The following is a 72089-nucleotide window of genomic DNA, read 5'->3' as shown; positions in this document are numbered from 1 at the left end:
CAGTTGAGTCAAACTATACAGCACTTATCTGAACAAATAAGAGATGAGTGTCTAGCCCTCATTAGTACCAAGGAGGCTGAGCCTAAGATGGTACACACTGTTGAGGAACTAAATCAAGAAGAGGCTGAAAGCACATTGTTGCACATCCCTCTTATGGGAAGAAAGCCTAAAGTACCACACCCTCAGATGCCCCAAAAGGAGACCAAGGATGAGCACTGCTCACAATCCATGGACGGCTATGAAAAGATGCAGTTCAATATTTCTTTTTCTGAGGTTTTGGAGTAATGATCTCTATCTACTGGAAGAAACCTCTCTGATGCTGAGAGAGGCAAATTAGTAATGAAGTTACAGAAGGATTACATGATTATCAAGGTCCTTCAACCTCTACTACCCCCTAACAAAGGAGGTACTTCCATGCAGAGTACAATACTGAAGTCTCCTCCCTTGGTGAAAACTCATATAGTTTCCCCAAATATCAAACTTAAGTTTGGTGTTGGGCAGTCACCACCCACCAAGGATGAAGGTCCCAAGAGGAAGATGCATAGGAGATGGAGAAATAATACAACCCCTACCCAAACAAGCAAGGAGAATCAAGCTCATCACACTAAAAGAAAGCTTGTTAGGAGAAATTCAAATCTGAGGGCATTAATCTCCTCCTCTTCTCCCATGGAGTCATTTCTGTTAACCAACTGGAAGAAGAGGAAGAAAGTCAACAATCAGGTGTCAAGCTAGTGTCAGTAAAGAAACGCTTGTTGGGAGGCAACCCAACCATGAGTAGAGTATTATTGTTCTTATTTCTTCTAATTATTTTTATTTGAGTTTATTTTAGTTTAGTTTCAGAATTTTCCCTTACTTTTTAATATTTGTGATCATGTGCAGTAGTTAGAACAGAAACAGATACAATCAAAACTGAAAACAGAACACCTTGGAGTAGGTACCTTGCTGGCGTTGAATGTAACACCCCAATTACCCTAAGCCTTATCTCTAGCCGTAAGGCAAAGGTTAATTAGAGGTTACGACAATCCTAAGGCTTATACATATTATATATAGAAGGAAATAATATAATCTAGAAGCCTGATGAAGGATTAAGCTCAAAAATGGAATTTCAGAAGCGTGAAATGTTCACACGAAACTAACGCACAAGGCTCAAGGTTTAGATGAAAGAATAAAACATATATATAGATACAATATTATTATAATCATAGAGAACTAGCTGCAGCTTACAGAGTTTAAGCCGGCTAGTTACAAATAGAACGATATAGAGATTTAGAAGTAAAATAGCTTATACAACCTATCTCTCAAATAAGCCTTTAAGGCCATAAAGATAAATACACAAAAGGTGAGAGAAATACTATGACGAAAATAAAACAGAAATAAACAAGGAATGAACCATACTCTGCTCTGTCACTATATCCGCAATCTCACCGAAGTAGATTACGACCTGCATCTAAAAAACAACAACAAAGTATGGAATGAGAATCGGAGGTTCTCAGTAATGGTAACAGTGCCCAATGATGTAAGATGTAAGGTTCCGGGATGACGAAGGCAATCCTAGAACTTCACATCACATTCGGATATTCAAGCTTAGGACAATTATAAATAAATATATACAGAACTTAAACCATAAACCATAAGCAGGGTTATCTAACTTAGGGGATTTCTAACTAACACTAATCACACCGCTGTATTTAAAATAAATATATTTCCATAAATCAGTGAAGAGATAGGCGAGGTATTGGAAACAATTAGTTTTAAATTGTAAAAGAAACTTTCAAAGTTTATATAGAGAAGTGTATATCAAATCAAAAGCGATTTTGTTAAGATTTGAAGAATGGTTGTAATTATCGTCAAATAAGAGGAAACTAAATTACAATTTGTCTACAAAGGACTCGGAATAAGAGCTTAAAAAGATATAATGCATCAAAACATGTTCAAATATATATCAAAGAATACATGACTCAAGAGGAAGTGCCTAAACAAAGAAGATAAATACACCAAGGATTTTTAAGCAGACATATGCAGTTAGGATCAAACAAGAATGCATATGAACAGAGGAATAAGGTTCGGGAAATCGAACTACTATCCAAAAGAAAAGACCACAAGAATTTCAGGATAGGGTAGGAAAGAACAAGTCACATGATTCTAACAGAATCCAAAGCACGTAACTGAGTAATCTCGAGAAATAGTTTCTAACGTTCCCAAAACCCACGAATCGCGTTACCTATTACTCGTATCTCGTCTACGATAACCCATTACCAAAAAACAAACCAATAGTTTTTCAAACTCTTTTCAACAGTTTCAAACAAATTCTCAAAATTGTTTTAAGCTTTAAAACCTTTTTAACAAGAATCCAAGCCATACCGTGTAGAAATTGAAAATCTTAAGTAAAAACCGCAAAAGCATCAACCGTTACTTCCGTTGCCACAAGTGTTAAGCCGCACCCATCAGCCGATATGCCGCAAACTCCATGAACAGGCTTTTCCGGAACATGCTGAGCTCGTCGCGCATAGGCTAGGTTATCCATCCTCCCTACCTCTCCGTTAACGTAATCGACCTCATCCGTGAGTTGCCATTAGGGTTCCTTTCTTCACCAAACATTCGATATCAAGGTGATCAGTCTCAATACCAAAGGTCTAGTGCTTCAATTTTCCCAAAAAGGCACTCACAAACACGCATGCTATGAAATATCAAGTAGATAACCTAAATAGCATGAAAGAAAAATAACCCAGAGTGTGCAATGAAGCACAATCGGTCCATCCCTCAGGCTCATGAGGACGAACCGCTCTGATACCACTAAATGTAACACCCCAATTACCTCTAGCCATAAGGCAAAGGTTAATCAGAGGTTACGACAATCCTAAGGCTTATACATATTCAGAAAATCATTATTTCAGTGGTTTTCAAAAAGCATATTTCAGTATACAGAGATCCATCACCTCAATCTAAGTCCCCGACTCATCTCAATCACTGTCCATTCATAACTCAGTTTCCAAATATCAAAAGTTCATCACTTCTCATCACATATATCAACCATCCTTCACCTAAAGTCAAACCATTCTCAGCACGCCAAAAACCTAGGCCTCCATTTTCTAATCTATCATAAAATCATGTACTAGAACCCTTAAGTTATACCCCATGTTTTAATACTCAAAACTAGGCCCAAAAGTCTTAAAAGGGTGTTAAAGAAGCTTACAACCTTGTTGGGAAAGTAGAATAGTTGAGAACAAAGCAAAATTTGAAAAACAGGGCGTGTGCGTCCCCACAGGGGTGTGCGTGCGCACGCCCAGGAAATTTTTAAAGGTGTGCATACGCACAGGGGTGTGCGTACGTACAGGTGCCAAAACGCAAAATGTCTATTCACTCGCACAACCTGTGCCAGCGTCCCCAACAGACAGTTCTCTAACGTGTGCGTCCACACAAGCCTGTGCATCCGCACAGGTTGAAATTCTTCATTAGATATGCGCGCGCACAAGCTGTGCTAGCGCTGTCAACAGAATGCACTTCCCTACCTGTGCATGTGCACAAGTATGTGTGCGTCTGCACATGTCAAAATTCTAGCAAGGTGTGCGTGCACACAAGGCTGTGCGTCTGCACATATCAGAAAGCTTAGAATTCTGTAACTTTGCAGAATTTCTGGTTTTTAACACCAACTTTGAATGATAATAACTTTCTCTACAAAATTCCAAATTTTGTAAACTTTATATCAAATCGAAACGTTTTCAACAATCTTCAAATATAAACCAAATTCAATAAATTTTGAAAACTGAGACAAAAGTTATGATCAGACCAAGTTCACCAAAAATCCATTTTTACCAAAGGCCTCAATACTCCAATTTTTCCAAAACTCACAATTCAAAACCAAACCAACCAAAACTTAAACATTACCAAAACAACATAAAAGCCCATACCCTTTTCTTTTCCAACTTAGCCATCCGTAATCCCATTTACACTACTCAATACTATCAAATTCCTTACTCATCAACATCCGAAACCATCATAAATAATCTTTAACCAACAACAAACATCAACAACCACTTCAAATCCTCATCACTTAATCTCAACATTATCAATCATATCCACATTCATATTACCACACTCAACCTACACACTCTCCAATATCAACCAACATCACAATTTATAATTAGCACTAATAACCTCAATATTCTCCATCAACCTTTATAATCATTAAATACCAACAACATCATTATTCATCATCAATCCTTAAATACCAATAACCTCATCAACAACACTAATCATCAATACTCATTAACACCACAATTTCCAATAATCATCCAATCCAATACAACCCACAATTAACATCAATTCACATATAAATATTCATACACCAACATTCAATCCTATCTTAGGGTCAACTAGCCTAACTATCCATAAACATTACATATTACATAAAAGAAACCGAAACCATACCTTGGCCGATTCTCAAACGCACCAAACATCAAAACGAAGCCACCAAACTTGATCCAAAGCCTCAACCAACACCAACAAACACCAAGGCTCATACTAACAACACATATATCATCAAAATCAAAATCTAAGATACATAAAACAACTAAACACAAGGGTTTAGTGGAACCTTACCTTATCCAACGAGGTTAGGGGTAAAATCCATCAATTACCCACTACTAGAGTTCACCTAAACAAGCAAAACCACAAAATCTACTCAAAAACTAAACCCAAAAACGAACAGAATCTAGGGCACAAAAATGGAGTGTGAAGAAAGGGATTTTACCAGATTTCTTTAGATAGAAAGGAAGAGCTCGTCGAGAGCTTCCCGTGGTCGTAAATGGCTCGTCAATCGGAGCTCCGGATCAAAAGTTATGGCTTCTGGAAGGTGGAGGTGAAAAGCAAAATCTCTCTTCTCCTCTCTTCCCCTAAAACCGCGCCTCCCTCTCTCATTTGGGTGGAAATGAGCTGAAAATCTCATTTAATGAGGGTTATAAATGTTGGACTTGGGCCCACTTGGACCCGGTCCAACCCGCTAAGTGTTTTTGGTCCGTCTGGCCCACTTTGGGCCAAAACCTTTAAGATTAGTGTCCGGTTTTCGATTCTAAATTATTTTTCTCCTTTCCAAAACAATAAATCAATTTTTCAAAGTATTATTTTTCAAAATACGTGATACTGGACAGTTTAGAGCCGGTACTACTGAGTTAAGCGCCAGTACGCATTTTTACAAAAACTTTTCGAAAGAAATACGTTTTCCAACTCAGAAAAATTTACTGAAATCAAATTTCACATTTTTATTTTCAAATTAAAACTTCTAAATTTTGAATCTATTCCGGGCACTAAAATTATTTTATTAAAACAGTTTTACGTGAAAACGCGGGTTCTTACATCCTCCCCTCCTTAAAAAGATTTTCGCCCTCGAAAATCCGAATCACACGATGGGATATATATATATATATATATATATATATATATATATATATATATATATATATATATATATATATATATATAGTCCCCACTAGGCATCCTACTTTCAACGTTGCTAATCCAACAAGTTGCCAAGGCACCTTGTTCACCTTCATCCTACCGTGTCGACGTTTCCTTTCGCCTTCCGCTGCGTCACTCTGATTATCGTCATTAAGCATCCGAAATTTTCCTTAAAACAAATACCGATTTTTGTAACATGTTTCCAAAACCTTCAGAACAAGTTTATTCTAAACCAGCTCATTGTTAAATCTTTCTCAAAAGAGTCAAAAATTCAGTTATTCGGATGTTAAATACTTGAATTTACGTTTTCTTTAAATAAAAACTTTTCAATTTTAGATCCCTTTTGACAAGATAAAGTTGAAACCAAGTTCACAAATTGATAAAATCCTAGAACTCACTTTTTCTTTTTAAACAATATCCTTCAAACCAAGAATTTTCCGACGTAGTTTCAAAACCGAATTTGAGAATAATTATAAACCATAAAACTTTTTCAACATGGTTCAATGCCATACCGGTTAGAAATCAAAAACCATAATTTAAAAACTGCAAAAGCAGCCGTGTGTACCTCCCCTTCCATAACCACAAACTACATTCTAAAGAACTAAAGCTTCGCATTACTGTGCCTAAAGATCGCACGCGACATTACAACTATTCTCGAGTTTATTCAGAAGGGTAAAAGACTTTGAAAAAGGAAGGACAAGCAACAAGGATAATCTCCACAAGAGTTTTGAAAGAATTGCTAAATCTACAAGTAAACGAGGATGTATAATCGATGAAGAGTATTGGAAGAAATTCAGTTTAACAACCTCAAGGATAACTCTCGAATCAGAGATAACTGATAGGAACACAAAAAGGATAAGCAAGGCAGTAGTTTGGAACTAATCAAGTTGAGTTAACAAGTATAAAAGTATAGAAGAAGGTTATCCAAGGCTAGTGATGACACTCTCAAGGTTTAAAATTTATGATTAAATACACCTAATACATTTGAATATAAAGAATGAAAAACTGAAAGAAGATCACCTCATGTGCTAAAAGAAAGGTATGTAACTCGCATTTCACAAAAGGATGACAGAAACATACACCAAAACTGCAATGTGGTTAAAAGAAAACTAAATTGCATTTTGTCTAAATAGTTTACAAGTAAAAGACAGAATATGTGGGGTTTAGAAAATGAAAATCAATTGAGTTAATGCCAAACAATATTGAAAATCTTGAAATACATTTAGTTGCTCAATCAAATAAGGTATACACTGAAATCACGGCAAGGTTGTAAGAAATTAAAGGTTTGTCCAAGAATTCCCAAAGCTTATATTCAAACAAGCGTGTATAAGTTTTATAACAAATATGGAACTAGTTAAACTCTATTTAGAAAAGAAAACTCCAAGGTAAAAGTTTGCTTATCAGTCGGTTTCAAAACTTTATTTAAAATAGTGCATGCCAACTTTAAAATAACTTTGTCAATTTAAAGAATAACTATGGATGCAATTTAAGCGAGAAGAATCGATTTAGATTTCTTAAGAGAATCCAAAACTTGTTTCAAAAGTTCACAGCAAAACTCTAAGAATACACTTGAAATTGCCATCACATAAGAACATTCAGGAATATTAAGATGTGATTAAAAGAAATCAGACCAAACAAAAAAGGATCTTAAATCAAAGGAGTTCAAACAAGATCCATGAAGCATGGGACATCAAACAAGCTTTCTATTGGTCCAAAAGAATACAAAACTCGTAAGGAAGGACAAATCAATCAATGGTGAATTTTCAAGAAGGAACCATTGACTAAGGAAGGACAATTAAGAGGACAAACAACACACTAGATAGAAATAAATTCAAGTTGACTCGGACGAGTATGAGATTTACAAGAGAGGAAAACCTAAGATTAGTGGTGACGGTCATAATAGTAAAAGAATAATAAAAAATAGAACCGAATATATCATTCAAAGAAGTGAAAAGCGTAAAAAGGAATTGGTCTGTTCCTAAAAGGAAGGATATGAACTCAATACTTTCAAAAGAACAACAATTGCATAGACAATGTGTTGTACTAAACCAAATTCAAATTAAAAAAATAAATTAAGTGAAGTTTGTCAAATGAAAGTCAATGGAAAAGAGGCAAAAATCTTTCTTTTGAAAAATTCCTAAATACATAATCAAATAAAGATATTTGTAAAAACTGCAATAAAGTTGTTAGAAAATCAAGTTGTATTTAAAATAAATATATTTCCATAAATCAGTGAAGAGACAGGTGAGGTATTGGAAACAATTAGTTTTAAATTGTAAAAGAAACTTTCAAAGTTTATATAGAGAAGTGTATATCAAATCAAAAGCGATTTTGTTAAGATTTGAAGAATGGTTGAAATTATCGTCAAATAAGAGGAAACTAAATTACAATTTGTCTACAAAGGACTCGGAATAAGAGCTTAAAAAGATATAATGCATCAAAACATGTTCAAATATATATCAAAGAATACATGACTCAAGAGGAAGTGCCTAAACAAAGGAGATAAATACACCAAGGATTTTTAAGCAGACATATGCAGTTAGGATCAAACAAGAATGCATATGAACAGAGGAATAAGGTTCGGAAAATCGAACTACTATCCAAAAGAAAAGACCACAAGAATTTCAGGATAGGGTAGGAAAGAACAAGTCACATGATTCTAACAGAATCCAAAGCACGTAACTGAGTAACCTCGAGAAATAGTTTCTAACGTTCCCAAAACCCACGAATCGCGTTACCTATTACTCGTATCTCGTCTACGATAACCCATTACCAAAAAACAAACCAATAGTTTTTCAAACTCTTTTCAACAGTTTCAAACAAATTCTCAAAATTGTTTTAAGCTTTAAAACCTTTTTAACAAGAATCCAAGCCATACCGTGTAGAAATTGAAAATCTTAAGTAAAAACCGCAAAAGCATCCACTGTTACTTCCGTTGCCATAAGTGTTAAGCCGCACCCATCAGCCGATATGCCGCAAACTCCATGAACAGGCTTTTCCGGAACATGCTGAGCTCGTCGCGCATAGGCTAGGTTATCCATCCTCACTACCTCTCCGTTAACGTAATCGACCTCATCCGTGAGTTGCCATTAGGGTTCCTTTCTTCACCAAACATTCGATATCAAGGTGATCAGTCTCAATACCAAAGGTCTAGTGCTTCAATTTTCCCAAAAAGGCACTCACAAACAAGCATGCTATGAAATATCAAGTAGATAACCTAAATAGCATGAAAGAAAAATAACCCAGAGTGTGCAATGAAGCACAATCGGTCCATCCCTCAGGCTCACGAGGACGAACCGCTCTGATACCACTAAATGTAACACCCCAATTACCTCTAGCCATAAGGCAAAGGTTAATCAGAGGTTACGACAATCCTAAGGCTTATACATATTTATATATAGAAGGAAATAATATAATCTAGAAGCCTGATGAAGGATTAAGCTCAAAAACGGAATTTCAGAAGCACAAAACGTTCACACGAAACTAACACACAAGGCTCAAGGTCTAGATGAAAGAATAAAACATATATATAGATACAATATTATTATAATCATAGAGAACTAGCCGCAGCTTGCGGAGTTTAAGCCGACTAGTTACAAATAGAACAATACAGAGATTTAGAAGTAAAATAGCTTATACAACCTATCTCTCAAATAAGCCTCTAAGGCCATAAAGATAAATACACAAAAGGTGAGAGAAATACTATGACGAAAATAAAACAGAAATAAACAAGGAACGAACCATACTCCGCTCTGTCACCATATCTGCAATCTCACCGAAGTAGATTACGACCTGCATCTGAAAAACAACAACAAAGTATGGAATGAGAATCGGAGGTTCTCAGTATGGTAACAGTGCCCAATGATGTAAGATGTAAGGTTCCGGGATGACGAAGGCAATCCTAGAACTTCACATCACATTCGGATATTCAAGCTTAGGACAATTATAAATAAATATATACAGAACTTAAACCATAAACCATAAGCAGGGTTATCTAACTTAGGAAATTTCTAACTAACACTAATCACACTGCTGTATCCCACAGCCCTCGCCAACCTAACCTCCGTGCGATCCCATCGCAACCGCCTACCTAACCTCCTCAGCACCAGACAATCACAATTAATACAAACAAGTAAAATACAAATAATATTCATATACAACAAGTAGTTCAAAAAGCAGATAGGCATGTTATTCAATTAGGCAAGCCATTACAAGTAAACACATCATACAAACAGATAGAAAATGTATATGATGAATGCCTGTCCTACTGGCTGTGATATCACATTGTCGGTTCAACTGCCAACCCGACACATCTCCATGGAGACGTCGCCTTTCGGATTTCTCATATGGGAACCCCCGAGATATAGTGCCCGGATCACTGTCCAAGTACCAGCGCCTGCACGCCCTATAGATCCGAAGGGATGCGAGCGGGATCTATTGCCACCGACCTCACATCTCAACGCAAGCGGGACGAACCACCGCCCTTATGCCGCCGTCGCTACCTCGAACAAGCGGGATCCAACTTCAGCCCTTGCCCCGGCGCATAGCGTCTCATAATCTCAGAAAATTATTATTTTAGTGGTTTTCAAAAAGCATATTTCAGTATACAGAGATCCATCACCTCAATCCGAGTCCCCGACTCATCTCAACCATTGTCCATTTATAACTCAGTTTCCAAATATCAAAAGTTCATCATTTCTCATCACATATATCAACCATCCTTCACCTAACGTCAAACCATTCTCAGCACGCCAGAAACCTAGGCCTCCGTTTTCTAATCTATCATAAAATCATGTACTAGAACCCTTAAGTTATACCCCATGTTTTAATACTCAAAACTAGGCCCAAAAGTCTTAAAAGGGTGTTAAAGAGGCTTACAACCTTGTTGGGGAAGTAGAATAGTTGAGAACAAAGCAAAATTTGAAAAACAGGGCGTGTGTGTCCCCACAGGGGTGTGCGTGCGCACGCCCAGGAAATTTTTAAAGGTGTGCATACGCACAGGGTGTGCGTACGTACAGGTGCCAAAACACAAAAGGTATGTTCACTCGCACAACCTGTTCCAGCGCCCCCAACAGACAGTTCTCTAACGTGTGCGTCCACACAAGCCTGTGCGTCCACACAGGTTGAAATTCTTCATTAGATATGCACGCGCACAAGATGTGCTTGTTCTACGGCTCGAAGGCATGGAGCCGATGAGGTGGCTAGCATGGTTTTTTCCTTCCCTTTCTCTCTTGAAGGGCAAGCAAAGACATAGTTTTATTCGCTACCGGATGAGATTGTGACTAATTAGGATTTCTTGAGGAGAGAGTTTCTAGATAAATTCTTCCCACCGGAAAAGACCGACTATATCCGGAAGGAGATTTCGGGTATAATGCAAAGAGATCAAGAGAGTTTGTATGAGTATTGGTCTCGGTTCAAGAGGCTATTGGAATCTTGTCCACACCATGGAATGAACACTCGCTTGCTCATTAGCTACTTCACTGGAGGTCTTTGTGTGGAAGATAGAAGATTGCTCACCGCTTCTAGTGGTGGTTCCCTTTTGAAAAACAAGACGGAGGGAGAAGCATGGAATTTGATAAAGGATGTTGCCGAGGCTACACAACATACAAGGGTGAGAAGTAATCCTCTCAAGAGTGTGGTAGAACCATCCCCTTCCGAATCAAGCCTAACCAAAGCACTTGGGGATATGACCACCATCCTTACACAAATACAAAAGGATCAAAAGGAATACTACTCCATCCAAGCCGTCCAAGTCCTACCTCCAGTTGCTCAACTTGAAGGCCCTCCTAGGATTTGTGATTTGTGTTCTAGCACCACACATTACACCGATCAATGCCATCAAATTCAAGAAGAACATGCTCTTGTAGTAGCCAATGTGAATTACAACAACCGTCCACCCTATCCTTCTCAAGGCCAAAACAATTACCCTCAAGGTGGTAACCAACATCAAGGATGGAGAGATAATGCACAAGGAAGCAATCAAACCAAAGATGGAACAACTCTTCTTCTCACCACAACAACAACCAATCTTCATCCCAATACCACCATAACAACACCAACTACCAAGCCAACCAAGGCCACTCCAACTAAAACCAAAACAACTACACCAAATACCAAGCACCACATCATAGACAACAATCCAACTAAACTCCTCCATCTTTCAACAATCAAGTTGATGAGCTTAGAGCCGCCATGGAAAAAAGAGATGAGAGCAACAAGGCTCAATTTGATGCCTTGGGCGCTCAATTGGCTAACCTCACCAATATGCTTTCAAAGATGACCATGTCAAACCCACCATCAACTCCCAACAACACCAACCAACTCTCAAGATCTTCTAACCTTCCATCCCAATCCCAACCAAATCCAAAGGGCGGTCTCAATGCCATCACTCTACGGTCGGGGACTACGTTGGAGGAGATACCTCCAAGGGTCATGGGAGACATTTATGAGGAAGAAGTGGTTGTTGAAGCTCTACATGAAGAAGAGGTGGTAGACAAAAGGCATGAGGAAGAAGGATTAAACCTCAAGGAACCCAAGAGGAAAGCTATAGTGGATAAGTCCATTCCTATTCCATTCCCTTCCATGGTGAAGAAGGCAAAGAAAACACCGGAATTTGATTTGAACATACTTCAAGTGTTCAAGAAGGTTGAGGTAACCATACCACTTCTTGATGCTATTCAACAAATTCCAAAGTATGCAAAATTTTCGAAAGACTTGTGTACACACAAAGATAGGATAGGAGAATTGGAGACATTATCATTGGGTAGTTCAATTTCTTCCTTGATGGAACCTATTCCAAAGAAATGTGGTGACCCTGGACCTTGTTTGGTGTCTTGTTGTATTGGTAGACACACTTTTCATGATTGCATGTGTGACTTAGGAGCTTGTGTAAGCATCATGCCGCTTTCTATCTATGTGCGGTTGAATTTAGCTCCATTAAAAAAGTCGGCGGCGAGGTTTGCCTTAGCCGATAAAAGTGTGATCACGGTGATGGAAATAGCGGAAGATGTACTTGTGGCGATCAAGGATTTGGTTTTTCTGGTTGAATTTTACATCCTTGAAATGCCTCCAACAGAAAATAGAAGCTTATCCTCCATTCTACTTGGTAGACCCTTCCTCAAGACCTCTAAATTCAAGTAAAATGCCTTCACCGGCACATATTCCTTTGAGGTTGGAGACAAAACTATCAAGTTCAATTTAGAAGAAGCCATGAAACATTCTCCCGAAGAATATTCCGTGCTCCGATGTGATGTAATTGATGAAGTGATAGCGAAAGTGCAAGAAGAAGACCACAACAAGTTGTGCTACCCTATTGTTGAGGAGACGGATGACCAAGAGGATGAACATGAGAAAGTTGTCAAGAATGAACTCCATGAGCTTGATGAAAAGGAACCTGATAAACCACTATTTTATGGTTTATATTGTGCTAAATTGAGTGGTTTTTCATACATTATTCTCACGCTTATTCATAGAAATCGCATGTTTTATATTTTCCTTCCCGATTTTGTGCTATGATTGAAAACGTGCTCCTTTGACCTTAATTTCATTAATATTAATTCTCCCTTTATACCATTCGATGCCATGATATGTGTATTAATTGTTTTTAGAGATTACAGGGCAGGAATGGCTTGGAGGATGGAAAGGAAGCATGCAAAAGTGGAAGGAATACAAGAAGTTGAAGGAACTGCAAAGCTGTCAGCCTGACCCTCTCGCACTAAAACGGTCATAACTTGAGCTGCAGAGATCCAAATGAGGCGGTCCTAGTTGCGTTGGAAAGCTAACATCCGGGGCTTCAATTTGATATATAATTTGCCATAGTAGCCATACCGCTAGGCGACGTGAACGCGTGTTCTACGCGGACGCGTCGCAGCGACGAAAATCAGCGTGGCAGATTTCTTCTCCAGCAATTTCTGGGCTGTTTTCGACCCAGTTTTTGGCCCAGAAAACACAGATTAGAAGCTATAAAGTGGGAAAATCCATTCATTCATAAGAATCAGCTCATAATTCATAATTTTTAGTTTTAGATGTAGTTTTTAGAGAGAGAGGTTCTCTCTTCTCTCTTAGGATTAGGATTATGATTTCTCTTAATTTTATGATTACTTTCCTTCAAATCACAGGTTCAATATTCCTTTAATATATTTTCTACTTTTATTTATTCCAATACTTTTACTTGTTAATGTTCCTAATCTGGCTTATGAATTTTCCATGTTAAGATTTGAATGTTTTATTTAATATAATTTGAGGTATTTCATATATAAGATTATTTTATGTTATTTATGTCATGGATGCTTTTAATTTAATTTACATATTTTCTTCTTTTTGGCTTTGGTTAAGTAATTGGTAATACTTGAGTTGTCAAACTCAGCAGTGATTGAAATTGGCAGATTACTGATTGATTTGGGTCGCTCTGAAGCTAGTCTTCCCACAGGGATTGACTAGGACTTAAGGATTAAATTAATTAGTCCACTTGACTTAACTAAGTGGGATTAAAATCCAATTCTCATCACTCCTGATAAGGATAACTAGGATAGAACTTTCAATTCTCATACCTTGCCAAGAGTTTTATTAATTATTAATTTATTTTTCTTAGCAATTTATTTCCTTATTCAAACCTTTTAAAAAACCCCAAAAATATACCTTTGCATAACCAATAATAAATTATGCTTCCCTGCAATTCCTTGAGAAGACGACCCGAGGTTTAAATACTTTGGTTATTAATTTTAAGGGGTTTGTTACTTGTGACAACCAAAACATTTGTAAGAAAGGAATTCTTGTCGGTCTAGAAGCTATACTTACAACGTGAATTTATTGTGAAATTTTTAGATCGCGCGAGAGTTTCGTTCTTCAGAACCTCAGCTTGAGGCAAAAAGTGAACTGAAGCCCCTTCCATCTCATTTGAAGTATGCTTTCTTAGAGGACGACCAAAGGTTTTCGGTCATTATTGCTCGTGAGCTTTCAAGTGAAGAAGAAGAAAAGCTCCTAGATGTTCTAAGAAAGTACAAGAAAGCAATAGGATGGAGCCTAGCGGATATTGTGGGAATTGACCCCCGCAAGTACATGCATAGGATATTTCTCCAAGATGGAGCTAGGCTGGTTAGGCAACCGCAAAAGAGGCTCAACCCGACCATCCTCGATGTAGTGAAGAAAGAGGTCACCAGATTATTGGATGCGGGTATCATATACCCAATCTCCGACAGTGAGTGGGTGAGCCTGGTCCAGATTGTTCCCAAGAAGTCGGGCATCATGACGGTCAAAAAGGACGACGGTGAAATGGTCACTAAAAGAGTACAAAATGCGTGGCGAGTGTGTATTGATTACAGAAGATTTAACGCCGCTACACGAAAGGACCACTACCCCTTGCCCTTCATCAATTAGATGTTAGACCGTTTGGCGGGTAAATCTCACTACTGCTTTCTTGATGGATTTACTGGCTACTTCCAGATTCATATTTCTCCTGAAGATCAGGAGAAGACCACGTTTACTTGTCCGTTTGGCACCTTTGCCTATAAAAGGATGCCACTTGGACTATGTAATGCACCCGCTACTTTTCAGCGGTACATGACGAGTGTCTTCTCCGATCTAATGGAGAATTGTCTGGAAGTCTTTATGGATGACTTCGGCGTTTATGGTACTTTATTTGATTGTTGCCTAGGGAACTTGGCCAAGGTCTTAGCTAGATGTGTTGACACTAACCTTGTCTTAAATTTTAAAAAATATCACTTCAGGGTACGACAAGGTATAGTGTTAGGACATGTAGTATCTCATGAAGGCATTTCTGTAGACCCGGCCAAGGTCGATGTTATCACCACTTTACCTCACCCCTCATCTGTGAGGGAGGTCCGCTCGTTTTTGGGACATGCAGGATTCTATAGGCGCTTTATCAAAGATTTCAGCAAGATTGCTTTGCCATTATCGTACCTACTCCAAAAAGATGTGGATTTTGAGTTTGACAGCGAATGTGTGAAAGCTTTTGAAGAGCTAAGGAGAGTTCTTACCACGGCACCGATTGTGCAAGGCCCCAACTGGACGTTGCCATTTGAGATAATGTGCGATGCGTCAAACCATGCTGTAGGCGCCGTGCTTGCACAGCGCGATGGTAAACTCCCTTATGTCATTGCTTACTTTTCTAAAACACTGGATGCAGCACAATCCAACTATACCATTACTGAAAAAGAACTCCTAGCTATTGCTCATGCTTTAGATAAATTCAGATCTTATTTGCTAGGATCAAAGATAGTGGTATACACGGATCATGCAGCTTTAAAGTACTTATTGACAAAGAATGAGTCAAAGCCTAGACTCATACGTTGGATCTTGCTTTTGCAAGAATTTGACATTGAGATTAGGGACCGGAGTAGATCTCAAAACCTGGTTGTGGATCATTTAAGCCGCATTGAAAATTTGAAATTTGATCCATTTTCGATCAATGACTCATTTCCATTGGATAGTTTGCATGCTGTGTCGGATAGCTTTCCTTGGTTTGTCCCAATGGCGAACTACTTGGTTGCGAAAATCTTCCCTCCCAATTTTTCGAAAAACCAAAGGGACAAGTTGAGGAGTGATTTCAAATACTATATTTGGGATGACCCCCACTTGTGGAAGAGGGGCGTGGACCAAATAATTCGAAGATGTATCCCGAAGTCTGAAATCCAACCCATTCTTGAAGCTTGCCATTCGTCCGAATGTGGTGGCCACTTTGGCCCACAAAGGACCGCTAAAAAGGTGTTGGATTGTGGATTCTGGTGGCCAACCTTATTCAAGGATGCTAACCGGTTATGTATGTCTTGCCATCAATGTCAGAAGTCGGGAAACACATCCCAACAGGATGAAATACCTCAGCAACCTATGTTGTTCTGTGAGATATTTGATGTATGGGGCATTAACTTTATGGGACCGTTTTCCAACTCTAGTGGGTATCTGTATATTCTGTTAGCGGTTGACTACGTGCCAAAGGGGTAGAGGCCATACCTACTCGCTTTGACGACGCCAATACCGTTGTTTCTTTTATTAGGAATAACATTGTATGCCGTTATGGGTCGCCACGAGCAATCGTAAGCGACCAAGGATCCTACTTTTGTAACAGGAAGGTAGAGGCATTGCTCAAACGCTATGGAGTGTCGCATAAGGTTGCTACTGCTTATCATCCGCAAACAAATGGATAAGCGGAAGTGTCCAACCGGGAAATTAAGAGGATTTTGGAGAAAGTGGTCAATCCACAAAGAAAGGATTGGAGCCTCCGGTTAGAAGATGCACTATGGGCGTATAGAACGGCCTACAAAACTCCGATAGGGATGAGTCCCTTCCGAATCGTCTATGGTAAGGCATGCCACCTTCCGGTGGAGATTGAGCATCGAGCCTATTGGGCGGTAAAGCAGTGCAACATAGATTTAGCCAAGGCGGGTGAAGCCAGGAAGTTACAACTAGAGGAGCTTGAGTGTTTGAGGAACGAGTCATATGAGAATGCCCGGATCTACCAAGAAAAGACTAAAGCATTTCATGACCATCACATCCGGAAGAAGAACTTTCAAGAAGGTGATGAGGTTCTCCTCTACAACTCGAGGCTTCGATTCATGCCTGGCAAGCTCCGTTCTAGATGGGAAGGACCTTTCAAGGTGAAGGAGATAAAGCCCTATGGAGTGGTGGAGTTGTTTGATCCCAAGAGTGAAGCAACTTTTAAAGTGAATGGACATGGAGTGAAGAAATATCATGGCTACAAGCCCCCAAAAGAGCTAGAGGTGTTCCTATTCGAGGATGCACCAAGGAGAGAGGAAGCTTAAGAAAAGGACCGTCCAACTTAAGGACGTTAAAGAAAAGTGCTTGGTGGGAGGCACCCCACCGTGGTAAGATCTTCCTTGTGTATACCATCTAGTTTGTAACCCTAAATTCTTGTGAATTTTGTGATTTCTTGATGATTGATTGATTGCATAGGAATGCTAGTTTTGTTCTTCATGTGAATAGATAGGATGTTCATATAGTTTTCATCATTTTGGTATGGATGGATTGTTAAAGTAAAGAGAATGCTATGTTTTGGATAATGCATGAAATTGTGAAGTATTCTCTTTGACTACTAGCTTAAGCACCTACCAAGAATGTGTTAGAATAGGTCTTGTTATGCTGGAAAAAAAAAGAGAAGAGAAAAAGGAAAAATGGGCACCGACGCGCCAGTGCACTGTGCGCGCGCGCGCCGGTGGTGCACTTCCTACTCTTGAGCCAAAAACCCAAGAGTCATGCCCACTTCATGCCCATCTCACGCCAGGCACTCACGCGTCCGCGTACTTGCCGCCTACGCGTACCTTTGTAATTCATCCATCGACGCACAAGCGCACTGTGCGCGCGCGCACCGATGGCGCTATGTGGACTCCCTGGTACAAAAACCAGAGAGTTATGCCACACTTATGCCACACTTATGCCCACATCGACGCGTCCGCGCACTGCGCGCGTCCGCGCCCGTTGCCAACTGACTCAAGCACGCGCTTGCGCACTGTGCGCGTCCGCGCGCCTGCGCCACTCACCAACTCTGGTACAAATTCCAGAGACCCATGCCAACCTTGTGCCAGGGGCACAACAGACCTCGCGCGTGCGCGCCACTGACGCGCACGCATCCCTTGCCAACATCTCACCGACGCGCCATCGCACTGTGCGCGCGCGCGCCGGTTGCGCGAATCAGTTTTAAAGCCTCGCGCCTTGTTCTGTTCCCCTTTCTCACCTCTTTTCATATCTTCTTTCTCCTTCTTCCTTCTCCATCACTTCTCCTTTCTTCTTCTCCTTCCACAATCCACCACCACTGTCTCCGGCCACTCACCGGCGACGACCACCTCTTCCGGTGGCACTATATCTCTCCTATTTCTTTCTCATATTCACAAAAGAAAATTCAACCTTGTTCTTTTATACTTCTCAAGGTTCTACTTCCTCCATATCTCATCTATTATTTTCTTTGCATTATTTCTTCTTCTAGTTAGATTCTTCTTGTTGCTTTACTTAGTTTCTCTTTTAGTTGCATGATGATATTCCTTACTTTTGTTTGCTTACTTTTTCTTTTCCTTAATTTTTTTATGGATGTTGAATTTGAGTTTAATTTCTTTAATAGATCTTTTGTCATTTTTTTCCTTATCTTTGCCAATATGTGATGTTTATGTGATGATTGTTGTCTCATTTTGGGCTTTAAATTGATTGAGTATCTTATAATTTCTCTTTGCTTGATAATTGCACGCCAAGTGTTCGAGGAAATGCATGAATGCCATTTTGATTTCTTTTAATAATGTACTTTCAATTGTGTGCTTCTCCTCATTCACTTGTTGTCTTCTATACGCATTGAGTCCACTTTGCTTGTTGATTAGATACTCATTGAACATGACTTGCTCTTTGTTATGGATGCTTGAGACTATACTTCTCATGCCATTTTGCATGCTTCACTTCCTCTTGCATCCCATGCCAAGTGTTATGACCCATGTCTTTATGACTAGATTATTGCAATGCTCCTTTTGGGCACTACCTTTCATTTGCATGTTTTTGTTAAAATGATTCTTTAGGTTTAATGTTTTCTTATTTCCCTTCCTTTCTCAGGATGGCCACCAAGAAAGGCAAGGCGAAAGCTCCAAGGAAACCGGCCGCAAAAAAGACACCCCAAAGATCAACTTCTAAGGTGCACTCTTCTTTGGGAGCCAGACCCCTAACTAAGAAGGCGAAGACACCCACTCCTATTGATGAGAATGAAAAGAGCAAACCGGCAAAAGATTCTTCAAGGTTTCCCAACCGCTTCTGTGAACTTATGTTTCCCACCATAGCTGTACGGAACTATCATCCTGAGCATCTACTTGCCCAGCGCGGACAAGGTTGCTCCTTGTATTCTACCCCGCATTGAACGGCGAGGATGGGAGTTTCTTTTGAGAAAACCAAGGGAGATCAACCTCTCTTGGGTGGAAAAATTCTACACTAACTACCATCTCTCCTCTCTTCAATCGGTATACATGCGCCGGAAGTAAGTCTCGGTTTCAGAAGAGGCTATTCAGCAAGTGCTTAATGTCCTACCATTACCAAGTGATACGGTGGATCTCACCTTGCTTGTTTGGTGTGTTCTCACGGAGAGGCCGGTGAACATTCTGTTTCTTGTCAAGCAAGCAATGAGTCAAGTCCACACCCGGGATAATTTGCCATTTTCAGCATTGGTATCTGATTTAGTTGCTGCTGCGAGTGTTCCTTGGGAAGCCAAGGACAGAAAGATTATAGTTCCGGCTAAGGACGATGTGGTCCCAAGTGAAAAATACTTACATCTTCCCGTGAACAACCCAAGTCTTGACATAGCCTTCCCATCTACTATTTCTTCCACTTCATCATCACCACCACGACAAAGATCCACACTTCAAAGGATAGAAGATCTACACCGGAAGCTTGATAGATATGAGCAGTGCAATCAACGCTAATATACTTACATCAAGAAGCTTCTCTGTTGTGTTACCCCTAGCATGGAGGAACCCAAAATATTCACATCCACCTCAAACCCAAGTGATGAGAGCTCTGAAGGAGAGGATAGTGACGGTTCCGGTCCCGACTACCCTTTGCCTATTGTTCGTAGCACGGAGGATCGTGCTAAATTCTAAGTGTAGGGAGGTCGTTCGACCGATCTCCATAGGTAACAATCTCCTCCTTTCAATACCCATGGATTTATCTTTTACTTAGTAGTTAGTACATTGTTAGTACATTGCATGTGTAGTTAGTTTTGCTTGTAAATACTCCTTGCATGATAGTTAGTTTCTATAGAGTTGCTTGGTCAAAACAATAATTCTTTCCCAAGAAACTGTGTTTTGGGGTACCCTACCAAATTTTGAAAAATTTCTTGCAGTAAACTTGCTTTAAGAATGTATTTTGGAACATAGTGATTGAGCTAAGAACACAAGCATGTAAGTTTTGAGCCTATTGCATGGTTACATCTTCTAACCATTAATTTTCATTCTTGTGTGCATATCTCTCTCTATGATTGTGATCCTTACTTTGTCTGATTCTATATGTCCATTACTTTGTGTATGAATGCATTTACATGATTGAGACCATCATTTCAATAGTCACTTTTTCCAAATGGCCTTAACCCTTTTATCTACCATTGCTAACCAATTTTGAACCCATGATAAACCCTTTTTGTTCTTAAATAGAGCATATTAACAATCCTAAGCGAAAAACCATGAATGTCCCTAAATTTGGATCCTTGATTAGCTTAGGTAGGTTAGGATGTGTATCATTCAATTAGGAGAGTATACTTGGAAAATTTGGGTAGATATATAGGTGTGTAATTGTAGTGTAGTTGAAATTCTAGAATTTGGGAACATGCTCATGTATTGAATGATTGAACTATATGCATTGAAACTTTTGTACATAAAGCCCCAAGAAAAAGGGATAAAAAAAAACTAACAAACAAAGCAATAAAAGGGGACAAAGAAACCCCAAGACAAAGTAACAAAAACAATGCATATGAAATGGGAATTGAAAAGAATGCATGAGTATGCAAAAAGTAAAACTCAAGGGTAGCTAGGTAATGTATTATAGCTGTATAGGTTTTTCTATATGTCTAGTGAGATCCTATGTTAATCAAGGACTCAAATTTTAAGCTCACTTGGCCATATACATCCTTACCTTCACCCTAGCCCCATTACAACCCATGAATAAGACCTCATGATACTTGTAAGCATGCATTAAGTAATTGTTGATTGTTAGATGAAAGCCAAATCTTGGAAAGCATGATTAGGAGAGGATTGAGTGACGAACCCTATACACTTGAGCGGCGGATACACTTCCAGTGAGGGTTCGATGCTCAATTCTTTGTTCCCGGCTTTCACAAGCGTTCATCTAGCAAGTTATATGCACTCCTTAGTGATGTTCAATTTGGTAGGATTCATGAGCTGCATACTATTTTCACCCTATATGCTTATATATGTTCTTGGAGGATAGATTTACCCTTGACCAAGTAGGTAAATGATTTTACATTAGTTGCATGGATTCACTTAGGTAGTTTGCATTTCATAAACCCTTTCTCACCATGATCTTTAGTCTTTTTATTCTAAGCATGAGGACATGCTTGGTTTAAGTGTGGGGAGATTTGATAAACCCCAATTTTATAGTTTATATTGTGTAGAATTTAAGGAGTTTTGTCAATATTTCTCGCACTTATTCACAAGAAATGCACGATTTTGTGTTCTCCTCCTAATATTGCTTCATGATGAAAAACATGCTTATTTTGCTTTAAAATTATCATATTTTAATCCTCTTCTACTGCCATTCGATGCCGTGATATATTTATTGAGTGATTTCAGAAATTATATGATAGGAATGGCCTAGAAGAAATAAAGAAAGCATGCACAAAAGGGAGGAACATGAAGATTTGAATTTTGGAAAAATCAGCATTGGCGCGCACGCGCACTCCACGCGCACGCGTGGATGAGGATGGCTGGAAGCGGCGCGCAAGGATGGACGCATCCGCACGGATCAGAGGATTCCTATCGACGCGCACGCGCACTTGGCGCGCACGCGCGGGAAGCTGCAGGTGACCTCATTAAATGAAATCGTGCCTGGCGATTTCTGAGGCTCATCAGGTCCAAATTCAAGCTGTTTCTGCATGGAAAAGACCCAAGGATGCTAGGGAGAAACGGAGGATCAATCATTTTACACTAAGACACAATTTTTAGCTAATTTTTGGTTCTTTTGCTCTTCTAGAGAGAGAAATCCTTGTTCCTCTCTAAATCTAGTTTTAATTTGATCTTCCCTTGTTGAATTCTGAATTGGATCTTGTTAATTACTAGTTTTGATAGTTTAATTTGAATTCCTTAGTATAATTTTGCTTAGATCTTGTGATAGTTTTATGAATTCTTGTCAATTGTCATTTTATACCCATTTCATGCATGTTGTGAATCTTGACTTGTTGATGTTACATTGATGATCTCTATGATTAATTGTGTTGTTTGGATGATTGTATGTTGATAATTGTTAGTGGGTACTTGTGATTTCAATTTGATTGCAATTTGAACATGTCTTTTATTAATGCTTACCATGTGTTCGATGAATTGTTTACTTTGATTATAGAGTAGTTCTCTTTATTCTTGGCCTAGGCTAAGGAAATTGGGTAAACTTGAGTTATTGGGTCTAATGGATTTGATGATTTGGGAGCCCTTAGTAGTCAATTTGATAGCCATTGACGCTAACCTTCTATTAAGTTAATTAGTAGTGAGGTTAGAACTTATGGGTTGATGTTGACCAAACCATTTGACGTACTTCAAGTATAGAAGTAGACTTAATGAGTTTGGTTCCTCATAATTGTCAAGATATGGTTATTAGACAAGGATGGTGACCCCAATTTCCATGCCTAGCCAAGAGTTGCTTTTATTATTCATATTTGAAAACCCAAAATTCTTGATTACTTGTCTTAGTTATAGTTACTTGTTTAATTTAGAATAGAATCATATCGGATGTTACTTTGTTAATTTGGAATTGCTCATATCTTGCTTAGTTATTTGAATTAGTTTCTTGCATTGTGAGATTGCTTGCTTGTTAAGATTCCCATTTATTTTCTTGCTCACGACTTACAACCCCGGAATTCTAACCAATGTTGAAGCACATGTTTGCCCATTTCTTGTGAGACGACCCGACGTTTGAATACTTCGGTTATTTCTATTGGGGTTGAACTTGTGACAACCAAATCCCTTCTAAATTTGATACTCGGGGATTGTTGTTGGGTAGAAGCTATACTACCAACGCAGATTTCATTGAGAAATTCTACTCCGACAGTAATCCTCCCACCATCAGCTTTCCAGAAATATATAATAGTCCATACTTTACTCTGGAAATGAAGGTCCAAAATTGGTGTTCAACGCTAGTACTCCACCCTCTTTCTGGCGTTGAACATCCAAAAGGGAGCAGCTGGCGTCCAACACTCAAATAGGAGTCCCAATCTGGCGTTCAATGCCCCTAAGGAGTCCTAGCACGTGGAGATACTCTAAACTCAGCCTAAACGCTCACCAAGTGGACTCAAAACGTGAATTTTTGCACTACAAGACTAGTATCTTATTTCTTTAATTCTTAGTTAGCATATTAGTATATATAGACAAGAGTTCACCCTTGTTAGAAGCTCTTGCCCACTCTACACGTTTTTCATTATTTTTTTTGTACAGTATGAGTCACTAACCTCCTAAGGTTAAAGTTAGAAGCTCTGCTGATTCTCATGAATTAATAATATCACCGTTTTACTTCAATCTATGCTTGATTCTATTCTAAGATGTATCTTCGTTTTTCATCCTAATGGATTGGGAGTGTAACTTGACCGTCATCCCAATTCCACATGAGTTTTTGCGAGTCCTTGACGGGATATTATTGAACCACCAGGTTGATTATACATCTCTTAGACGGCTAATCCACGGTTTCGTTGGGGACTTCTCGAGACATCAGTTCAGGTGAGGTGCGGGGCGATTAGGGCATTTGTGGTATAGGCTAGAACCCAAGGAGTAGCGTTCTCTGATCCAGAAGATCTGACATTGTCTGTGGTGTTTTGAGTAGGATCACCAAGAAAATGGACTACTAGAGCTTCACCCCCCATTCAGATTGGATGACCGCTGACCCGGCGTTTGATCTGAAGCAGAGGAGATTAATGACCGCTGACTCGGCGTTAATCATATACAGCCTGCCAAGAAATGAATCAATCAGAAGTTGGAGTAAATGGTGAGAAAAGGTTATCCAGAAGGAAGAAGCATCTCCAAAGCCTCAACCGTTCTCAAACCATTAATTTCACACCTATCTAGTAACGTTTTATTTATTTATCTGTTTTTATGCGTTTTCTCGTGACTATTTTTTCTATCCGCCTGACTAAGATCTGCAAGGTATCTACTGCTTGCTCAAACTAACAATCTCCGTGGGATCGACCCTCACTCACCTGAGGATTACTTGGACGACCCGATATACTTGCCGGTCTATCTGTGCGAAACGTGCGGAGTCAGTTTTGTACACCACTCTGACAGAGCCCGTACTGTAGTTCCACAAACGTTATAGAGTACAGAACCACAAACGCAAATGTGCTCTCACAAGCAAAACTCGCATCCTCATACGTGTTACGTATAACCTCACTGTTGTGGTAAAGCACTATATTTGCAGTGCCCTCCATGACACCAACAGCAGAGGAAAACACCTCTCTCGCAATGCAGTAAAATGATAACAAGCTCTTGTTTTATAGGCAGAAGACTCACCTTGCAGGTTCCGGGTTGCAAAGCCATCCAACCGGCGTCTGCCACGTGTCCAACACATAGGATGCGTGTTGTCCGCATGCCTGACACGTGTCCAACACGCAGGGTGCGTGTTGCTTGTGATGTCGCCATGTGTCAATCATGGATGCTGCTTATTAAGTCAGCACATTACTTGTGTGTTGCACTGCAATCTCTACAATGTCCACCCACCTGTATATACACCAAAAAACTCCATTTCCAGGTAAAGTTCACCTCTTTTTTCCATATTAAAATTCTTTAGCCCCCAAAACAATCATGTATTCTGAATTAATATTGGACTAAAATGATGTTTCATACAACAAAGTACAAACCCTTTATTAACAAAGGGTGCGAGATAAAGGCACCATCTGAAATGGTGAAGATATATCAGAGGAGAAAAATGGATTTGATACTGTACAAAACTCCAAAAGAAAAGGTCGGTCAAGACTCAACGGTACACAGTCCTGCCATTTTAGAAAGACAACCTCTGAACAATTTTAACAGTTCCCGGATGGCCTTTTTGATGTTGATGGAGGAGACAGCAGCCGATAGTATCACCTTAAAGGCCTTTTTTGATGCAGAGTTGTCCAAGAGCCTTGACATTAAAAGAGAGAAAAAGTATCCATGTTGTGGATCTAAGAAGCATCCCTGACTTTTAGATTAATAATGCTTAGTTTAACTTGTTATTATAGGTCTATCGACTAAAGGGCAGCTGTTTCGCTCCTTGCTCCACGGCATCTCGCCATATCCTGTACCTTACCCCAAGCTTGTCATACGATACCGGCCAATTCCATACATTTGCACCACTGTTCATCCGCTCTTGCTGACCCAGCACTAACCGTAGATCCTCATTTAAAACCTTGAATGAGAAATATCAACAGATCAGCATGCAGAAGTTAAAACTAAGATTAATCAGAACAGTAGATGGAAAAATTAATCATGCATTGTGTAAATTGCTTGCGTACATAAATAGCCATAGTCCATTAGTGTAGAAGAAAACCGAAAAAGTTAAGAATTAAGAACCTATTTGTTTCCCTGGAATGAATGCTTCTCTAACCAATAGTTTTTTCCCTTTTTCCTTTTTTTTCCCCCAAAAAAAGAATTCAATCACCAATTTATTAATTTTTTTTCCGAAAGGAATTCGATCAATTGTGATTTATAAGCAGAGAATTGTGTTTTGGAATGTCATACATAAATACCACATACTAGTTCCATATTTTTGTTGCATCCTTTTGGACCTTAAATACCACAAAGTATAAGGACATCCATGATAAAATCTATTTTTGTTCCATTAGGGAATTAATTCTGTCTATCTGGCTCAAATATGATTAACTATTAAAGATTTGAGAAGCACTCTTACCTGTTCTGCAAAATGCTTCCATAGATATTGCATAAAAGGAACATGCTTTAGAAAAGGAGCAAAATCCAGCGACATTCTGTACAGTAGTCTTGTTTTTTGTTTTGATGATGGTAAGCAGACATGAAGTTGGTGCAGATGTGTGGCGCATTGACTAGTGTTTTGTCCCTCGAGTTTCCCAGGCTTTGAAATTCCAATCGTCGATAGAACCATGCAAGGTGGCCGAAATTCCATATCAATTGGATAGGGATCCCAGTACCCTTGCAGACCAGATCCAGGTGTCAAAAATTTCACCAAGCTGTAATTTCAAATTAAAACAAATTGACTCAGAAATATATTTGACTAGAAAAAGCGGTGAGTAATAATTAAAAAGCTTAACCACTCAGTTTGCCCATAATTCAAGTATGGAAGCATGGCATCTTGACTATACAAGATAACAAGGCCTCGACCCATGAAAAATTACACTCCAGCACATTGCAATGAAGTTTCCAAGAGAAAGCATTGACAATACAGGTTAAATAATTTCAGGAGCAACAACTAGTCTCAGTTATCGGATCCTTGCGAAGGACGAAAATTTCATTTCTTTATATTACTCGCTTTATATTTTTCCTCCCTTTTTGAGCAGTGTTTTCTAGAGACCAAAGAGTCTAAGTAAAATTGGAGAAAGGAAAGGTGTTTCTTGATCTATTTGTTGAAATGAGTTGAGCTATTACATCCTGGAAAGCCGTTTTGATTCTTTCATCACTTTTATCGTTCACTTGTTACCTCTTGACAATTGCTATTAGTTGTATGGGTATATAAATTATAAACAAACCTTGGGACACTCCATCCCTTAGCAAAGGTTGAAGTGTGTGTGAATGGGGCATGTGCGAGATCCAAAAGGTTGTCCAAAAGTAACCCATGTTCAATTGGAAGTTCCATGACAATCTGTCACATAAGATAGACACATCAAGTCTTGTTAACTAAAAAATCAGAATTCTTGCTTATTACATCTCAATACATAGTGGGATATACATCAAATTGACATCATACCTCGGCATGAACTTGGAACCCAGGAGGAGGTAATAAAGATGGAAGTGTGGCTGATGGGGGGTCACTGCCGGGCCAAATCCAGATCATACCCTCTTTTTCGAAACATGGAACTGACTTTATCTTCACATTAAGCAGTCGAGTGGATGGCATTTTCTCACATTTTCCAGTGGTGGTGTACTCCCAACCTGATATCCAACCATTATGTGATTTAAGAATCCATTAACTTTAAAGCACATAAATAGGTTGGTCATGTCATGTGATATTTTGTCCCATATATTATGCGAAACAGGAAAAGAGCATATAATTTCTAAGATATAATCAAGTTAGTGAACAACAAGTGACCTAAAGAAATGGCATAAATATTCATTTTTCTTCAGTGACCACTAACCATGATAGGGACATTGGATACGACCCTCATTTACAGAACCAAGGTGTAGAGGACATGATCTGTGTGCGCAGGTATTCTGAACGCATCCAGGTTTCCCATCTTTCCCTCTGAAGATAACCCATGGTTCCTCAAAACATTCTATAGGGATCTGACATAGAAAAGAAGCAACACTACTTGTAAGACTTACCGTTCAGATTAGAGTGGGATAGACAACACTACTTGAAAGACTTCCCATTCAGATCAAAGTGGGATAGACTACGGTAGCTAAATGGGATGAAATTTGAGTATAAAACTCGAGTTCAATTCCCTTGTAAATTGAAAAGAAAACGGAAAATATAAACAGAAATATATCCAAATGCTTTACTGTTATTTGATGAAAGACGATTTCTGACATCAATCATTATAGTTTCCAATGGTGCTTAATGATTGAAATATATCGCACAAAAATATACCTAATATATGAAATTGTTTTTAGTGTATATGGAACTTATGGACTTACCATGGTATCATGTTTTAGGTCAGTAGTGAAAGCAACAGGATACCAGAAATTCTTCAAGTTGGGATGGAATGACTGAACCGGACCTGATACATTCAAGCTTTTTCGGGGCAGCCTTTTCTTTTCTTCATTGAAAGATTTGGCAGATGTACTCGGCGAAGAAGATGCCTCGGAAACTTCTGTTGTGCTTCTACTTTGAAGCAGCCTGTCATTTACTAATTCTTCCATGAAAGCTAGTTTTTCTAAAGCAGTTGAAACCCTTGCTTCCGATACATGGACCTGTGTTTATTCATTTCCAATAAACAAATAACAGATTAATATATAATGGACAAGATCCTAGCAAATTGATGCTCAAAAGGCATCTAAATTTCAAGCTCTCTATTGTTGATAACATCTTATACCTGTCTGTGTGCTTCTGCTAATTCATCTTGCAACTCTGCTAGCTCCTTTTTCATTGTGCCAATTGATTTGTATTCGCGTGCTAGAGGATTAAGAACTTCCACTACCTACACCAATATTTTATGGAGACATCCGTCAGCATGCCAATGGCAAGGTTTATCCAAAATCTCACAATATTTACATAAAAAATGCCATAATCCTTTCAAGCATCAAATTTCAATAAAACTGTAGACTTTTAATTTCTTCCTTGGCAAAAAACAAGGAAGACAAAACCATAGCTTGTGATTTCAAATGACAAATTTCAAATGACGAATTTGTCTCTCACTATCTGGAAAAAGGTAACAAACTTGTCTCTCTCGGACGATGGTTTCAACTACTAAAAGACTACTTTGTCCCTCATGTTTTTGGTGAGGATGAATAGGGGGTTTAATCTAGTTCTAAAGTATATAGAATAATATAACTGAACTACTGGAACCTTTTCATGGAGGAGCATGATGGTAAGCACATCTTGCCGAGCTCGCCAATCGCAGTACTGAAGATCATATCTTGCCACTTCTAAGGCTTGATATACATCCAAAAACTTTCCTTTATAATGTGGGACTTTTGATCTTGGATCCTCCACGTCAAAGATTGCACTCCATGCATTCTTCTTTTCTACTTCTCCGAATACAGCAAGCACGCTGAATTTACCTTTCAAACCCTGAAAATTTTATATGCCAACTGAAATTTAAGCTACTTATTCCCTCAGCTACAAATAAGAGGCCGTAAACTGTAGCATTTACAGAGATAAAAACTTTCTATAGCTCATACACAGCAGCAAAATGAGCTTCTACAGAGGTATAACATTTATTTTTTATTTGTTATCTTTTTAGTGCCCTTAATGGCACTGATTAAGGAACCATAAGAAAAAAAATTGCATTGAAAATAGTAAAAGTACTTGAAATCTTTCTATTTCTGGATTCCTCAACTAATTCTTCGCCAAAGCTATCAGAAAATTGTAATCAATGGCAAATACAGGGAAAACGACAAGTACAGCATGCTATTTTTTGTTTTTTTTTTGTTTTTTGAAATTTCCTTTTTACATGACAGCAATAAAGATTGAAATAATGCATATACCACACACACCTCTCGCCAATATCGCATGCCAAAAATTAAAATAAAATAAAAAAACTAACACGAATCTTTGTGTAGTTTAGTCTCCTCCAACAAGTTTCCCTCTACTTGTCTAGTATGCAACCTTCTAAAATTAACTTCACGTCGTTTAAAATTTTAAAGATGAGTTTCATTTTCAAGAACAAGCACCAAAAAAGTACAAAGCCAGTAGCAAAACAAAAGAAAATATTCAAATTCAAAATCAAATTACAAAAAATAAAATAAAACATACCTTTTTGCTGTCAAGTTTGGCTGTTCTACAGAAGATTGGCAGAGTGAGAGCTGAAGCAGTTGCTATGGCGTTCATCGCGGTGCAAGGCTTAGAAAACAGAAAGAGAGAGAAAGAAAGAGAAGGAGAAAACGAAAGGAAACATTAATGACCGATATTCAACTTTGAGCTAGGATTTTGTTTTGTTGATAAGAGGTTGGTGTTTCGCGCGATCTCAGTTTGCCTCCCTCGGTGCGCCACGTGGCAGTGCGTTTCCACATTGGTTTCTATCTGGCAGCAGCTCCGTCCACACAGCTGTTTGGGGCTCTCATAGTATCTCGAAAATGTGGGTCCATCACACGTTGCCAGCTCGGATTGGAAAGATATCTTCTCTATCCTCTCGGCGCTCAGTCTATTGTCCCTTTATCTCTGAATTTTGTATTTTTTCAATTTTTCTTTTCCTTAAAAAGCTTTTATATAAACTTCATTTTAATTCCTCTAAAGATTGGGTTTATGACAAAAATGGTTTTCAAAGATTGTATTGAGATCGTAGCGTAATTTTGTCTGAATTTTTAACGGTTATAATTTTATTTTATTTAGAACTAAATTTTTTAGTGAAAAAATAACAATTTATATGAAAGTTGGTGCAATATATATGACAATATATTATGTACAAAAATATTGTTTATACTACAAAATTAGCTACATCTATTATTATAAACAATTAATGTATGAATCCGTACCCAGTACGAAAAAATTTATAAAAATAAAAAAATTATATTTTTAAATATTTTAAAAAAAATATACAAAATAATTACTATTTCAAAAAATTTATAGAATTATTATCAAAATCAAATTTTAACTTTGAAAATATTGAATAATCATCATTTTATATTTTTTTGAAATGAAATAATTATACATTTATTTCAATACAAAATTTAAAATAAAATTAAAATATTTACATTATAATTTTATTTTTACAAAAACTTCTCTATAAATAACATTGATGGTTGAATTTGTTGACATTCCTACGTGATTCATAAGTAAAATTTTTAAATATCGCTTACTCTTAACTCTTAAAAATGTCACATATAGTTAGCCATGTGTAAAAACTAGTTTGAGCAAGTACAATCCAACATGAGAATATGAGATAAAGTTTGTCCCTGAGACTTATTAATTGTCATAGCAAACGATACTATTATGGGAAACTGTCTTCGTTGAAATCTAACTGGGATGGTTTCATTTGTTGGTACCATATTCATTCTTGGAATCAAAGCAATATGACTAACATTGTTACCCATTAAGACTTTATATTCTATGAGATGATTTCCAAGCTTCCTAACTTGTAGCCTTGTACTATTACAAAGACCACTAGATTGGTCAATATTCCTCAGTAACATCACCAAAATACCAACCTTGAGTATTAATTTATGTAGAGGCAAACTAGAGCAATTTATGCTATTCAGTAATTCAGAACCATAAAAATCTAGTTGACTCTCCATATTCCCTTTATCCATACAAATTGAATCCAAATTAAGATATAATTTTTTTCCTCTAGAAATGATAGTCATTAGATAGTTGTTGACCTCTTCAATGATGTCAAGCGTGGGAGCCAGTATAGTTCTTGCTTTGAAAAAATTCTTTGAAGATATATTTTCCAAAATATTTGGATAAGAAAAATGAACCAACTCATGAAATACCTGGTCCGAAAAAAGAATAACAATATCTTCTGGAAGACATATCTTAGATTCTCCATCTATATTGTCACCTATTAGACCATCACCAACTTTCAATAACCACTCACCAAATTGCTTTGTCTCATCTTGATCTGAAGTAGTTGTCCCAACAAAGAGTCTCGTGTTTTTTGTTAGTTTGAGCACCGAACAAAATTTTCAAAGGTAAGACAAATTCACGGTTGAATGAACGATATCTTGTCTCGATCCTCGTGGAATGACAGGAAACATTTGTCTAAAGTCTCCACCTAATACAACCACTTTTCCTCCAAATGGCAAATTTTTGTTATATGTTGGAGAAAACCTTATGATATCACCGAAGCATTTATCAAGTGCTTCATAGTAGTACCTACTAACCATTGGAGCCTCATCCCAAATTATAAGTTTGGCTTTCAACAGCAGTATTGCTTGAGAAAAATCAGGTTTGATGTTACATACAAAATCCTCAGTTATATTCAGTGGTATTTTGAACCTTGAGTATGCCGTTCTTCTGTTGGAAAGAAGTAAAGATGCAATACCACTTGAAGCAATGTTTAACACAATATCACCCTTTGAGCGAATTTCAGCGGACATAAGGTTCCAGAAAAATATTTTTCCAGTACCCCATGACCATACACAAAGGAAAAAAAATCCCTTTATCACAATACACAGCTGTAACAATTTTATCGAATGCATATTTCTGCTCAAGTGTTGTGATGGCTAACATGTCTGAAGCATTTTTCTTTAACTCATCCTTGTTAAAGTTTAGCTCTTCCCTGATAACCCTTTCGGTTAATAAAGAACTATCAACTTTAGTTGCTAAAACCATAGGAGGATAGTCTTTCAAGGTTTTACTATAGGAATGTAAGATCTTGTCTATATCCATTAACCACAACTGCTTAATCTTATCATCTGACATGATTAACTATGCATATTATACGATACTGTAAAAATTCAATCAAACTAAAAATGATCAATAATGAAGGACTTTTATAATTGCAATTAATAAAAACTCACCCCTTATGTTCATCACGGTTCTTTGTCGATACAAAATATCATCTGAGAGTACATGCCAACATCTATCCCAGACATGTTCTGGTCTTGAAATATTGTTGGATGTTAATAAAATGACAAACAACCTCCTAACATATGATCCTGAGGCCCACAAGCTTGCTTCCTTAATTGCATCCATGAATTTTCTGTCATCTTGCAAGAGTCCAAGAGCGAAGCATGCATCTCTATAAGTAGCATAAATTGTTCCTCCTATTGTTCTTATATTTCGAAAATTCATTCATCCTCTTTGATTATTCAAGAGAAGTCATTGGTAATATTTTTCGGTATTTGCTGTAAAAAACTTGGTTAAAATCCCACTTTTAAGTTGCTAAATGGATTAGGCTACGGGATTTCAATTATTATGTACATGCGTATAAAATTATTTTTCCTAGAAAATAGAGAATAATTCTAAAATTGTATAATCTATAGAGTATTAGATTATAACTGTTGAAAGTTATTTGAACATTTGTTTTTTAGTATAGATAAATCAAATAAAATAGACGTAGGGTACATGCTGTTAAGATTTTAAATTTAAATCATCAAATAAATAAGATCAAAATTGAATATAAACTCGTCATTACTTGCAGGTACATGAGTCAACCTTCTAATTGCAAAGCATTACTTTCGAGAAAACCACTTTGAAGCATCGTCCTTCTAAACAAACTTTGTTGGAAACTCAGCATAAGTCAAACTTCGAGTATAGGGATATGACATGTTCACTGCCACCCATCTCAAAAATATGGACTTATGAGATACTGCTCTTTCGACAATATCATTCACATTAGAAGTTTCACTATAAACCATAGGCTGCTCATCCTCCAAATGGAATGGAAGTCTAATCACAAATGGTTTTTTCTCTTAGATTTTGTATCCGAATAAACGCCAGACTGTCTCACATGCCGAAATGTACCTACAATCGTAGTAATTCCTAATTTCATCAACAACTTGTGTGGCTTCTGACGAATCACCAGCGTTGTATTGGGTAGCTGTTACGCGATCATTACCCTTGTGTACATACTTAAATAGATACTTAATAAAACTTGTTTGGCATGTGTATTCCACATTAATGTGGCACCCAAACTTGAGCAACAATTCTGGATTATATGGAACAATGAACTTATTGTCTAGTATACATTCTATTTTTTTCACAGTTTAAGCATTATCAGTACGCCTATATTTGAAAAACTCGACTTGATTAATGAGTGTTCACTGCCTAAACTCTTTGGGATAAAACTTTGAAAATGATCTATTCTTCATGTAAGGTGAATTCTTATTGTACGGACCACATGGACCATGTACCATGTAATTTTAAATACTCCGTGTAGATTTGGCCTTTCATTTTCATCAGGAATCTCAGCCGTTATATGTTTGTCTATATCATCTGGTGTTTGTGGCTTGAACTTATTACTCATTAATAAAAAGATATGTACATGTGGAAGCCCTCTCTTTTGAAACTCTATAGTGCAAACATATGAAAATTGAAAAAGACAAATGAGTAAAACATGACAACATAAGATTTTAATAAGGTGTTTGATGCACCACTATTTTATAATATATTTTGGACTGAATTGAGTGGGTTTGTGTCAACTAATCTCACACTTATTCATGTAAATTGCATGTTTTTCATTTCCTTCCTAATTTTGTTTTATAATTGAAAACTTGCTTCCTAGACCTTAAAATTGTTAATTTTTAATTCTCCTTTTATACCATTCGATGTTGTGATGTGTTTGTTGAGTGTTTTTAGGTTTATAGGGCATGAATGGCTTAAAGGATGAAGAGGAAGCATGTTAAAGTGGAAGGAACACAAGAAACTAAGGAGCTGAGCAGCGAGGATCGACGCGCACGCATGGCTGACGCATGCGCGTGAATTGGTGCATCTAACAACGATGCGTACGTGTGGCCGATGCGTACGAGTGACAGATCGTCACGTGCTGCACTCATCAAAACTCGCTGGGAGCGATTTCTGGGCTGTTTTGGACCCAATTTGAAGCCCAAAAACGCAGACTAGAGGTAGGAGTGTAGTAGAGACTCGGAGAACTTTTGACTTTCACTTTCACTTTAGTTTTAGTTTAAGTTTTTTGTTTAGTGTTTGAATTCTAGGGAGAGAAAACACCACTTCTCCTAGGGTTCTTAGATTTCTTAGTTTTGCTTTGGACTGGATATTGAGAGAGCTACTACTACCTTTGATTGAAGTCGTTTTCTCTATAATTTGCTTTTCTAATAACTCAATTACTCTTTTCTATTTAGTTGCCCTGTGTTCATATTTGGATATTGTTATTTTTGAACTCTATTAATACAATGAATTATTTTTATATTTAATTTTATTATTTTTTTAATTTGTTTTAATTAATTATCAGTGCCAAATTTGATTTTATTAATTTATTTTAATTACTATGTCTCCTATCTATTCCTTTTACATTTTTGTAAAAATGGCATTCATGTTAATAGAGTAGAGCTCCCAACTTGGCTTAGGAGTTAATTAATTGAAAACCCTTGAGTTGTAATACTCAAGTGTAATATGTAATTGAGAATTGCTGGTTAACTCAATTTTTACTGACTCTAGTCCTTCCTTAGGAAGTGAATAGGACTTGTGAATCAGAGTTAGTGCGACCCACTTGACCTTCCTTTGTAACTGCAAGAGGATAACTGAGTGGAAGCAATAAACCTTTACTATTGCACTTGGGAAAAGACAACAAGGATAGAAATTCCAATTATCTCTCCTAACCAAGATCTCTTATTTCAAATACATAACATCTCTTGCTATTGTTCGCTGCTTTAATTTCTCGCTATTTATTTTTCCGTTCTCCACCTCAAAAATTACTCAAAAAATTCCTAACCCATAAATTGCACCTTTTGTCAACTCCTTGGGAAACGACATGGGAATTATACTCCCAGTTATTTAATTTTAATTGTGACACAAATTAAATTGATAGTGGGAATTTCGTTGGTTAAGACTGTACTGACAACGCTGTTTTTTATTAGAAATTCTTAACCGACATTTTTTCGCCCATCAATTTTTGGTACCATTGCCGGGGAGTTGCAACAGTGTGCTAAATTATTGGTTGGTGTAAATATTTTTTATATTTACATAAGTGTATTTTTTTATTATTTTATTTGTGTGCTTTCTGCTTATTAGCAGTTTTATTATTAAATTTTCTTAATATATTTTATTACAATGAGCTCTATGTTTCTTTCATTGAATGACGCGTTCATTACCGGATCCGAGCTTAGCCGCATTTAATCCTGAGATTGAAAAGACTATTTCACGTATTAGGCGAGCTCGGCGTTGGTTAGCCTCTGAGGGTCGTGAAGGGGTTTCACCCAATTCACCAGTCTTATCTGAGGTTGAGTCTGAAGCATCATTTGAGGAAGAAACTAGCTCCTCTTCTACTGATTCTATTGATGCTTCTTCTGTTGATTTAAGTGCAGATACTATGGCGGAGCCGAGAAGGATTACTCTCCAGGAAGCAGGAGCTCCGGACTTTACACTGCAACCATATCAAGCGCGTCATCCAAATTTGGCTGCGAATTTTGAACTGAAGACCGCACTGATCAATCTCCTGCCTAAGTTCCATGGCTTACCTGCTCAAGAGCCTATCAAGCACCTCAAAGATTTTCAGACATCTTGCTCAACTACTAGGCAGCATGGTGCGGATGAGACTACTGTTTGGTTATATGCCTTTCTATTTTCTCTTGAGGGAAAGATAAAGGAGTGGTTCTACACTCAACCGGAATTCGTTGTTACTAATTGAGATTTACTCAGAAGGGAATTTTTGGACAAGTACATTCCAACGGAGGTCACAGATAGATTGAGGAAGGAAATTTCCTACATCATCCAAAGCAAATCAGAGACTCTCTACGAGTATTGGGAACGCTTTAGGAATCTCCTTGACTCATGCCCCCATCACAAGATTTACCAGTTAGTGTTGATTAGCTATTTCTGCCAAGGCATAAAGCCCCAAGACAAGACCATCTTAGATGCTGCAAGTAATGGCTCTCTGACGAAGTACAAGATGGCGACAGAAGCATGGCAACTGATCACTGATCTAGCTGAGTCTACCCAAAATACAAGGCAAAGGAATAATCATTCCAAGACTGTTGCGGAAGTTTCTGTAGTAGTGAGACTGCCACTCTCACCAAGACTCTGGGAGAGATGACTAATATACTGAAGCAGCTCCAGCTCAATCAACAACAACCTCAGCCTCCTTCAAATAACATTGTCAACAGTTGGTCCCTCAAAGAGTGTGTGGAATATGCACTTGCTATTCTCATTACACTGATGAATGTCCACAACTCCAAGAGGACAACACCTTGGCGGCTACTAATGTTTATTACAACCGTCCGAATCAAGGGTACTATCAACAAGGCGGTAATTATAATCAGGGTGGTAACTACAATCAAGGTTGGCTAGACAATCCTAACCAAGGATGGAGAGACAATCCCAACCAAGGGTAGAGAGAAAATTCCAACCAAGGATGGAGGGACAACTACAACCAAGGAGGCAGAGACAATGGTGGGAATCAAAGGTGGAACAACAACTATCAACAGAACCGGTATCAACAAAACCCTCCATACCAACAGCAAAACCAAGGCCAAAGCTACCGGACACCTCACCAAAGGCAAGCTCAAGCACCTCAACACAACCAACCACAAGCCCCTCAAATTACCTACCCTCCTTCTTCCTCCAACCTAGATGAAACACTCCGTTCTATCCTTCAAGGACAAAAAGAGCTTCAAAATTCACTTACCTCTAGCCTCACCGGTCTCACCTCCACTTTTTAAGCCCTTATAACCCGTATGGAACCACCCTCTACCTCCAACAATCAACTTCCAAGTTCTAGTGCACTTTCCTCTCAACCTTTACCTAACTCCAAGGGTGTAATTAATGCCATTACTTTGAGGTCCGGCACTACATTACAAGAGAGGAGTCCTGAGAAGCCAAGCTCAAGAGAAGACATTCAAGTTGAAGATGTTGTTGAGGTAGAATATGTTGAAGAGGAGGATGAGGTATATGATGCGGTTGAAGAAGAAGTTTCTCAATCAAGGAATGGAGTATCTAAGGAAGATGATGTTGTGAGAGAAGCCATTCCCATTCCTTTTCTACACATTGCTAGGAGGACTAAAAAGCAAGTGGGTCTAGATCCTAAGATGGTGGAGATCTTCAAAAAGGTTGAGGTAACTATTCCCCTTTTTGATGCTATTCGCCAGGTTCCTAAGTATGCTAAGTTTCTAAAAGATTTTGCATGAATAAGGATAAGATACATGATTTAGAAACTATTTCTTTGGGTAGCTCTATTTCTGCTTTGATGGGTGCTATACTGGAGAAATGTAGTGATCCCGGTCCTTGTATGGTTACTTGTACTATAAGGGGTGTGCAATTGGTTAACTGCATGTGTGATTTAGGTGCATGTGTTAGTATTATGCCGTTATCTGTATATGATGCTTTGAGGCTCCCACCCTTGAAAAGGTCGGCAACACGTTTTGTTTTGGTAGATAAGAGCATAATTTCAGTGGTTGTCATTGCAGAAGATGTCTTGGTGAGCATTAAGGGGTTGACGTTTCCTATTGACTTCTATATTCTAAAGATGCTCCTTAATGACTCAGGAAGACCTTCATCCATTTTGCTTGAAAGGCCATTTTTGAAGACTTAGCGGTTTAAATTGGATGCCTTCTCGGGTACATATTCATTTGAAATAGATGGAAGAGCAGTGAGCTTCAACCTTGATGAAGCTATAAAGTACCCACCGGAAGACCACTCCATCTTCCAGTGTGACATTATTGATGAGACTGTGGCTGAAATTCACCAAGAGGTAGTAGAAGAGAAGAACATGGAGCAAGGTGCAAGTGTGGGGAAGCCCTCTGCTCATACTGAAGACACCTTGCCACCTCCAATGGTTCTAGATGATCAAGTGCCAAGCCATGAGCTGAAAATGGAGTTGAAACCCCTTCCACCTCACCTCAAGTATGCTTATCTTGAGGAAAATCAACATCTCCCAGTTATTATTGCAAAGGAACTCACTTCCCAACAAGAGGAGCGTTTGCTTAGTGTGTTGAAAAGACACAAGAAAGCTATTGGGTGGAGTTTGGCAGACATAGTAGGCATAAGCCCTCAAGTCTGTGAGCATCGTATATTTCTAGAGGAAAGAGGAAGGCCTATCCATCAACTTCAATGGCGGTTGAACCCCACCATTTTGAAAGTTGTGAAGAAGGAAGTGACCCGACTGCTTGAAGCCGACATCATCTATCCGATCTCGGATAGTGAATGGGTTAGCCCAGTACAGGTGGTTCCAAAGAAGTCTGGTGGTGCACGAATTGTGAATCACACGTTTCACAACTCGTACCACTAACCAACAAGTGCACTGGGTCGTCCAAGTAATACCTTACGTGAGTAAGGGTCGAATCCCACGGAGATTGTCGGTTTGAAGCAAGCTATGGTTATCTTATTATTCTTAGTCAGGAAAACAATAAAATAATTCACTTATCAAATTTGATTGCAAGGAATAAAAGGGCATAAATATAAATACTTATTGTGCAATGATGGAGAATATGTTGGAATTTTGGAGATGCTTTGTCTTGTGAAATTCTGCTTTTCTCTGTTTTCTGATTCACGCACGCACGTCCTCCTATGGCAAGCTGTGTGTTGGTGGATCACCGTTGTCAATGGCTACCATCTATCCTTACAGTGAAAAGGGTCCAGGTGCGCTGTCACCGCACGGCTAATCATCTGCAGGTTCTTAATCGTACCGGAATAGGATTTACTATCCTTTTACGTCTGTCACTACGCCTAGCACTCGCGAGTTTGAAGCTCGTCACAGTCATTCAATCCCTGAATCCTACTCGGAATACCACAGACAAGGTTTAGACTTTCCGGATTCTCTTGAATGCTGCCATCAATCTAACTTATACCACGAAGATTCTGATTAAGAGATCCAAGAGATATTCATTCATTCTACGGTGAACGGAAGTGGTTGTCAGGCACGCGTTCGTGGGGGAATGATGATGATTGTCACGTTCATCACATTCATGTTGAAGTGCGAATGGATATCTTAGGTAGGAACACGCATGTTTGAATGGAAAACAGAAATACTTGCATTAATTCATCAGGACACAGCAGAGCTCCTCACCCTCAACAATGGAGTTTAGAGACTCATGCCGTCAAAGAGTACAAAGTTCAGATCTAAAAATCTCATGAGATACAAAATAAGTCTCTAAAAGTTGTTTAAATACTAAACTAGTAACCTAGGTTTACAGAAAATGAGTAAACTATGATAAATAGTGCAGAAATCCACTTCTGGGGCCCACTTGGTGTGTGCCGGGGCTGAGACTAAATCTTCTCACGTGCCTGGGCTGTTTTGGGCGTTCAACGCCAGGCTGTAACTTGTTTCTGGCGTTGAACTCCAACTTGTAACGTGTTTCTGGCGCTGGACGCCAGACTGCAACATGGAACTGGCGTTGAACGCCAATTTACGTTATCTATCCTTGAGAAAAGTATGGACTATTATATATTGCTGGAAAGCCCTGGATGTCTACTTTCCAACGCAATTGGAAGCGCGTCAATTGGACTCTTGTAGCTCCAGAAATTCTATTCCGAGTGCAGAGAGATCAGGATCCAACAGCATCAGCAGTCCTTTTTCAGCCTGAATCAGATTTTTGCTCAGCTCCCTCAATTTCAGCCAGAAAATATCTGAAATTACAGAAAAACACACAAACTCATAGTAAAGTCCAGAAATATGAATTTTGCCTAGAAACTAATGAAAATAAACTAAAAACTAACTAAAACATACTAAAAACTATATGAAATTAACCCCAAAAAGCGTATAAAATATCCGCTCATCACAATACCAAACTTAAACTGTTGCTTGTCCTCAAGCAACTAGATAAATAAAATAGAATACAAATGAGTCAAGAAACAATAATATCTCAGAGTTTTTGAGTGAAGCTCAGATTCTAATTAAATGAGCGGGGCTAGTAGCTTTTTGCTTCCGGACAGTTTTGGCATCTCACTTCATCCATTGAAGCTCAGAATGATTGGCATCTATAGGAACTTAAAATTCAGATAGTGTTATTGATTCTCCTAGTTCAGTATGTTGATTCTTGAACACAGCTACTTTTATGAGTCTTGGCCGTGGCCCTAAGCACTTTGTTTTCCAGTATTACCACTGGATACATAAATGCCACAGACACATAATTGGGTGAACCTTTTCAGATTGTGACTCAGCTTTGCTAAAGCCCCCAATTAGAGGTTTCCAGGGTTCTTAAGCACACTCTTCTCTTTGCTTTGGACCTTGACTTTAACCGCTCAGTCTCAAGTTTTCACTTGACACCTTCACGCCACAAGCACATGGTTAGGGACAACTTGATTTAGCCGCTTAGACCAGGATTTGATTTCCTTAGGCCCTCCTATCCACTGATGCTCAAAGCCTTGGATCCTTTTTATTACCCTTGACTTTTGGTTTTAAGGGTTATTGGCTTTTTCTGCTTGCTTTTTTTTTTGCAAGCTTTGTATTCACTGCTTTTTCTTGCTTCAAGAATCATTTTTTATGATTTTTCAGATTACCAATAACATGTCTCATGTTTATCATTCTTTCAAGAGCCAACATATTTAACATTCAAGAACATCAAATTCCAAAAACATATGCACTATTCAAGCATTCATTCAGAGGGCAGAAAGCATTGCCACCACATGTAAACAATTAGAATTTGTTTTATTAAAAATTCGAAAATTATTGCCTCCTTGTTCTAAAGAAAATTTTCTATTTTATTCATGTTTAATGATGATGAGAAAAATAAATTATAGCTTAATTGGGGATAAAATCAAAATATAAATACTAATTGCCATTATATGACTCCTAAGGTGAAACTCAAATAATAGAAAAAAAAGTTATCACAGGGTTAAGGTTAAGATCAGAACTCAACAACCTTGACTTTGGGAAGCGGATGCCTCTTTAGTCTGTGGGGTGCTTGGCCCTTCAAGAGATAGTTTCTGACGCTTTAGTTCTCTTAATTCACGCCCTTGCACCTCTTGTTCTCTGAGCAGTTCGCAAAGCATGCTGTTTTGATTTTGCTGTTCTTCCTTCAATTGGTTCATGATTTCTTGCAACTTAGTGACAGATGCCTCAAGATGCTCCCAGTATTCGAATTGAGGGAGTTCTGGTAGGAATTCTTGCGCCCTCCTCTTGATGGGGTCATCCTGCATTTGTTGTTTTTCCATTGTGATTTTAGTGATTGGTTGCTCCACTGAGATATACTCTGTTATTCCCATCTTTACTCCAGCATCTTTGCAGAGCATAGAGATTAGGCTTGGATAAGCCAACCTGGCATCCTTGGAGTTCTTGTTGGCAAGTATGTAGAATTCAGATGGGATCAGTTGATGAACTTCTACTTCTTTTCCCAACATAATGCAATGGATCATCACTGCTCTTCTAATATTGACTTCAGAACGGTTGCTGGTGGGCAATATAGAACGCCCAATGAAGTCCAGCCATCCTCTGGCGATTGGTTTGAGATCTTCTCTCTTGAGTTGACTTGGGGCACCCTTCGTGCTGGTGGTCCACCTGGCTCCAGGGATGCATATATCCTCTAAAATCTTATCCAGGCCCTTGTTTGTTCTCATCATTCTCCTATTGAAGGAGTCTGGGTCATCTTTCAGCTGAGGTGGCTTAAAGATCTCCCTGATTTTGTCAGGGTGGATGTGAACAATCTTTCCTCTGACCACAGTCCTGTAGTCATAGAGGGCAGCTCCAGATATTCTCTGCCTGTCTGTTTGCCACAGATTAGCATAGAATTCTTGAACCATATTCCTTCCCACTTTCATTTCAGGATTAGCTAGGACTTTCCAGTTCCTGTTTCGAATCTGCTCTTGGATCTCCAGATATTCATCTTCTTTCAGATCGAACTTGACTCCCGGGATCACAGATCTTAGACCCATTATTTTGTAGTAATGGTCTGAATGTTCTTTGGTTAAGAACCTCCCTTGATTCCAAAGTGGTTTTGGAATACTCTCTTTCTTGCCTCTTGGAGTGGGTTGTTTTCCTTTAGGAGCCATGATCTTAGTGGGTATGGTTTAGTGATCATGGATAAACACACCAAACTTAGAGGATTGCTTGTCCTCAAGCAAAAGAAAAGAAAGGAGAGGGATAGAGGGAGAGCTAGCGTTGAATGATGGATGAGAGGAAGGAGGCCGAATGTGTTTTTAAAAGGGAGGGGGGTGGGTTTTCGAAAATAGGGAGAAAGATAAGATAGAAGATATGATTTAAAAAGAGATAAGTATGATAAGAAAAGATATAATTTAAAATTGAAAAGATATGAAAGATATTTAAAACAGATAAATTTGGATTTTTTTTTTGAAAAAGATAATATGGAGATTTGAAAAAGATATTGATTAGTTGAAAAGATTTTTGAATGAAAAGAGATAGATTTGTTTTGAAAATTTTGAAAAAGAGTTGAATTGGATAAAAAAAGGATTTGTGCTTATGGATTAAGATACATTTGATATTTTTAAAGTGGGATTTTTAGAAATTAGGAATTTTAGAAATTAGGGTTTGTAACATGTTTATGCAAGAAATCATGAATTGAAACATGAAAATTAAGATTAAAATGAAAAATATGAAGAAAAAACAAATTTACCTCCTCCCCACCATCTTGGCGTTTGAACGCCCAAACGCTGCATGTTTTGGGCGTTCAATGCCCAACTGCTGCTTCTCCTGAGCGTTCAACGCCCAGCTGTTGCTTCTTTCTGGCGTTGAACACCAGGAACTCCTTTGTCACTGGGCGTTTTTCTGAATGCCCAGGACACTGTAAATCTGGCGTTAAACGCCCAGAAGGAGCTTCTTTCTGGTGTTCAACGCCCAGAAGATGCTTCTTTCTGGCGTTTAACGCCCAGATGGCTATCCTTACAGGCGTTCAACGCCCAGTGGATGCTTCTTTTGGGCGTTGAACGCCCAAAACAGACTTTTATTGGCATTTTCTTGCCAGTGAGCTCTTTTTCTCTGTTTTGTGTGCAGAATCCTTCTGTAACCCTATAAACTTATACAATTGACTCTTTACCTTAGTATCAATGAACTTTATATAAACAAATAAAATCAAGAATAGGGCAAAATGCTTAGAGGAAGTGATGCCCCATGGCTGGGTTGCCTCCCAGCAAGCGCTTCTTTATTGTCTTTAGCTGGACCTTGCTGAGTTTTTAATCTAGCCTCAGTCTTGAGCACTCTTGCTCAACATTGCCTTCAAGATAGTGCTTGATTCTCTGTCCATTAACAATGAACTTCTTATCAGAATCAATATCTTGAAGCTCCACATAACCATATGGTGATACACTTGTAATCACATATGGTCTCCTCCACCGGGACTTCAGTTTCCCAGGAAATAGCCTGAGCCTAGAGTTAAACAACAGAACCTTTTATCCTGGTTCAAAGATTCTAGATGACAGCTTTCTGTCATGCCACCTTTTTTATTTTTCTTTATAAAGCTTGGCATTTTCGAAAGCAGTGAATCTGAATTCCTCTAGCTCATTCAGCTGGAGCAATCTTTTTTCTCCAGCTAATTTGGCATCAAAGTTTAGGAATCTGGTTGCCCAGTAGGCTTTATGTTCCAGTTCCATGGGCAGGTGGCATGCCTTACCATACACAAGTTGGTATGGAGAGGTCCCTATAGGAGTCTTGAATGCTGTTCTGTAAGCCCACAGAGCATCATCCAAGCTTCGTGCCCAATCCTTTCTACGGGTACTCACAGTCCATTCCAGGATTCTTTTTAGTTCTCTGTTAGAAACTTCAGCTTGTCCATTTATCTGCGGATGATATGGAGTTGCCACCTTATGGCGAATCCCATACTGGACCATGGCAGAGTAAAGCTGTTTGTTGTAGAAGTGAGTGCCCCCATCACTGATTAGTACCCTAGGGACACCAAATCTGTTGAATATATGATTCTGGAGGAACTTTAGTTCTGTTTTAGTATCATTGGTGGGTGTGGCAATGGCCTCTACCCATTTTGATACATAGTCAACTGCCACCAGAATATAAGTGTTTGAGTATGATGGTGGGAAAGGCCCCATGAAATCAATTCCCCATACATCAAACAACTCAATCTCTAAGATTCCTTGTTGAGGCATGGCATAACTATGAGGCAAATTACCAGCTCTCTGGCAACTATCACAGTTACGTACAAACTCTCGGGAATCTCTATAGAGTGTAGGCCAGTAGAAACCACATTGGAGGACCTTGGTGGCTGTTCGCTCACCTCCGAAATGGCCTCCATATTGTGATCCATGGCAATGCCATAGGATCCTCTGTGCTTCTTCTCTAGGCACACACCTACGGATTATTCCGTCTGCGGATCTCTTAAAGAGATAGGGTTCATCCCCAAGTAGTACTTTGCATCAGTAATTAATTTTTTCTTTTGTTGCCTGCTGTATTCCTTGGGAATGAACCTTGCAGCTTTGTAGTTTGTAATGTCTGCAAACCATGGTAATTCCTGAATGGCGAACAAATGCTCATCCGGAAAGGTTTCAGAGATCTCAATAGAGGGGGAGGACGCCCCTTCCACTGGTTCTATCCGGGACAGATGGTCAGCCACTTGGTTCTCTGTCCTTTTTCTGTCTCTTATTTCTATATCAAACTCTTGCAGAAGCAACACCCATCTTATGAGTCTGGATTTTGAATCCTGCTTTGTGAGTAGATATTTAAGAGTAGCATGATCTGTGTACACAATCACCTTTGATCATATTAGTATGATCTAAACTTGTCAATGGCATAAACCACTGCAAGCAATTCTTTTTCTGTGGTTGTGTAATTTTTCTGGGCATCATTCAAAACACGACTAGCATAATAAATAACATGCAGAAGCTTGTCATGCCTCTGCCCTAGTACCGCACCAATGGCGTGATCACTGGCATCACACATTAATTCGAATGGCAATGTCCAGTCTGGTGCAGAGATAACTGGTGCTGTGACCAGCTTAGCTTTCAGAGTTTCAAACGCCTGTAGACACTCTGTGTCAAACACAAATGGCGTGTCAGCAGCTAGCAGGTTGCTTAGAGGTTTTGCAATTTTTGAAAAATTCTTTATAAACCTCCTATAGAATCCTGCATGCCCCATAAAGCTTCTGATTACCTTAACATTGGCAGGTGGTGGTAATTTTTCAATTACCTCTATTTTAGCTTGATCCACCTCTATTCCTTTGTTTGAAATTTTATGTCCAAGGACAATCCCTTCAGTCACCATAAAGTGACATTTTTCCCAGTTTAAAACCAGGTTGGTCTCTTGGCATCTTTTCAAAACCAGTGTCAGGTGATCAAGACAGGAGCTGAATGAGTCTCCATATACTGAGAAGTCATCCATGAAGACTTCCAGAAATTTTTCCACCATATCAGAGAAAATAGAGAGCATGCATCTCTGAAAGGTTGCAGGCGCATTACACAGCCCAAAAGGCATCCTTCTGTAAGCAAATACTCCAGATGGACATGTGAATGCTGTTTTCTCTTGATCCTGGGGATCTACTGCAATTTGATTGTAGTCTGAATAGCCATCCAAAAAGTAGTAATAATTATGACCTGCTAGTCTTTCTAGCATCTGGTCTATGAATGGTAAAGGAAAATGATTCTTTCTGGTGGCTGTTTTGAGCCTTCTGTAATCAATACACATGCGCCACCCTGTAACTGTTCTTGTAGGGACCAGTTCATTTTTTTCATTATGAACCACTGTCATGCCTCCCTTTTTAGGGACAACTTGAACAGGACTCACCCAGGAGCTATCTGAAATAGGATAAATAATCCCAGCCTCCAGTAATTTAGTAACCTCTTTCTGCACCACTTCCTTCATGGTTGGATTTAGCCGCCTCTGTGGTTGAACCACTGGCTTAGCATTGTCCTCTAATAAGATCTTGTGCATGCATCTAGCTGGGCTTATGCCTTTAAGGTCACTTATGGACCACCCAAGAGCTGTCTTGTGTGTCCTTAGCACTTGAATTAGTGCTTCCTCTTCCTGTGGATTTAAAGCAGAGCTTATGATCACTGGAAAAGTATCACCTTCTCCCAAAAATGCATATTTCAGGGACGGTGGTAATGGTTTGAGCTCGGGTTTAGGAGATTTTTCCTCTTCTTGAGGAAATTTCAGAGACTTTTTCAATTCCTCTGAATCCTCTAGATCAGGTGGAACATCTTTAAAGATGTTTTTCAGCTCTGATTCGAGACTCTCAGCCATGTTGATCTCTTCTTCCAAAGATTCAATAAGATCAACTTTCATGCAGTATTTTGGTGTGTCTGGATGCTGCATGGCGTTGACAGCATTCAACTTAAACTCATCTTCATTGACTCTTAGGGTGACTTTCCCCTTTTGGACATCAATGAGAGTTCGTTCAGTTGCTAGAAAAGGTCTTCCTAGAATGAGAGTAGCACTCTTGTGCTCCTCCATCTCTAGCACTATGAAGTCAGTGAGAAAGGCGAATGGCCCAACCCTAACAATCATGTCCTCAATCACGCCTGATGGGTATTTAATGGAGCCATCAGCAAGTTGGAGACATATTCGGGTTGGTTTAACTTCTTCAGTTAAACCAAGTTTTCTGATAGTGGATGCAGATATTAGGTTGATGCTTGCCCCAAGATCGCATAAAGCTATCCTTGTGCAATTTCCCTCTAATGTGCATGGTATTAGAAAGCTTCCGGGATCTTTAAGCTTTTCAGGAAAGCTTTTCAGAATGACTACACTGCATTCTTCAGTGAGGAGAACTCTTTCAGTTTCTCTCCAATCCTTCTTATGACTCAATATCTCTTTCATGAACTTGGCATAAGAATGTATTTGCTCAAGTGCCTCTGCAAACGGAATCTTAATTTCAAGAGTCCTGTGATAATCTGCAAAGCGAGCAAATTGCTTATCCTGCTCCTCTTGGCGGAGTTTTTGAGGATAAGGTATCTTGGCTTTATATTCCTCAACCTTGGTTGCTGTAGGTTTATTTCCTACAGAATTAGTTGAAGAAGCCTTTTTAGAGGGGTTGTCATCAGCACTTGTTTGTGTTTGATCCCTCTCTGGCGTTTGAGTACCAGAGTTAGAAGCTGGAGTGGCGTTAGATGCCAATTCCTCATCTGTTCCTGGCATCTGAACGCCAGAACTGTGCTTCCTTTGGGCGTTCAACGCCAGTTCCTTGCTTGTTTCTGGCGTTGAATGCCAGTCCTAAGCATGGCCTGGGCGTTCAGCGCCAGCCTTCCACCCAATTTCTGGCGTTTTAACGCCAGAATTATTTTTTCCTGGGCTCTTACTGTCCTCAGATGGATTTTGGGTGGTTTGCTCATTTCTTGGCTTCCTACTGCCTTGAGGTGGGGTATTTAATGTTTTTCCACTTCTTAATTGAACTGCTTGGCATTCTTTTGTTATTTGTTTTGACAGCTGCTGTTTTGTTTGCTTCAATTGTTCTTCCATATTTGTATTAGCTATCCTTGTCTCTTGTAGTCTATCTTTGAATTCGGCTAACTATTGTGTTAGAAAGTCCAATTGCTGATTGAATTCAGCCGCTTGTTCTACAGGACTGAGTTCAGCAGTTACTGTTTTAACCTCTTCTTTCATGGAAGGGTCACTGCTTAGGTACAGATGCTGATTTCTGGCAACTGTATCAATGAGCTCTTGAGCTTCTTCAATTGTCTTTCTCATGTGGATAGATCCACCAGCTGAGTAATCTAGAGAGATCTGAGCTCTTTCTGTAAGCCCATAATAGAAGATGTCTAACTGAACCCACTCTGAAAACATTTCAGAGGAACATTTTCGTAGCATCTCTCTGTATCTCTCCCAGGCATCATAAAGAGATTCATTATCTCCTTGTTTAAAGCCTTGGATGTCCAGCCTTAGCTGTGTCATCCGTTTTGGAGGAAAGTATTGATTCAGAAATTTTTCTGTCAGCTGTTTCCATGTCCTTATGCTAGCCTTAGGTTGGTTATTTAACCACCTCTTGGCTTGGTCTTTTACAGCAAATAGAAACAGTAATAATCTGTAGACATCCTGATCTACTTCCTTATCATGTACTGTGTCAGCAATTTGTAAAAACTGTGCCAGAAACTTTGTAGGTTCTTCCTGTGGAAGACCGGAATACTGGCAGCTTTGCTGCACCATGATAATGAGCTGAGGATTCAACTCAAAGCTACGGACTCCAACGGAGGGTATGCAGATACTACTCCCATATGAAGCAATAGAGGGGTTAGCATATGACCCCAGAGTCCTTCTGGACTGTTCATTTCCACTTAGATCCATGATGGAGAAAGGGAGATGATGTAATAAAAAAAATTTATTTTTATTTATTTATTTATTTATTTATTTAGAAAATAAAATAAATTAAAATAAAATAAATAAAAAATGGGTGAAGATTTTCGAAAAAATGAGGAGAGAGAAAGTGGTTAGGAAGTTTTGAAAAGGATATGATGATTTTTGAAAAAAGTTTTAAATTTTGAAATAAAAATCTGAATTTTAAAGGTGAATTTCCAAAATTTGCTTTAAAATAGAGAGAAAAGATATTTTTGAATTTAAAGAGGAGAGAGAAAAATAATAAGATAGCACAAGATTTAAAATTTTTTAGATCTAATGCTCCTTGTTTTTGAAAATTTTGGAGGGAAAACACCAAGGAACACCAGACTTAAAAATTTTAAGATCAAGACACAAGGAAAACTCAAGAACACTTTGAAGATTCACAAGAACACAAGAACATGAAGAAAGAACACTAAACTTAAAATTTTTAGAAAACCAAAATAAGATTTTTCGAAAACCAAAGAAAAATCAACAAGAAAACACAAAACTTAAAGTTTGGCACAAGATTTAATGTAAAAATTATTTTTGAAAAAGAATTTTAAAATGAAGGTACCCAATTTACCAAGAACACAGACCAACGCTCTAGCCAAATGGGCAGTAAATGTAACACTTGTTTTGAAAAATATTTTTAATAACTAAGAAAAAATATTATTTTTATTTTTATTTTTATAGATTTTTTTTTGAAAAGAATATAAAAGACTCTGACCCAAAAGACAAAATTTTCCTAATCTAAGCAACAGGATTCACCGTCAGTTGTTCAAACTCAAACAATCCGCGGCAACGGCACCAAAAACTTGGTGCACGAATTGTGAATCACACGTTTCACAACTCGTACCACTAACCAGCAAGTGCACTGGGTCGTCCAAGTAATACCTTACGTGAGTAAGGGTCGAATCCCACGGAGATTGTCGGTTTGAAGCAAGCTATGGTTATCTTATTATTCTTAGTCAAGAAAACAATAAAACAATTCACTTATCAAATTTGATTGCAAAGAATAAAAGGGCATAAATATAAATACTTATTGTAAAATGATGGAGAATATCTTGGAGTTTTGGAGATGCTTTGTCTTGTGAAATTCTGCTTTCCTCTATTTTCTGATTCACGCACGCACGTCCTCCTATGGCAAGCTGTGTGTTGGTGGATCACCGTTGTCAATGGCTTCCATCCATCCTTAAAGTGAAAAGGGTCCAGGTGCGCTGTCACCGCACGGCTAATCATCTGCAGGTTCTCAATCGTACTGGAATAGGATTTACTATCCTTTTGCGTCTATCACTACGCCCAGCACTCGCGAGTTTGAAGCTCGTCACAGTCATTCAATCCCTGAATCCTACTCGGAATACCACAGACAAGGTTTAGACTTTCCGGATTCTCTTGAATGCTGCCATCAATCTAGCTTATACCACGAAGATTCTGATTAAGAGATCCAAGAGATATTCATTCATTCTACGGGGAACGGAAGTGGTTGTCAGGCACGCGTTCGTGGGGGAATGATGATGATTGTCACGTTCATCACATTCATGTTGAAGTGCGAATGGATATCTTAGGTAGGAACACGCATGTTTGAATGGAAAACAGAAATACTTGCATTAATTCATCAGGACACAGCAGAGCTCCTCACCCCCAACAATGGAGTTTAGAGACTCATGCTATTAAAGAGTACAAAGTTCAGATCTAAAAATCTCATGAGATACAAAATAAGTCTCTAAAAGTTGTTTAAATACTAAACTAGTAACCTAGGTTTACAGAAAATGAGTAAACTATGATAGATAGTACAGAAATCCACTTCTGGGGCCCACTTGGTGTGTGATGGGGCTGAGACTAAAGCTTCTCATGTGCCTGGGCTGTTTTATGCATTCCACGCCAGGCTGTAACTTGTTTCTGGCATTGAACTCCAACTTGTAACGTGTTTCTGGCGCTGGACGCCAGACTGCAACATAGAACTGGCGTTGAACGCCAGTTTACATCATCTATCCTTGAGCAAAGTATGGACTATTATATATTGCTGGAAAGCCCTAGATGTCTAATTTCCAACGCAATTGGAAGCGCATCAATTGGACCCTTGTAGCTCCAGAAATTTCATTCCGAGTGCAGAGAGGTCAGGATCCAACAGCATCAGCAGTCCTTTTTCAGCCTGAATCAGATTTTTGCTCAGCTCCCTCAATTTCAGCCAGAAAATACCTGAAATTATAGAAAAACACACAAACTCATAGTAAAGTCTAGAAATATGAATTTTTCCTAGAAACTAATGAAAATAAACTAAAAACTAACTAAAACATACTAAAAACTATATGAAATTAACCCCAAAAAGCGTATAAAATATCCGCTCATCATCTGGTGTCACAACAATGAAGAATGAGCATGGGAAACTCATGGCTACAAGAGTGCAGAATTTCTGGAGGGTGTGCATTGACTATTGGCGTCTGAACCAGGCTACTCGCAAAGATCACTACCCGCTACCTTTCATCGATCAAATGCTTGATCGCTTGTCAGGTTAATCACACTGCTGTTTTCTAGATGGTTATACTAGCTATTTTCAAATCTATATTGCTCCAGAAGATCAGGAGAAAATAACTTTTACATGCCCCTTTGGAACGTATACATATAAGAGAATGCCTTTTGGCTTATGTAATGCACCGGCTACATTTCAAAGATGCATGATGAGTATCTTCTCAGATCTTCTTGAGAATTGTATGGAAGTTTTTATGGACGACTTTAGTGTTTATGGTGATTTGTTTGACCTTTGTTTGGATAGTCTAGTTAGAGTATTAGAAAGATGTGTTAGTTCAAACCTTGTACTTAATTTTGAAAAATGTCATTTTATGGTAAAGCAAGGTATTGTTCTAGGATATGTTGTTTCTAATACTAGTATATCTGTTAATACTACAAAGGTAGATGTTATTTCTGGTTTACCTTACCCATCTTCTGTGAGGAAGGTCCATTCGTTTCTTGGTCATGCAGGTTTCTAATGGCGTTTTATCAAGGACTTCAGTAAGGTGGCACTGCCTTTGTCCCGACTGCTGCAGAAGGACGTAGAGTTTTACTTGAGTGAGAACTGCATGAAAGCATTTGACAAGCTGAAAATTGCCTTGACCCAAACTCCCATTGTGAGAGGGCATAACTGGAGTAGGCCATTCGAGATCATGTGCGACGCATCAAACTACGCGGTAAGAGCGGCGCTGGCTCAGCGCGAAGGTAAGGACCCTTATATTATTGCTTATGCTTCTAAGACTTTAGATGGTGCCCAGTCTAATTATACTACCACTTAAAAAGAAATGTTAGCTATTATTTTTACTTTGGATAAATTCTGAGCTTATTTACTTTGAACTAAAGTGGTAGTATATTCAGACCATGCAACTCTAAAGTATTTGTTAGCTAAAAAAGAGTCTAAACCAAGGTTAATTCGTTGGATATTATTGTTGCAAGAATTTGATTTAGAGATCAAAGATAGGAGTGGTTCCCAAAATTTAGTGGCATACCACTTGAGTCGCCTAGAGCACTCCACTCCTATCAATGATGCATTTTCACTTGATAGCTTACAAGCAATATCTGAGGTGGTTCCTTGGTATGCACCCATAGCTAATTATTTGGTTAGTTGTATCTTTCCTCCTAATTTTTCTAAGCACCAAAATGACAAGCTTAAAAGCGAGTCCAGGTATTACATATGGGATGACCCCATTTGTGGAGATGTGGTGCTGACCAAATAATTAGAAGATGTGTGCCACAATCCGAATTCCAGTTAATTTTAGAGGTCTACCACTCTTCTGAGAGTAGTGGACACTTTGGTCCTCAAATAACTACTAGAAAAATTTTAGACTGCGGATTTTGGTGGCCCACATTTTTTAAGGATGCTACTATTTTCTGTGACTCTTGCCCCCAATGCCAAAGGTTTGGAAATATATCCAAGAGGGATGAGATGCCCCAACAACTTATGTTATTTTGTGAAATTTTTTATGTTTGGGGTATTGACTTCATGGGTCCATTTCCAAGCTCCAATGGTTTCCTATACATCTTGTTAGTTGTTGACTATGTTTCTAAATGGGTGGAAGCAATTTCTACCTATACTGATGATGCTAAAGTAGTTGTTTCTTTTGTTCGAAATAATATTATTTGTCGCTTTGGATCACCACGAGCAATCATGAGTGATCAAGGCTCTCATTTTTGTAACAGGAGAATGACAGGTCTGCTGAAGAAACATGGCATCATTCACAAGGTGGCGACAGCTTACCATCCCCAAACCAATGGGCAAGCCGAGGTGTCTAATAGAGAGATCAAGCGCATACTAGAGAAGATTGTGAAGCCCCATCGGAGAGACTGGAAGCCTAGACTTGCAGATGCGTTTTGGGCTTATCGGATAGCTTACAAGACACCCATTGGAATAAGTCCATTTCGCCTAGTCTACGGAAAGGCTTGTCACCTTCCGGTGGAGGTGGAACACAAAGCTTACTGGGCGGTAAAGGAATACAACTTAGGATTGGGGGGAGCCGGGATTGAAAGAAAGTTGCAACTACAAGAATTGAAGTGCCTTCGACTAGAAGCGTATGAGAACTCAAGGCTCTATAAAGAGAGGGTGAAGGTGGTGCATGACAAGAACATCAAGAGAAGAGAGTTTAGAGCTGGGGATTTAGTCCTCCTCTATAACTCAAGGTTGGGACTCATGCCAGGCAAGTTAAGATCAAGGTGGGAAGGACCCTATAAGGTGGAAAATGCTGAGCCATATGGGGTCTTCCACCTGAGTCACCCTTCAAGCCCCACCTTCTTCAAAGTCAATGGCCACCGTTTGAAGCTGTATCATGGTGAGAAGATGAAGAAGAACAAGGAGCTGGAGATCTTCCTCTTGGTGGATCCAGCAAAGAAAGAGGACTGAGCTTGTAGACCGTCCAACTTAAGGACGTTAAAGAAAATTGTTAGGTGGGAGGCAACCCACAATGGTATGATCTTTCCTTTTTATTAGTTCTATTTTATTTTATATCAGTGTTAATTTTCAGTTCTGCATGTTTACCTTTACTTTGCTTTATAATAAAAAAATAAAAAAAAAGTGCCTCTGATGCATAAGCGTTAATGACGCGCACGCGTCATATGGAGGTTCGAGTTTTATAAAAAATGAACAGAGAGTTATGCTAGAACTGTGCGGGAGGGGTGCCTGGCACACAAGTCACCCCACGCGTACGCATGACCCACGCGTACAAGTCACCTACAATTTTGTCAATCTACGCGTAAGCATCAGCGACGCACACACGTGGTATGCAGATCAGCGTAAAATGGTGATTTGAACAGAGAGTTGTGCGGGCATTAGGCTGGAATCGTGCATTTGGCACGACCAGTGGTCACGCGTACGCGTGACCGACACTCACGCGTCACTTGAATTTTTGCCCACCCACGCATGTGCGTCATAAGCGCCGCGCCACCTAACTCAGCACGCTGCCCAGTTTCCTTTTCTCTCACCCCTCTCTTCTTTCTCTAATCCTAATTCTTCTTTGTTCCTTCTTCCTACTTCTTCCTTCTTTCTTCTTCTTCCCTTCTCTCACCACCACCAGCGGACCACCATCAGAGACCACCAACTCCGGCAGCTACAATTTTCTTTTCTTTTCTTCTTCCCTTCTTATTCCTCTTCTCTCATTCTTACTCCCATTCATCCTCCTATTTTCATCATCTTCTTAAGGTTTCCTTTCTTCCCCTCTGCTACTTTTTCACTCTTCTTTTATTTATTGTATTTGACTATTTTATTTATTTTAATTTTATATTAGCTTTGTTATTTATAATTTCTTTTTCATTCTTTTATCTTGAAATTTTATGTTAGTGTTGGAGCTTTATTTGGGTGATTATTTTGCTATATTTTAGCTTGTGGATATTATGAGGTGTGTTTTGAAAATTGATATTTTATTTTTGGTCTCCTATACACTTGGATTGATTACCTTACTTTCAATTTTTAATTTGCACACCAAGTGTTTGTGAAAAAGCTCCTATGACATTTTGATTTCTTATCAATTTTATTCTTAAACTTTAATGCCTCTTTTTCACAATCCTTGCATTTCATATGTATTGAGTATATTATTCATTAATTGTCATCACAAAAGTGCTCATTATTTTGTTACATGTAACTATTCATGTTGCTATTGATGCTTGAGCTATTCTTCTCATGCTTGTTACTTGCATGCTTTTAACCCTCTTGCATCTAGTTGTTATGATATGCCTTCATGATTTTCATTGATGTCTTCCTTGCATGTTGTAGCTACCATGTATTTAAGACATTCTCTTTTTCTTTGGCATTCATTATCACTTGAACTTTCTTCTTCCGATTTTTAGCTATCTATATTTGACATTCCTTCTCTTTCTTTCTTCTTTAGGATGGCGACCAAGAGAGGAAAAAAGAAGGTTTCTAACAAGACACTGGCAAGGAAAGGTACTAAAAGAGCACCGGCTAAGGCGCAACCATCCACAAGCGGGTGAAGAGGACCATTCAAGTTGATGAACCGAAGAAAGCATTTCCCGCACGGGTCTCCGTACGGTTCACTAACCGTTACTGTGAGCAGATGTTCCCCGTCTTAGCAGAAAGAAACTACCATAATGAGCACCTCCTCATCCTTCCAACGCATTTTGTTGACTTTGTGGTGCCCCGCATTGAAAGGAGACAGTGGAGATTCTTAAGGAGGCAGCCGCGGGAGGCCAATCTCTCTTGGGTAGTTAAATTCCACTACAACTTTCACTTGCTTGCCTTGCAGTCTGTCTATGTTCGCCAAAAGTAAATCCCTGTCTCCGAAGGTTCCATTCAGAGAGTACTGGATCTTCCACCTAGCCCAGAGGGGTTGGATGCCTATCAAGAGGCCCAGCTTAAGTGCCAGACATATTAGTTTGACTGGGACAGTGTCTTTGGAGTCATCGCCCAACCTGGCAACAACTGGATCTATGGACAACACCGGGCTCGACCCAAGAGCATCTCCGCCCAAGCAATTACCTTGGAGGCTCGCGTGTGGGCACAGATCATGTCCTACTATATCTTTTCAAGCACTCATGAGTCCACATTCACTGCTGACATGGCTATTCTCGTCTGGTGCATTCTTACAGAGCAACCTCTCAACTTGCCCTGACTCATCTGGCAGGCTATGGGACACGTGAAGATCGCGAGCAACCTACCTTTTCCCGCGTTGGTTATAGATTTGGTCTCTGTGGTGGGAGTCTCCGATCGGGCTTGGGATACGAAGGCCATGATTCCCAGAGATGATGAGTGTGTCCCAAATGGGAAGTATATCAGACCTCCAGTACCTTCCGCAAGCTGGAAGGAAGGCCCGTCCGTCGACGCCCCTTCCTCCTCCGCTCCACCATCATCCACACCACAGGCACCTTCCACCAATCAGTTGCTCCTTCAGATCCTTGAGAGGTTAGCCGGCAAGACCAGCGGATTGAGCAAATAGAGCGCCGTAACAAGCACCGATACAACTACTTGAAGGAGTTAGCACTCACCCACGTCCGGAAGAGACTGATACCCCGGACTCCACTTCACATGACAGCATGGCAAGCCATGACGAGCCGGATAGTGGAAGTGATGCTCCCAACCCCACTTTTCTCATCACTGATGGCACGGAGGACCGTGCAATGCCTTAAGTGTGGAGATGTTGGTAAATGACTTCCGAAGGTAACATCTATCTCTCTCAACACCAATATTTTATTTTTCTTTTGTTAGATAGGATAGATTGCATGGTAGTAGTTGCTTGCATGTATCTACTACTTGGCTGAAGTGATAAATCCTTTTTCAAGACACTATTTTATAGCATTTCACTAATTTGAATTAAAAATTTTTGTTAAACTTGTTTGAAGATTTTAATTTAGAACATGATTTTAGAGCTAAGAACACACAACCTGTGAGATTTTGAACCTAATTATATGGTTATATTATTTAACCTTGATTTTGATTCTTGTGTGTTTTCTTCTCTATGGTTACAATCTTTGGTTTGTTCCATTCTATATGTCCATTATTTAGTGTATATTCATGCATTTATGTGATTGAGGCCATCATTTGATTATAGCTCACTTATCCCAAATAGCCTACCATTTCATTTACCTTTGTTTGCCACTTTGAGCCTTTTTAACCCCCTTTTGTTCTTTATATTACCACATCACTAGGCTTAAGCGGAAAAATAATTAATTGTCCTATTTGAATCTTTGGTTAGCTTAAGATAGTAAGTGTGTGTCAACTAAGTGTGGGAAAATATGTGAGAACTTTAGTTGATGAGAATGTGTTTTATTTTTATTGATAAATATTGAGAATTTGGGTGCTTACTCATGTGAAATTATAAAAACCATATGCATTGATATACTATGCTTTCATATACATAGAAAAAAATGAAAAAAAGAAGAAAAAAAAGAAAAAAGAGAAGAAATAAATGCATAGGGGTTAAAACCACCCCAATGTTAAGTTCAATAAAAAAATCAATGCATATGTGATGGAATTAGAATTGATACCTGAGTGTGTAAAAATATGCAAAAGTGAGATTTTGGGTGGCTAAGCTTGATTTTAGAATTGTATAGAGAGTGTGCATGCGTTAGGTAAGAACTCAAGTTAGTCAAAGATTCAAATGATAGCTCACTTGGCCATAGATATATATTCACCCTTACCTTAGCCCCATTACAACCTTGAAAAGCCCTCATGATATTTGCATTTGTACACTAAATATTTGTTGATTGGTTAGATGAAGAACAAAGTTTTAGAAGCATTATTAGAGGAGATGTGAGTGGTTCAACCCTAAAAACTTGAACGATTAGAGTGTATACACTTCCAGTGAGGGTTCGATGCTCTATTCTGTATTCCCGGCTTTCATGAGCTTTCTTCTTGCAAGTTTCCTTATACTTTATTTTATGATTTAAATTAGTGGAATCCAGTTCATGTTTGTCTTGGAGAAATTGTTTACTTTTAACCAAGTAGGTAGAAGCATCGTAACATATAGTTGCATTCATATAGATAGGTTGCATTGCATGAGTCTCATTTTTTCCCTTCACCCCTTTGGTCCCCTTGAGCTTAGCATGATGACATGCTAATGTTTAAGTGTGGGGAGATTTGATGCACCACTATTTTATGATATATTTTGGACTGAATTGAGTGGGTTTGTGTCAACTAATCTCACACTTATTCATGTAAATTGCATGTTTTTTATTTCCTTCCTAATTTTGTGTTATGATTGAAAACTTGCTTCCTAGGCCTTAAAATTGTTAATTTTTAATTCCCTTTATACCTTCGATGCCGTGATGTATTTGTTTAGTGTTTTAAGGTTTATAGGGCATGAATGGCTTAAAGGATGAAGAGGAAGCATGTTAAAGTGGAAGGAACACAAGAAACTAAGGAGCTGAGCAGCGAGGATCGATGCGCACGCGTGGCTGACGCATGTGCGTGAATTGGAGCATCTAACAGCGACGTGTACGCATACACGTGACAAGAACAGAAGTCCAGCGATGCGTACGAGTGGCCAATGTATACGGGTGACAGAGCGTCACGTGCTGCACTCATCAGAATATGCTGGGGGCGATTTCTGGGCTATTTTGGATCCAGTTTCAAGCCCAAAAACACAGACTAGATGCATGGGTGTAGCAGAGAGTCAGGGGACTTTTGACTTTCACTCTCACTTTAGTTTTAGTTTGAGTTTTTGAATTCTAGGGAGACAAAATACCACTTCTCCTAGGGTTCTTAGATTTCTTAGTTTTCCTTTGGACTGGATATTGAGAGAGCTGCTACTACCTTTGATTGAAGTCGTCATCTCTATAGTTTGTTTTTCTAATAACCCAATTACTCATTTCTATTTAGTTGCCCTGTGTTCATATTTGGATATTGTTATTTTTGAACTCTATTAATGCAATGAATTATTTTTATATTTAATTATATTACTTGTTTAATTTCTTTTAATTAATTATTAGTACCAAATTTGATTTTATTAATTTATTTTAATTACCATGTCTCCTATCTACTGCTTTTACATGTCTGTGAAAATGGAATTCATGTCAATAGAGTAGTGCTCCCAACTTGGCTTAGGATTTGATTAATTGGAAACCCTTGAGTTGTAATACTCAAGTGTAATATGTAATTGAGAATTACTGGCTAACTCAATTTTCACTGACTCTAGTCCTTCCTTAGAAAGTGGATAGGACTTGTGAATCAGAGTTAGTGCTACCCACTTGACCTTCCTTTGTAACTGCAAGAGGATAACTGAGTGGAAGCAATAAATCTTTACTATTGCACTTGGGGAAAGACAACAAGGATAGAAATTCCAATTATCTCTCCTAACCAAGATCTCTTATTTCAAATACATAACATCTCTTGCTATTGTTCGCTACTTTAATTTCTCGCTATTTATTTTTCCGTTCTCCCCCTAAAAAATTACTCAAAAAATTCCTAACCAATAAATTGCACCTTGTGTCAACTCTTTAGGAAATGACCTGGGAACTCTACTCCCAATTATTTAATTTTAATTGTGACACAAATTAAATTGATAGTGAGAATTTCGTCGGTTAAGACTGTACTGACAACGCTGTTTTTATTAGATATTCTTAACCGGCATTTTTCCACCCATCAGTGTTGCATAAACACAAACTTACATCCCAAGATTTCGCCAAAGATTATTCCCTCTTTTAGGTCATCAATCAAACCATCAAGCTTGATTTTGAAAACTCGACACAATATATCAGGGCGGTCTTCTGCCTTCAATCCAATGGGAGTCACTTCTCTTTTTTATCTCATCCCATTCAGGGTTACAAGTCAGAGTGATAAAATAGTTAGGATATCTTGCATATCTGAAAATTGCAAATGCATCTTTGCAATTATTCGTCATGTACCTAGGTCCATCGGTAAAAGTACTGCAAAGTTTGCCAAGCCTTGCAGCAGCTACATCTCCGTTTATAAGACTTTCATGCAGATATTTGTATTTATCAATCCTCAATTGTGGCTGTTTACACCTAAAGAAATTTAACCTCTTTGATTCCACCATTATGTAGGCATCTACCAGAAACTGTTGGAATAATCTCTTTGATATCAGAATTAACGGAGATTCACCCGTCCTTTTCTGTAGTCGAAAAGCAAAAAATTATCGCAAAGTGATTGTTTTGTTTTTCTTTGTAGGCATAGTAGAGATAGAATCTAATGTTGCAATACCGAAACGAAACCCATCCTCCCCATACAGAAACAATAATGGATATTGCAAGGCAAAATAAGATGGGTTAAAAACATCAATACATTGGAGCTTTCTAGTTTGACTATCTATAATAATATCTCCATCTTTGCTTAGTTGCTTGACATGGCCAACAATCAATGCAGCCACTTCAGATGCATATGGCAAGTTGTATGTCCTGCTATCTGTAGTCCTTTTACTAATCAACTTAAGCTTTATGCTTGTGCAATTTTCCAGTTGGTACTGTTCCAGGAGTTACATGAAACGTCGGGTCAAGTCTGAATGTGAGGTCTAGGTCCCTTTGGGTGGCAGCTTCTGACTTGTTTGGTACCGAGGTGCCACCTGTCCGAGTTCCTTGTAAGGAGGTGGGGGTGGTACCTGCAAGAGACTCTGATGTTTAAGTTAGCAAGGTATTTATTTTTAGTATATTAGAACGTGTGTCATACTTGGGAGGTGCCACCGTATTTATAGTAGAGTTTGATAACCTCCCTAGGGGGTGATAATCTTATCTTATCTTATATCTTGGGAGTTTGTTGAGATCTTATCTTTTTAGTCACTGCTTTCTAGAAGCATTGACCTCACCGTGTTGGGTGCTCGGAGCCTTGGGCTCCATAGTTGGTATCCGACCTCTCTCAAGAGGTCGGGTAGGGGTTGGAGGGCCCTCCTCTAAGGCCGGCTCTTTCTTAGGTGCCCCTAGTCTTTATCTTGGTGCCTCATGAAAAAACCCTTATCATTGGGAAAAAGAGGGCACTTAGGTTCAAGGCTTTCTAGCTATAATATCATTTTAGGTTACAGGCGTGCCAGGACCTCGGGAGCTCCCGCCCTTGGAGGTCGATCATCTTATAATAACCCTTGCCTAGGACCTCTGTTATCTTATAAGGTCTTTTCCAGTTTGCAGCGAACTTTTCTTCATCCAACTTCTGTGTTCTAATGTCATTTTGGATCAAGATGAGGTCGTTAGTAGCAAAGCTTCTTTTGATCACCTTTTGGTTGTATCTTAGAGCCATCCTATGTTTCAATGCTTCCTTTCTAATCCGAGCTCTTTCTCGGACTTCTGGGAGGAGGTCGAGCTCTTCTCTTTGCACCTGGGGGTTAGCTCCTTCGTTGTAGAATATGACCGTAGGTGATCTTTCATCTACTTCTATAGGAATTATTGCCTACATTCCGTAGGCAAGGCAGAAAGGTGATTCTCCTATTGTGAAGTATGGGGTGGTCCAATATGCCCACAATACTTGAGGGAGTTTGTTAGCCCAAGCTCTATTTGCATCTTATAGTCGGCATTTCAACCTGGCCAATATGACTTTGTTTGCTGCTTCGGTTTGTCCGTTGGCCTGGAGGTGCTCTACCGAGGTGAACTGGTGTCTAATTTTGAGGTCGGCCACCAAGTTCCTGAAACTTGAGTCGGTAAATTGGGTTCTGTTGTTTGTAGTGATGGAGTGGGAAACTCCAAACCTCGTGACAATGTTCTTGTGTAAGAACTTCCGACTTCTTTGAGCAGTGATAGTGCCTAAGGGCTCTGCCTCAATCTATTTAGTGAAGTACTCTATCCCTACTATGAGGTATTTGACTTGGCCTGATGCTTGTGGGAATAGTCCGAGTAGATCAAGTCCCCATTTTGCAAATGGCCAAGGTGAGGTAACACTGATGAGCTCTTCAAGAGGTGCCACATGGAAATTAGCATGTTTTTTTAAAGGTGGGCACGTTTTGATAAACTCGGCCGCTTTCTTTTGTAAGGTCGGTGATAAACCCCAATTTTGTGGTTTATCTTGTGCTTAATTTAGGGGATTTATTACCTTTTCTCACATTTATTCAATGAAATAGCATGGTTTTGTAATTCTCCCTAATTTTGTGCTTAAGTGTAAAAACATGCTTTTTAGGCCCTTAAATTGGTAATTTTAATTCACCTTTGATTCCACTAGATGCCTTGATGTACTTGTTAGTGAATTCAGGTTGAGAAGGCTAGGAATGGGTCAAAGAAGTGAAGAGAGAAGCATGAAAAGTGGAGAATTCATGGAAAAACAAGGATTTGGAGTGCATACATCGATGCGCACGCGTGACAGACGCGCACGCGTGAAGATGAGGTCATCCTGGCGACGCGTACGAGTGACCCATGCGTACGCGTCGCAGCTCGCACGTGACCTCATTAAAGTGAAAACGCTGGGGGCAATTTCTAAGCTGCCCAGGCCCAAATCCAACTCATTCCTAAGGCTATTTCATGCAGAATCCAATTTAGGGAGGAGCTACATGTTTATGGTCAACCTTCATGGCAACACCCTCCTCTAATCTCTCATGGTTACAATCCACCCTATGATGTACATAATTATAACCCAAACCGTTAACATTGTTGTCCTTCATACTCACAAGCCTCATACTACTATTCACCTCCATATGATCCCAACCCATATTCACCATACCAACCACCATATGAACCATATCTAGAGCCACCACCATTCCAACACCAATACTCCTATGAACCACAAATTTCATATACACCACCTCAAGACTTTCACCAATATGAACCACCTTCCAACTACAATACCCTTCCATCAAACAATGAACCCTCTCTTCCACCACCTCCAATAGATGAAGGTCTCCATGCCTGATTTACCACTATTTCGTGGTACATTTTGTACTTAATTGAGTGGATTTTATCCACTAAACACACACTTATGCATATAAATTGCATGTTTTACATTTTCCTTCCTAATTCTGTGCTTTGATTGAAAACATGCTTCTTTGGCCTTAAAATTGCTAATTATTAATCTTCTCTTATTACCATTCGATGCCGTGATATGTGTGTTAAGTGTTTTCAGGGTTTATAGGGCAGGAATGGCTTAGAGGATGGAAAGGAAGCACGCAAAAGTGGAAGGAATACAAGAAATTGAAGGAATTGCTAAGTTGTCAAGCCTGACCTCTTCATACTAAATCGATCATAACTTGAGCTACAGAGGTCCAAATGAGGCGGTTCTAGTTGCATTAGAAAGCTAACATCCGGGGCTTCAAAATGATATGCAATTTGCTATAGTTTCCATGCAGTTAAGTGACGTGCACGCGTGCATCACGCGTATGCGTGACCTTGCAAAAGTTCATCGACGCGTATGCGTGACTGACGCGCATATGCGTGACTGACGCGTACGCGTGACATGCGCCACATGTAGAAATAGCAGAAGACGCTGGGGGAAATTTTAGACTGAGTTTGGACCTAGTTTTTGGCCTAGAAAACATAGATTAGAGGCTACAGAGTAGGGGAATCATTGATTGATGGAGACAACTTTCATTCACATAATTTTTAAGTTTTAGATGTAGTTTCTAGAGAGGGAGGCTCTCTCCTCTCTCTAGGTTTTAGTATTCTTAGGTTTAGCTATTTTCAATTTAGATTTCTACTTTACTTTAATTTAGTTTCTCTTCTACTCTCATTTATTCTAGCACTTTAGTTTCTCTTCTCTTGGTGATTTATTTATTTATCCACTTTAGTTTATGAATTCTCATGTTAGATTTGATATCCTATTTAATGCAATTTGAGGTATTTCATATTTATGATTGCTTTCTTCAATTTATGTTATTGATGCTTTCGATTGGTTGTTTGGATTTATTTATCTCTTATAGCTTTTCTGTGTTTTTATGTTGTGCCTTCCAAGTGTTTGATAAAATGCTTGGTTAGATTTTAGAGTAGGTTTTTCTCCTCTTGGCTTTGGTTGAGTAATTGGAGACTCTTGAGTTATCAAACTCCTTTGTTGATTCACAATTGAAAGTTGCTAGTTGATTTGGATCCCTCTAAAGCTAGTCTTTCCTTAGGAGTTGACTAGGACTTGAGGAATCAAATTGATTTATCCACTTGACTTTCTGACCTTGATGCATGTTCCTATTATAATTCCCATTCCTTGCAACAACATTGGAACCAAACTCAAAGCGATAGGGGTGAGAATTCATAGTAAATAATAAAAATTAAAAATAAAAATAAAAATAAAAATAAATAAACAGGTAAAAGAAAATATTTACAATAACCAATAATAAGGCACATAGTTGCAATTCTCTGGCAACGGCGCCATTTTGACGATCGGATTTTCTATCGGTAAATAAATTCACAAATATATTATCGTGTTGTAAGTATAGTTTCTAAACCAACAGAGAATCCTCTCGTGCAAAAGTTTTGGTTGTCACTTAAGCAAACCCAATAAAAATTTATAACCGAAGTATTTAAACCTCGGGTCGTCTTCTCAAGAAATTACAGGGAAGTATGACTTATTATTAGCTATGGAAAAGGTATATTTTTGGGTTTTTGAAATAGGGAATAAGTAATTTGAATGGCAAGAAAAATAAATAAATAATTATAAAGTAAACTCTTGGCAAGGTATGAGAATTAGAAGTCCTATCCTAGTTATCCTTTTCAACGGTGATGAGAATTGGGTTTTAATCCCACTTAGTTAACCTTTGCTAAACAAAGGAAGGTCAAGTGGACTAATCAATTTGATCCTCAGGTCCTAATCAATTCCTAAGGAAAGACTAGAGTTAATGGAATTCAAATCAATTAGCAAAAATAACAATTATCAATCACGATGAGTTTGATAACTCAAGAGTCTCCAATTAATCAATTAAAGCCAAGAATATAAAAGGCTAAATAAAAATCATAAATCTGAAATACCTCAATTGCATTAATAATAGAAAATCAATCTAAACATAAAGAGTTCATAAACTAAATTGATAAAATAATTAAAAGGAACATTGAACCTATAATGAAGATAAGCAGTCCTAAAATTAAGAGAAATCCTAATCCTAATCCTAAGAGAGAGGAGAGAACCTCTCTCTCTAAAAACTATATCTAATCCTAAAATTATGTATTACGAATGTATGGTGTGTTGTTGTTTGATTCCTCCATTCTCTGGCTTATATTCTGTGTTTTTGAATTCAGAATTGGGCCGAAAAAGGGTCCAGAAATCGCTGGGGGCGTTTTCTGCAGATTCCTGTACGTGGCATCTGTCACGCGTTCGTGTCATCTGGGAGTTTTCCTTGTCATTCGTACGCGTCGGTCACGCGTACGCTTCATCTGCATTCTGCACATGGCGCACGTCCGCGTCAGTCACGCAGGCGCGTCGATGCCTTTTCGTGTTGGGCACGCGTTCGCGTCGTCCATGCGTTCGCGTCGCTATCCTTTTATTCAAAACTCCATTTTTGTGCTTTCCTTCCATTTTGTATGTTTCCTTTTCATCCCCTAAGCCATTCTTGCCCTATGAAACCTGAAAATACTTAACACACAAATCACGTCATCGAATGGTAATAAAAAGGGTAATTAAAATTAATATTTTTAAAGCATAGGAAACATGTTTTTCACATATATCATAAAATAAGGAAGAAAAAGTAAAACCATGCAATTTACATGAATAAGTGGGTGAAGGGTTGAATAAATCACTTAAATCAAGCACAAAATACATCATAAAATATGGGTTTATCACTTTCCTTCATAATTAGAGGTTAACTAAGTGGGAGTGATGGATAATTTTCATCACAATTGATAAGGATAACTAGGATAGGACGTCTAGTTCTCATACCTTGCCAAGAGCTTTTCTAGTTATTAATTTACTTTCTTGCCATTTTATTTCCTTGTTCCTTATTTCAAAAACAAAAAAAGATACAATCCTATAACCAACAGTAACATACTTCCCTGCAATTCTTTGAGAGACGACCCGAGGTTTACATACTTCGGTTTATTTTTATTGGGTTTGCTTAAGTGACAAACAAATTTTTGTATGAAAGGATTCTTTGTTGGTTTAGAAACTATATTAGCAATGAGAATTTATTTGTGAAATTCTTTACCGACAAAAATTCGTTCATCAATGCCCTCATGCTAGAGCAAAGAGATCTTAGATCTTATATCCTAAGGCAATAAGAGGAGACGGAAAAAGAGTTCAAGGAGGTAGAAGCTAAGATTGCTATCATGATAGAAGCCGTTAGCAACATGGTCTCATCTCGCCTAAGCTTATACGATCAAGGCACTCCCATTGTTGAATGTGGAGAAGCACCTAAGGAGCTTAGTGAAGGAATGGACTTGAAGGTTCAAGGTGAAGAGGATGAGTTAAAGCAAGAAGTACAACAAGAGGAGGAGGTAGAGATTATTGAACAAGAGGAAGTAGTGGTTGAAGATTTAGGAGATGTTGAGTGCAAAGAGGAATCTCGAGTTGAAGAACCCTCTTCCATGGAGTTTGATTTTGGTGTTGAGGAGGATAGTGCACAACCTCCAAGGCGCAATATGATTGAAGAATTAGAAGGAGTGGGCAAGCACCAAGTTCCCCTATCTATGATGATTCCTCTTCAACATATGATCCTTTTGAGCTTGATGAATCCCTCCCCATTGGACTTGGAATTGATGATGAGGTAGATTTCACTCAACCTCCTATTTATGATTTGAGTGATGGGGAGGAGCTAGAAGAATTTGGTGAAGAAGAACGTGAATTTGAGGAAGCTTGGCAAGAGGTAGAACATGAAGCACCTTGCCAAGTGGTGGAAGCCTGTAGAAGAGGATGGATGGGAGTGGAACGTGCCTTATCAAGACCGTTGGGAACTCCTCTACTTAAGTTGTCACTAATCCTTCATTTGAGTGGGTAAAACTTCTAACTCTTAGCTTTATTATCCCACTTGAATTTGGTTTGCTTGAAACGGATGGCCAACTTAGGGCGCTTTGTGGAATTAAGCATAAGAGGAGGATGTTTAGTAGATGGCGTTGTCAGTCTAGGCTCATTATGGTTGGAAGCTCAAAATTGAGGAGCATGGATTGGTGTAGTGTTCAATTGAATGGGTCTAGGAGGATAGTTTGGTGCTCTAATGAGAATTCTATTTGCTTACCACCTGGAGGAAATCACCATGATCAACTCGAAGATGGGTGTGAAAACAAAGTATGGGATCCCAGATTACTAGAGGAGGATCAACTTTGGGAGTTTATGGTTTGTGAAGAACTCCATCAAGGCTTGGAGATATCAATCTTGAATGATGGAGCTTATAGGAAGTCCAAGCGTTGGTGGATGTTCAAGGATGGATTCAAGCACAAGCCACCTTGATGAGAGCTCCCCATAAATCCAACTTAAGGACAATAAACAAAAGTGCTAGGTGGGAGACACCCCACCATGGTAACATCTTTCTCTTTTCCTTTTTGTAAATAATGGTAAAAATTAGTTTAATTTCATGTTTTGTTTGGTTAGTTGAGTTTACTTGGGAGTCTAGTAGGTTAAATAAGGTTTTATGGTATTTTGGTAGCTGTTTGGAGGTTTGGAATGCTTGGTTTGTGGTGCACGAAATTGTGATTCACACTTTTCACAACTCCGCACAACTAACCAGCAAGTGCACTGGGTCGTCTAAGTAATACCTTACGTGAGTAAAGATCGATCCCACAGAGATTGTCGGCTTAAAGCAAGCTATGGTCATCATGTAAATCTTAGTCAGGCGGATTCAAATGGTTATGAGGTTTTGATAATTAAAAGATAAATGAAACATAAAATAAAATAAAGATACTTATGTAATTCATTGGTGGGAATTTCAGATAAGCATTTGGAGATGCTTTGTTGCTTCTGAACCTCTGCTTTCCTATTGCCTTCTTCCAATCATGCATGCTCCCTTCCATGGTAAGCTGTATGATCCTCTCAGACGAAAAATACCAGGTACAATCTCTGCACGGCTAATCAACTGTCAGATTTCTCGTATCAGATGAAAAATACCAAGTACAGCTACCGCACTGCTAATCATCTGTTGGTTCTCACTAGCGTCGGAATAGGACCCTTATCCTTTTGCACATTGTCACTGCGCCCAACATTCGCAAGTTTGAAGCTCGTCACAGTCATCCCTTCCCAGATCCTACTCGGAATACCGCAGATAAGGTTTAGACTTTCTGGATCTCAGGAATGGCTGCCAATGGTTCTAGCCTATACCACGAAGATCCTAATCTCACGGACTCGGTCCGTGTATTAGAGACCCAAGAGAATATACTCCGGCTGTCGTCCAATGACTACGTTGAACATCATGTAGAACGCTTTGTGGTTGTCAAGCACGCGGATCTTGGCTAAGCGAGTAACGAAGATAGTGGGTGATTGTCACGGGTCACCCCTTCATTCTGACTTAGCTGAATTAAGTACGAGAGTATATCTTGGAGAAGAAGTAGGCGTGAATTGAAAGAGAAACAAAAGTACTTGCATTAATTCATGAAGAACAGTAGAGCTCCACACCTTAATCTATGAGGAGTAGAAACTCCACCGTAGAAAATACATAAGAGAAAAAGGTCTAGGCATGGCCATGTAGCCAGCCTCTAAGTCCAAGGATGATAATATCATAATCCCCTAATACAATAGTAAAAAGTGCTATTTATACTAAACTAGTTACTAGAGATTACAGAAAATGAATAACTAAGTACAGATAGCACAAAAATATACTTCCATGGCCCACTTGGTGTGTGCTTGGGCTGAGAATTGAAGCTTTCGCGTGCATAGGCCACTCTTGGAGTTAAACGCCAGCTTGGGTGCCAGTTTGGGCGTTTAACTCCAGTTCTAGTGCCAGTTCTGGTGTTTTACTCCAGAAAAGGGTCTTTAGTGGGCGTTTGAACGCCAGTTTGGGCCATCAAATCTCGAGCAAAGTATGGACTATTATATATTGCTAGAAAGCCCAAGATATCTACTTTCCAACGCAATTAAGAGCGTGCCAATTGGGCTTCTATAGCTCCAGAAAATCCACTTCGAGTACAAGAGGGTCAGAATCCAACAACATCTGCAGTCCTTTTTCAGCCTCTGAATCAGATTTTTGCTCAGATCCCTTAGTTTCAGCCAAAAAATAACTGAAATCATAGAAAAATACACAAACTCATAGTAAAGTCCAGAAATGTGATTTTTTCATAAAAACTAATAAAAATATAATAAAAAGTAACTAAAACATACTAAAAATTATGTAAAAACAATGCCAAAAAGGGTATAAATTATCCGCTCATCACAACACCAAAATTAAATTGTTGCTTGTCCCCAAGCAACTAAAAAAAATAGGATAAAAAGAAGAGAAAATACAATAAATCTCAAAAATATCAATGAAGCTTAGTTCCAATTAGATGAGCGGGACTAGTAGCTTTTTGCTTCTGAACAGTTTTGGCATCTCACTTTATCCTTTGAAGTTCAGAATGATTGGCATCCATAGGAACTCAGAATTCAGATAGTGTTATTGATTCTCCTAGTTTAGTATGTTGATTCTTGAACACATCTACTTTATGAGTCTTGGCTGTGACCCTAAGCATTTTGTTTTCCAGTACTACCACTGGATACATAACTGGGTGAACCTTTTCAGATTGTGACTCAGCTTTGCTAGAGTCCCCAGTTAGAGGTGCCCAGAGCTCTTAAACACACTCTTTTTTGCTTTGGACCACGACTTTAACCGCTTAGTCTCAAGCTTTTCACTTGACACCTTCACGCCCCAAGCACATGGTTAGGGACAACTTGATTTAGCCACTTAGGCCAGGATTTTATTCTTTTGGGCCCTCCTATCCATTAATGCTCAAAGCCTTGGATCCTTTTTACCCTTGCCTTTTAGTTTAAAGGGTTACTGGCTTTTTCTGCTTGCTTTTTCTTTATTTTTTTCGTATTTTTTTTCGCAAGCTTTGTGTTTTTCATTGCTTTTTCTTGCTTCAAGAATCAATTTTATGATTTTTCAGATTATCAATAAGATTTCTCCTTTTTCATTATTCTTTCAAGAGCCAACAATTTTAACATTCATAAACTTCACTATAAAAAATATGCACTGTTCAAGCATTCATTCAGAAAATAAAAAGTATTACCACCACATCAAAATAATTAAACTAATTTCAAGATAGAATTCGAAATTCATGTACTTCTTTTTCTTTTTCAGAAAACATTTTTCATTAAGAAAGGTGAAGGATTCATGGAATTATTCATAGCTTTAAGACATAGACACTAGACACTAATGATCATGTAATAAAGACACAAACATAGACAAAACATAAAGCATCAAAACCAAAAAACAAAAAAATAAGAACAAGGAAATTAAAGAATGGGTCCACCTTAGTGATGGCGGCTAGTTCTTCCTCTTGAAGATCTTATTGAGTGCTTGAGCTCCTCTATTTCTCTTCCTTGCCTTTGTTGCTCCTCTCTCATGGCTTTTTGGTCCTCTCTGATTTCATTGAGGATAATGGAGTGCTCTTGGTGCTCCATGCTTAGTTGCCCCATGTTAAAACTCAAATCTCCTAACGAGGTGTTGAGTTTCTCCCAATAGTTGTGTGGAGGAAAGTGCATCCCTTGAGGTATTTCAGGATTTCTTGATGTGGAATTTCCTCATGCTCTTGTTGAGGTCCATGAGTGGGCTCTCTTGTTTGCTCCATCCTCTTCTTAATGATGAGCTTGTCTCCTTCAATGAGGATGTCTTCCTCTATGACAATTCCAGCTGAATTGCATAAGTTATAGATGAGATGAGGGAAGGCTATCCTTGCCAAAGTAGAGGGCTTGTCCACCACCTTGTAGAGTTCTAGAGGTATGATCTCATGAACTTTTACTTCCTCTCCATTCATGATACTATGGATTATGATAGCCCAGTCTATTGTAACTTCAGACCGATTGCTAGTAGGAATGATAGAGCGTTGGATGAACTCCAACCATCCCCTAGCCACGGGTTTGAGGTCAAGCTTTCTCAATTGAACCGGCTTGCCTCTTGAGTCTCTCTTCCATTGAGCTCCTTCCACACAGATGTCTATAAGGACTTGGTCCAACCTTTGATCAAAGTTGACCCTTCTAGTGAAAGGGTGAGGATCTCCTTGCATTATTGGCAAGTTAAATGCCAACCTCACATTTTCTGGACTGAAATAAGTAATTCTCCCGAACCATTATGAGCCAATTCTTTGGGTTCGGGTTCATACTTTGATCATGGTTCTTAGTGATCCATGCATTAGCATAGAACTCTTGAACCATTAAGATTCTGACTTGTTGGATTGGATTAGGGAGAGCTTCCTAACCTCTTCTTCGAATCTCACGTCGGATCTCCAGATATTCACTCTTTTTGAGCATGAAGGGGGACCTCAGGGATCACCTTTTTCTTGGCCACAACTTCATAGAAGTGGTCTTGATGGACTTTTGAGATGAATCTCTCCATCTCCGATGACTCGGAGGTGGAAGCAATTGCCTTTCCTTTCCTCTTTCTAGAGGTTTCTCCGGCCTTAGGTGTCATTAATGGTTATAGAAAAATAAAAAGCAGAGCTTTTTCCCACACCAAACTTAAAGGTTTGTTCGTCCTTGAGCAAAAGAAGAAAGAAAGGAGTAGAAAAAGAAAAAATGGAGGAGATAGAAGGGAAAGTTGGTTTTGGTCAAGGGGGTTAAGTGTGTATGATGTGTGAAATTGAAGGTGGTAAGGAGGGGGTATTTATAGGATAAGAGAAAGGGGGAATTCGTGTATGAGGGGTTGGGTTTGGGAGGGAAATGTTTTGAATTTGAATGGTGAGGTAGTGGGATTTTATTATGAATGGATGTGAGTGATGAAGAGGTTGTAGGGAAGAGGGTAGGATTTGATAGGTGAATAGTATTTGGGGAAGAAGTATTGACGGGATTGGTCAAGGGTATTTGGGGAAGAATGTTATGGATAGGTGTGAAGAGGAGAGAGAATGAGTTGGGGTAGGTGGGAATCCTGTGGGGTCCACAGATCCTGAGGTGTCAAGGAATTCTGCTCCCTGCACCTTTCTGGCATTTAAACGCCCTCTGTGTGCCATTTCTGGCGTTTAACGCCAACTCTGCTACCTTTTTTGGCGTTAAACGCCAGGCTGATGCCCTTTTCTGGCGTTTAACGCCCACTAGACACCCTTTTCTAGCGATAAACGCCAGTCTGTCTGCCAATTCTGGCGTTTAACGCCATCCAAACACCAGACACCCTTTTCTGGTGTTAAACGCTAGTCCGTCTGTCATTTCTGGCGTTTAACACCCAGAATGCTGCCAGACTGGGCGTTAAACGCCCATTCTACTATCCTTACTGGCGTTTAAATGCCAGTAAGCCTGTCCTCTAGGGTGTACTATTTTTGATGCTGTTTTTTATTTTGCTTTAATTCTGTAGCTGTTTTTATGACTTCACATGATCATCAACCTAAAGAAAACATAAAATAACAATGGAAAACAAATGTCTATAAAATTAAATATAATTAAATAACATTGGGTTGCCTCCCAATA

The 72089-nt window shown here is 38.8% G+C and overlaps 2 protein-coding genes across 2 annotated transcripts; both read right to left on the bottom strand.

Annotated features, from left to right (window-relative positions):
* Window positions 1-24943: 24943 nt before the first annotated feature.
* CH1 (Pheophorbide a oxygenase family protein with Rieske 2Fe-2S domain-containing protein) lies at window positions 24944-30020 on the bottom strand. The gene is made up of 9 exons (XM_016311063.3): window positions 29743-30020; window positions 28834-29058; window positions 28361-28465; window positions 27963-28238; window positions 27464-27611; window positions 27076-27260; window positions 26858-26970; window positions 26047-26341; window positions 24944-25545 (listed from the first exon to the last, which is right to left on the bottom strand). The coding sequence occupies exons 1-9, from the start codon at window positions 29815-29817 to the stop codon at window positions 25381-25383; spliced, it is 1587 nt and encodes a 528-aa protein (XP_016166549.1). The 5' UTR covers window positions 29818-30020; the 3' UTR covers window positions 24944-25380.
* A 1590-nt stretch (window positions 30021-31610) lies between these two features.
* On the bottom strand, window positions 31611-32349 carry LOC107607313 (uncharacterized). The gene is made up of 2 exons (XM_016309281.1): window positions 32054-32349; window positions 31611-31941 (listed from the first exon to the last, which is right to left on the bottom strand). The coding sequence occupies exons 1-2, from the start codon at window positions 32347-32349 to the stop codon at window positions 31611-31613; spliced, it is 627 nt and encodes a 208-aa protein (XP_016164767.1).
* Between the last annotated feature and the right edge of the window lie 39740 nt (window positions 32350-72089).

Source organism: Arachis ipaensis, chromosome B7, assembly GCF_059453495.1.
Source record: "Arachis ipaensis isolate K30076 ecotype BB chromosome B7, ASM5945349v1, whole genome shotgun sequence".
NCBI classification, from domain to species: domain Eukaryota; kingdom Viridiplantae; phylum Streptophyta; class Magnoliopsida; order Fabales; family Fabaceae; genus Arachis; species Arachis ipaensis.
This window is presented reverse-complemented; position numbering and strand designations above follow the sequence as displayed.

Excerpts from the sequence above, each read along its gene's own strand:
- LOC107607313 (XM_016309281.1), bottom strand. The coding sequence starts at position 32,349 with ATGTCAGATGATAAGATTAAGCAGTTGTGGTTAATGGATATAGACAAG. Across the intron at positions 31,942-32,053 it reads CCTTTGTGTATGGTCATGGG|AAGAACGGCATACTCAAGGT; the intron begins GTACTGGAAAAA and ends TCTTTCCAACAG.
- CH1 (XM_016311063.3), bottom strand. The coding sequence starts at position 29,817 with ATGAACGCCATAGCAACTGCTTCAGCTCTCACTCTGCCAATCTTCTGT. Across the intron at positions 29,059-29,742 it reads CCAAACTTGACAGCAAAAAG|GGTTTGAAAGGTAAATTCAG; the intron begins GTATGTTTTATT and ends TAAAATTTTCAG. Across the intron at positions 27,612-27,962 it reads ACCTAAAACATGATACCATG|ATCCCTATAGAATGTTTTGA; the intron begins GTAAGTCCATAA and ends TTTCTATGTCAG.